The sequence below is a fragment of the Bos mutus genome, chromosome 1, assembly GCF_027580195.1.
Source record: "Bos mutus isolate GX-2022 chromosome 1, NWIPB_WYAK_1.1, whole genome shotgun sequence".
In the NCBI taxonomy this organism is placed as follows: Eukaryota; Metazoa; Chordata; class Mammalia; order Artiodactyla; family Bovidae; genus Bos; species Bos mutus.
The window spans coordinates 152,313,969-152,385,002 of record NC_091617.1 but is presented as its reverse complement, the minus strand read 5'-3'; the positions used below and the strand labels follow the sequence as shown (position 1 = coordinate 152,385,002).

Genomic DNA, 71,034 nt, shown 5'->3' with positions numbered 1-71,034 from the left:
CTGTCACAACTATTCAACTCTACTACCATAAACTCTGCCACAGACAATTGGTAAAGAAATAGATCCAACAGAGTTACAATAAAACTTCTTTAACACACACCTGGGTATATACAAAAGAAGTAAAAGCAGAGATTCAAACAGATACTTTCACATCCAAGTTCATAGCAGCATTATTCACAATAGCCAAGAGGTAGAAACATCCAAGTGCTCATCCACCAATTTACAGATAAACAAAATATGATATATATACAAACAATGGAATATTATTCAGCCATAAAAAAGAAGGAAAGCCTGAGACTTCCCTGGTGGTCGAGTGGTTAAGAATACACCTTCCAACGCAGGGGACCCTTCCAATGCAGAGCTTGATCCCTGGTCAAGGAACTAACATCCCACAGGCGGTGGGGCAATGATGCCCCAGCTGGAGAGCCTGCACGTCCTGACTACCGAGCCTGCATACTCTAGAGCCCGTTCGCCATAATTAAAGAAGAAACCCACATGTCACAACTATAGAAGCCTGTGCACCATGACGAAAACCCAGCACAGCCAAAAATAACTAAAAAAAAGAAAGAAAGAAAGAAAAGGCAATCCTGTCACATACTACAACATGGAGGAACCTTAAGGACATGATGTTAAGTAAGCCAGACTCAAAAGGACAAACACTGCATGATTCTATTTATGTGCAGTATCTAAAGGAATCAAAATCTTAGAAACAAAAGCAGAATGCTGGTTCCAGAGACAGAGGGGAGAGGGGAAAGGGAGGCATGATTCAGTGGGTACAGAGCTTCAGGTTTGCAAAATGAAAAGGTTCTAGGAATCTGTTGCAAGACACGGTGAATATAGTTAACACTACTGCCCATACATTTTAAAAATGGTTAAGATGGTAAATTGTATGTTATGTTTTTACCACAATAAAAAAAAAAATTGATGATACAAAGTAAGTTCTGGAGATCTAATGTCTAACACTGTGACAATACCATACGATGTTCTTGAAATTTGCTAAGAGGGTGGATCTTAGGTGTCCTCACCACCAAAAATAATAATAATTTTAATTTTAAAAAAGATGGTAACTACATGAGGTCATGGGTATGTTAATTAGCTTGATCGTGTGATTCTTTCATAATGTACATCCAATCATCGTTTACATCTTAAATGTATACAATGTTTAATTATCAGTTATACCTCAATTTGGGACTTCCATTGGAAGGACTGATGCTGAAGCTGAAACTCCAGTACTTTGGCCACCTGATGCAAAGACTGACTCATTGGAAAAGCCCTGGATGCTGGGAAAGATTGAAGGCAGGAGAAGAAGGGGACAACAGAGGATGAGATGATTGGATGGCATCACTGACTTGATGGACATGAGTTTGAGCAAGCTCTGGGAGATGGTGATGGACAGGGAAGCCAGGCATGCTGCAGTCCAAGGGGTCGCAAAGAGTTGGACACGACTGAGCAACTGAACTGAACTGAAGGTGAAAGTGAAGTGAAATCACTCATTTGTGTCCGACTCTTTACAACCCCATGGACTGTAGCCCACCAGGCTCCTCCATCCATGGAATTTTCTAGGCAAGAATACTGGACTGGGTTGCCATTTCCTTCTCCAGGGGATCTTCCCAACCCGGGGATCAAACCTGGGTATCCCGCATTGCAGGCAGATGCTTTACCATCTGAGCCACCAGGAGCTAGCGGTAAACAACCCGTCTGCCAATGCAGGAGACATCAGAGTTTGGGTTTGATCCCTGGATGAGGAAGATCCCCTGCAGGAGGGCATGGCAACCCACTCCAGTGTTCTTGCCTGGAGAATCCCATGGACAGAGGAGCCTGGCGGGCTACAGTCCATGGGGTCGCAAAGAGTCGGACACAATTGAAGCAACTTAGCATGCATGTGCGACCTTAAAAAGCCACCAAATGATGGCGTTTACACTCTGCTGTGTACCTAAGGGGGCCTGTCTAATACAGTGTGAAGACTTACAGTTTGGGAGCTGGTGAACATTCATTTCCGGGCCCTCAGATGGTTTGCTTCTGCTCTCTGGGCCCCAATGTGATGAGATGATTCTCATTTGCTGGTTACAAGATGCCCTGTACCAGAAAAACACATAGCCGCCAATGAGCACTCAAGAGAGGGCATTCCTGCATACTGACAGCCACCACTATCCTCAGGCATATTTTCACCCAGAGGAATAAACATCCTAGTAGGAAGAGACATGAAATGCGAACCTTGAAGTCATAATTCAATGTCTAAGGACTCACAAACCAGTTCAAGTTTATTAGATGGCTAATAAAAATAAATCATGGTCATGTTTTTAAAATGACTTCCCATGTGTTGTGGTTACTTCTTGGGCACACTGTAAATTAGCTGTGAAGGGCTACTTCCTGCTGGGACTTTTTTTTTTTCTCCCTCAAATATAAAGGGTTATAAGGCTAAAGAATGCAGACGCGCATCATGTCTGCAGAAATCATTAAAAAAGATCAAATGTAATATGTACTTTCAACATGGACAACGGGCTTTGAGATTTTCCATTCAGGCAGCCTCGAACACTGCCTCCAGCGTTTGCCAGTTACTTCTGACAAATACCATTTGGGCCTGAGTGATGCTGTAAGTGAAATAAAACAGTGGGAGGAAAAAAAAACAGAGCATGATAAAAGGCATTTTTTTTGGTCTGCTGAGAACTTACTGTAAGTTATCCATTCACGGGGGAAGGCCTTGCTTCCTGCCAGGGAAGGGCCCCATGCGATCCAGAGTTCTAAGGTGACTTTTGTTTGACAGTAATAGAAAGAGAAGACAAAACTCAGTTTTAAAGTCCCTTGAAAGGGAGTCCGCTCTTTTCTTCACCCCCCCACAAAGGAAAATACTTCTGTAAACAAAGGAAGGGATGGCAGGCACTGCCGCAACCCCCGTTCTGCACAATATGAGCTAATGGATGAGAACAATGCTGTGAAATCAACCTGTCTCGGATCTGAGTGTGGAGCATGTCAGAACCTGCAGGGCACCAAGGCCGGCATTTAGGGGGCAGCTGACTGTTCCTACCCGCATCCTATCTCTCCCGAAATCTCCTCCACTTCTGAGGTCTTTCCGTCCCAGAACCCATGGGTGGCCTCTGACACGTGAGGACCACATCCACCCCCATGACCACCATCACCTTGGTCTTTAAGACCCCAAGGAAAGTCGACCTTAGTGCTGAAGGGAATCAGAAAGTAGCTCGTGGAAATGGCCAGAAAGAAGCTGGATGGGTATAAGGGCTACTCGGAAGGGACTTCGCCTCCTGCTCCCCTGGGCTGGGCTTTCCCCGTGTATCGAAAGAACAGTACCCAGTGGGGAAGAAATCCATTCACACGTGGCACCTGTCTGGTGCAGTGCTGGCCCCTAGGAAGCATGCACTCCCTGGAACTCCTAAGTTAATGGCATAGCCCAGTCTGAAAAATCCCCGGACTCTTCTAGTCCAAGCCCCACAGCCCCTAGGCATCACAGTGGCTCAGCGAATTCAGAAGCACACTGCTGCACTGGGATCTATTCTTCCCCTGTGAACACGAGCCTCAGAAAAGTAAGAAAGGGAGACTGGGATTCCGAGGCTGATTGCCCAGCTGCTCCCAGCAAGGGGTGTGGGTGAGGAGCTGGGTGGCTTCTATCAGGCCACCTCCCCTGGCACTTCACAGGTATTTGAGAACTTCCATCCCTCAAACTCAAAGGGGCAAAACTGTGATAATCACCAAGAATCTGGCCTCCAGGGTCCTCCCAGCAGAGTCCCTGGGCCCTGCCTCACTGTCTGTAGGTGAGTGACTCCAACAGCAGCCTCATGTCAAGGATGGGCATCCCCCAGCTGTGCCAAATATCTGCTGATGGTCAGGCCGACTGGTCCAGAAGACTGGGAATTCTCTACCAAAATGGCCTGAAGTCTGCAGACAGCCACACTTCTGTTTTTGTTCTGTTTGTGGTGTTGTTTTTTTTTTTTTTAATGTATTTATTTATTTGGCTCTGCGGGTACTGGGTTGTGGCATGTAGGGTCTACATGGAATCGAACCCAGGTCCCCTGTGTTGGGAACCCAGAGTCTTAACCACCGGACCCCCAGGGACGTCCCCAGCCACACTTTGAGGAACTGCTTCTCTAACTCTCAGCAGGTCCAGGGCAGGATCTGAGACTGAATTTCTCAAAAGCTCCTTGATGCTGTTGGTCTGCAGATCACCTTTTAAGAACCAGGGTCCTAAGGCAAGCGACCCCAGTAAAAGATGCTGAAAGGGCTTCTTTAGCTTCCTCAGGGACATTTTTGGTGGCAGAAGCCTCCCCCATAGATTCCTGCCAACAAGTAAACTATAAAAGATGATAGATTCCAACAGCTGCTCACTGCCAATATTTCACTCCTACTAGTATGCGAGATGCTGCCTTCTACAGACAGAATATTTCTTCTTCCATACAATTTCTGCTGATGGCTGTGTCCATGTGAACCACGGCTCCCAAGCTGGGCTGCACTGGGGCTCCCTGGCCTGAAGGATGAACCACAACAATCACAAACCAGCGCTTGTCATCCCAACCTGAACACTGGGTGCAGTATCGGTTTTCCAAATAGCTAGCTACCTCTGGTAAGGAAACTCCAATCAGAGACACAGTCATCTATAGTTTTCTCCACTCTTCCAATTAAGGGAGAAAGCTTCAATACCACAGTAAAGGCCTCACCAGGTCATGCTAGCATGCTCTAGGCGAAATGCCCAAGAGAAAGCAAACACCCACTCAAGACAAGTCTGTGTGTGTTAATCACTCAGTCCTGTCCGACTCTTTGTGACCCCATGGACTGCAGCCCACCAGGCTCCTCTGTCCATGGGGATTCTCCAGGCAAGAATACCGGAGTGGGTAGCCATTCCCTTCTCCAGGGGATCTTCCCGACCCAGGGATCGAACCCGGGACTCCTGCATTGCGGGCGAATTCTTTACCATCAGAACCACCTGGGAAGCACAAGGCTGGGATATGTATAAATGGCAAGGGGAGTGGAAGGGAAAGAGGAGAAGGCAGAAACCATGACGATCGGAGCTCCCCTGGTCTGCAAGCTGGATTCGTCTTGATGGAAGGACAGGTCATGGGTACCCTGGGAAAGTCCAGCAAACCAAAGAGCTCATTTCAAATGAGACATCCCCTCCCCCGCCACACCCCACCCCCACTGCACAGTCACTAGGCCACGCTGTGCTGGGTCACGTCCCATGCCCGGCCTTGAGGGGTCTGGAACCTGTCGGCCACCTGCAGATTCAGCAGTTCAAGGGCACCCTGGCGTTGTTTTCATTCCACTTTGAAGCTCTGTCCTCAGATCAAACGTGGGCCTGTAACAGCAGACGGGCAGCCCTCCCCTGCTCTGGGAGAAATGGCTCCTTTCCAGCTCTCCACCGAAGGGACCGATTTCTAATTCGAGAAGCATCTGGCAGAAGAGGAGACACAGGAGTCACCAACCCCCCTTTCCTTTGTGTGGGTGGTCAGTTTAAACTCCTTCAAAGGACCCTTGCTCTGTTTGCCTGCATGTCAAGACCTGTCTACCAGCCGCCAGTGATGATGGAAATTAAAACCTGTGAGCCGGTGCATGAAAGATTCTTTCCTTCTCAAAACAAGTCCCAAATATCGACCTCTGTTTACAGCTTGTCTGTTGGCAGAGACCAGGCAGTTCCTGCCTCTTATCACAGGCCCCTCTTCTCACCCCCACCTCGGAGGGCGCCACACCTGGCCAGGTCCCTTCTCTAGCAGCCCTCACCTTGAACTAAAGTTTATCTGCCTGTGTTTCTCACCAAAGGAGATCTAGGGGCTCACAGGAGAATATGAAGTCTAACTTTATCCCAGAAGCAACGCACAGAGCAGTTTTTTGCCTTGTCTGGATCCTACTAACATCTGAAAAAAAGAAACACACACACACACACACAAAAACCAACACGGTTGCCTGATTTCCACGGTAGCCTCCTGATCTGAGTCAGCATTCTCAGTTGGGTGGGCCTCGTGTGCCATCTAGTGTTCACAGATAGAAGTGTCTCAAGGTCATCGCAAAGTCCCCTACAATCAGAGATTCGGTTCATATTTTTCAGCCACCAACCACAACACTCGGGACACTCACTGGTGCAGCTTGTTTCCAAGGAGATGCGTGAAAAGAACTAAAGTGTACTGAGCACCTGTTCTAATCTGACCACCCTATTTAACCCTACTGACGGAACCGAACGCTAAAACATTTGTGCTTTGGATCCATCTGCATGCCACGTGGATTGGTATTATATTTAAAAAATACTTAGGCAGCATAAACTTGTACAGCGGTATAGCAATTGGCGCTCTCTGTCCTGCCTTCCCAGACTACTGCAGTTATAGGTTTGAAAATCCAGAATGTTCCAGCTGGGAGAAGTTAAAAGAGTTTGGTCCTGTAGCCAGGAGACTCCGAGAAGGAAGTTTGCTGAACGTCAGAGTCACCTGGGAGCTTTAGGACCCCGAGGATCTCGGCACACTCCAGGCCAGTTCAGTCAGACCCTCTGGAGTGGGACCCCAGCCTTCTCAGTACTGAAAGCTCAACATGTGAGAAGGCGGTGACATCAGCAAGAGGGAGGGCTAGGAGGCCCCAGTGTTTATCTCTTCATAAAAACAGTAAACAACTGCAAACCGACTAGCTCAGGAAAGCTCTGGAATACAATGACAAAGCAGGCAAAACCCTGCAGAGCTCAAAAACTGGGATGGTCACACGGACAAGAACAGGAAGTGTTTCATGTGTCACCCCATGCTCGAGACAAGAGCTCGAGTGCTCACCACACGCAGGACGGGAGCCACGGCGGCCTGGAGCCCTGCTCTCAGTCTCTGCCCAAGCCTTGTGCCAGTACATACAAGTCAGCCTCTGGGTCCCGGGTCACACCTGACCATTCCCAGCCGCGCCCTGCTACCGCCCCAGGCCCCACGCCTCGGTCCCCGATCGACAGTCTGAGCCATCACTGCCGAGACACACTGTCCGTGCTCCCAGCCCTGCCCCTGGGGCCCAGGTCAAAGCTCTGAACTGTCCTTGCCAGAGGCCAACTGTCATCGCCCTGAGCCCTGCTCCCTGGATCCTGCCACCAGGCTTTAACGGGCCACCACCAGGTAGGTGGCCCTCCACGGCATGGTTTAGCAGAGACATCACTTTGCCAACAAAGGTCCGTCTAGTCAAGGCTATGGTTTTTCCAGTAGTCACGTATGGATATGAGAGTTAGACTGTAAAGAAAGCTGAGTGCAGAAGAATTGATGCTTTTGAACTGTGGTGGTGGAGAAGACTCTTGAGAATCCCTTGGACTGCAAGGAGATCCAACCAGTCCATCCTGTAGGAAATCAGTCCTGGTTGTTCATTGGAAGGACTGATGTTGAAGCTGAAACTCCAATACTTAGGCTACCTGATTGATGCAAAGAGCTGACTCATTTGAAAAGACCCTGGTGCTGGGAAAAGATTGAAGGTGGGAGGAGAAGGGGACGACAGAGGATGAGATGGTTGGATGGCACCATGGACATGAGTTTGGGTAAACTCCGGGAGTTGGTAATGGATTGGGAGGCCTGGTGTGCTGCAGTCCACGGGGTCGCAGAGAGTCAGACACGAGTCAGACACGACTGAGCGACTAAACTGAACTGAACTGAACCAGGTAGGCGCTATCACCATCCTACAACTGCCCCTCAACTGGAGCCAAAGTTGGGACTTTGATCCACCATCTGGAGGCTGGGTGGCGACTGCACCCTGCACCCCAGGGCTGGGGACCTTGTCACTTCAGGACCTGAGCCTCTTCTGCACCAGCACTACCACCCCCGCCAGAGTCACTGTGGAGAGACCCCAGAGACCCAGACTTGGGGCCACAGGTGGTCTGCACACACGCCCACACCTTAGACAGCAGTGTCTCTGCCTCAGCAAATGGCCCCAGGGCTCCAGGTCCACTCCAGGTCTGCCAGCACACCAGATCACAGCCGAGAGGGACCCTGTTGGCTAGAAGCTCCTCCCATGGGGAAAACAGAACAGAAGACCCAGCAACCTTCACCTCCAAGGTTCCCAAAAGCCTTTGTTGCCAATGGTACCCAGAGGAGGACTTTCGCACAGAGGACTCTGGCCATTTGCACCTCTCTGACCTGAGCCAACAGAGCTGCACAGGGACAACGCTGCTGGGCCCAATTTAGGGTCAGGTCTGGCCAACACAGGGCTTCCGTGATGGCTCAGACGATAAAGCGTCTGCCTGCAATGCGGGAGACCAGGGTTCGATCCCTGGATCAGGAACATTCCCCTGGAGAAGGCAATGGCAACCCACTCCAGTACTCTTGCCTGGAAAATCCCATGGATGGAGGAGCCTGGTAGGCTACAGTCCATGGGGTCGCAAAGAGTCAGACACGACTGAGCGACTTCACCGCCCAACACTTCACATCAAGAGTCTATAGAATGATAACTGCAGGAAGCCCTGGGAAGACCAGGGCTCAGAGTTAAGGGCACAGGCCTCCTCTTTGCAGCCAACACCCCCTGAAATCCCCGAGGGGCTCAGCAAATACACATTTGTGGAACCGCACCCCCATCCCCTCGAGACTGACTCAGTGGGTTTGGGCTGGGCTCCTGCCCCCTGACGTTCCTGACGTGAGTCAGGGGACCCATCCTGACAAACATGAGCCCCACCTGCCTGTGGCGGAGGGCACATCACCCCACACTAACCTGTCCTCTGTCATGATCCTACTCTCCGCAGAGCCTGTTTCCTTTTCTACAGCCGAAGCCGTGCCGCGTTCAGTCGTGTCTGACTCTTCGTGATTCCCATGGACCATAGCCCGCCAGGCTCCTCTGTCCATGGAATTCTCCAGGGAAGAATACTGGAGTGGGGTTGCCGTTTCCTCATCCTCCAGGGGATCTTCCCGACCCAAGGATGGAAGCCGCATCTCCTCCATTTCCTGCATTGGCAGGCGGATTCTTTTCCACTGAGCCACCTGGGAAGCCCAGGTTTTCTAGAAAATGTGACTCGTAACACACCCTCTTGGGGCCAGTGTGAAATCAGGGGCTCTGGTCTGAGCTTTCTTGTATGGAGGGCTCTCTGTCAAGGGGAGGTGGTGGTCCATGCCAGGAGGGAAGGTGCTCAGCAGCAGAACCGCAGAACCCAGCCCTCCATGTCCATCCCAGGGAGACCATTCATCCCAGGGAGACCATTCATCCCAGGGAGACCATTCGTCCCAGGGAGACCATTCATCCCAGGGAGACCATTCGTCCCAGGGAGACCATTCCTTGGGAGACCATTCCAGCTGCGCTTGGCTCGCAGGAGGCTCTGATAGGGTGAGGGGAGGTGCCCACAGAAGCCAGCCTGTGTCTCACCAACAGTCGTGCAGCAGGAACCTTAGGAGGGTGGGGGTGGAGGGACTCCTAGCTGTGTGACCCCAGCTGTGACCTCTCTGAACTTCCGCTTCCAGATTTACAAAACCAGGAAGGTACTACCTCACAGATGGTTTTAAGGATTAAAGAGAGTGATAAACATCGTGCACAGGGCACAGGGCCTAACAGTGCCAGGGCGTTACCATCACCCTCAGGTTGACAGACTCTAGGCCTGGCTTCCCAGGTGGCTCTTGTGGTAAAGAACCCGCCTGTCAATGCAGGAGATGTGAGAGATGGATTGGGAAGATCCCCTGGAGAAGGAAATGGCAACCCACTCCAGTATTCTTGCCTGGAAAATGCTATGGACAGGGGAGCCTGGCAGGCTACAGTCCATGGGGCCTCAAAGAGTCAGATACGACTGAAGCAACTTAGCATGCACTCAGTCCTGCCTGTGAAAAAGTGTTAGCTGGGCATGAAAAGACGGCCAGAATTTTCCGATAAATACTAACCCTGTATTTTATTTATTCATTTTTTGACTATGCTGGGTCTTCATTGCTGCCCACAGGCTGCCCACAGCTCCAGTTGTGATGCTTGGGCTTCTCGATTGCAGTGGCTTCTGCCGTTGCAGAGCAGGCCTCAGTCACTCTGGTGCACCTTCTTAGTCGCCCCCTGGCATGTGGGACCCTCCCAGACCAAGGATCCAAAGTGTGCCCCCTGCATTGGCAGGCGGACGCTTAACCAGTGGACCGCCAGGGAAGTCCCTAACCCTACATTTTTAAAAGTAGTTTTATTGAAATATAGCTTACATGCCATACAATCCACCCATTTAAAGTGTATAATTCAAAGGGTTTTAGTATATTTAGTTGTGCAATGATTACCACAATCAATTTTAGAATATTTTCATCACCCCAAAAAGGAGCCCCGCACTCTTGAGCTGTCGCCCTCCAATCCCTCCAGGACTCTGCCCCGCCTTCAATCTCTAGTCTACCTCCCACCTCTAGGGGGTGGTTTAGTCACTAAGTTGCGTCAAACTCTTGCGACCCCATGGACCGTAGCCCTCCAGGCTCCTCTGTCCATGGGATTTTCCAGGCAAGAAAACTGGAGTGGGTTGCCATTCTCTTCTCCAGGGCATCTTCCCGACCCAGAGATTGAACCTGGGTCTTCTGCATGGAAGGCAGATTCTTTACGGACTGAGCAACCAGGGAACTGCCCCCACGTCTAGGGATTTGCAGCTGGATTCTTCTATTCAGCATGTTGTTGTTAAGGCCCATCCATGTAGCCTGTGTCAGTGCTCCCCCGCTTCTCTGGTGAGTAACACTGGTAGACCATATTTGTTTATCCATTCATCCACTGACGGCCATCTGGGTTGGGGGCTGCTACGAATATTCATGCTCGTGCTTTGACGTAGACATACGTTCCCAATTCTCTTGGGTTTGTACCTAAACGGGGAAGTGTTGGGTCATAAAATAACGTATATGCTTATTAACTTTCTGAGCCACTGCCAAATTGTTCCCCAAAGCGGCTGCACCCCTTTCCTTTCCACCAGCAGCGTACGAGGTCCCGGCTTCTCCACATCCTCCACACCTGTTGCTACCCACCCTTAACACTGCTGTGCTAGAGGGTGTGAAGCGGTGCACTTACATTTTTATTAAACCGTACTCTATTTTTGTGAGCAGTTTTATTTTTAATTTAGTCATAGCCTAGTGTTAAAACTACATGGAACAGAAGGAAATTAAACAAGAAACCAACTCCTCAAGGAAAGGTTACGACAGAATGGTAAACGACAGAAACGTCCTCTGCAAGGTGAGAGGCAACAGTCCTGGAGAGAGCAGATGGCGCTGCTGTACACGGTACACGGCACTGCTGCCTGGGTACGACACCCATGCGCACAGTACATTGCTGCCTGTGGTGCACTCACACTGCTGTGTGTGGCACACTGCATTACTGTATGTGGTGTCACAGTACTCTATGTGATACAAGGACACTGGTGTGTGGGGTGCGTTGCACGGTTGTGTGTGCTGTGACACTGTCTGTGGGACGATGACACTGGTGTGTGGGGTACACTGCCTTGTTGTATGTGGTATGAAATTGTTGTCTGTGGTGCAATCACACTGGTGTGTGTGTGTGTGTGTGTGTGGGAACACTGCACTGTAGTGTCTAGTATGACGTTATTGTAGGTCACACCGGTGTGTGGCACACTGCTTTGCTGCCTGTGCTGCGACGACACTGCTGTGCGTGCTACACTGGCGGGGATGTAGAAAAGTACATCAGCCCTTCCTCCTAATCTTGTTCCCTGTAACTCACACGTGACCTCCTGGATCTGCAAAACTAAGCTCTTTTCCAGTAAACTCAAACGGTGGCATTCCTGACAAAGCTCCACATTCAAACGTCAGCTGATAAACCAGAACAGGTTTTGTTATACTTCCTCCTCGGGACAACGCTTACTGCCCGAACTAATCTATCAGAGAATGTAGCTGCTGTTTACCAACCGAGGGGCTAAAGTAAACCCCTCACTTCTGTGCCAACGGCTCCTTCAAGGGGGTGTCCAGGTGCTTCGACGAAAGCCGTCTTCACGGAATCACAGCCCTGGTTTCCTGAAAGGTCATTCCCAGTCTCCACCTTCAGGCAGCAGCACTTAAAGTGCCCTAGTCTGAGGCGAGCCTCCTCTATGTCTAGCTTGAAAGATTCGAGCAACGCCTCGAACCATCCTTAACCTCTTGGCACCTGTCCCCTCGGGCCAGTCAGCAGCTGGAGCTTTACCGGCCACAAACTCTGGAACCAGACACCAACAAGGGCAGGTGTGTCAGGAACCTCAGGCCAGCCCAAGGTCTAGGAAAGAGAAAACAAAAAAGGGGGAAGGAGGAAAATGGCGACAGGGGAGGGGTGGTGAGTGAGAGAAGGGCCCAGACAGCACCGCTGGTAGGGGACACAGCGCTGCCCCATGGGGCAGACCCGCTGCGGCCCTCACAGAGACCAGCACGGACGAGCCCAGGCAGGCAGTACGTGGCCTGCCTGCGACCCACCCCGTGGGCCACACTGTCCACCAGGAGCCATGCGAGTCTCACAAGGAGTCAGAATACATTTACACGCCATGCATCATCTGCAAACTGAGAGTCTTATAATACTGGGGTTTTTTTCAATTAATTTTTATTGGAGTATAGTTGGTTTACAACGTCACGTTGGTTCCTGCTGTACAGCAAAGCAAACCAGTGATGTGCAGACATGCATACATATATACATCCTTTTTTTTAAGATTCTTTTCCCGTAATAGTACAGAGGATTGAGGAGAGGTCCCTGTGTCCGCAGTAGGTTCCTATTAGACTACTGATTTCTTTTCAAACAAGGGTAGATGTGTTGCAGATGATGAAACAGTTCTCATTTGCAAATGTCTGAGTGGTTGTTTCTTGTCACTGTCCATTTTTTCTAATCGTGGACAACGAAAGCACACAATTACCACATGGGTCTATCAAGTTTTTCTTGTCAAGGGGAGGCTTTAGTTTCAAAAGGCACAAAGCATCTACAAGCAGGAATTAATATGTGTGCGCTCACTCACTCAGTCGGGTCCAACTCTTTGCGACCCCATGGACTGCAGCCCACCAGGCTCCTCTGTCCACGGGATTTGCCAGGCAAGAATACTGGCGTGGGCTGCCATTCCCGTCTCCAGGGGGATCTTCCCAACTCAGGGATCAAACCCACATCTCTTATGTCTCCTGCATTGGCAGGCAGGTTCTTTTCCCACTCGGGAAGCCCAAGAATTAATATATTTAGGTCCTAAATGTCCACAGAGATGGAACAGGAAAATAAACGATGGTGCAGTCAGGGTCAGTGCACGGGGCCCGCGGCCTGAGTGGTGACTCAAGCTTTACCAGGACACACCACGCATTTATGTCTGCACGCCGCCCATGACTGCTGTGTCCTACAGCTTGGACAAATGCCCCGCAAGCTTCATTATTTACTATTTTACAGATATGTTTACAATTTTACAGAAAAAGCTGGCAAATGCATGGTAGAGCGTATCCTGAAACACACTGCAGTCAGTAAAAAACAAACTCAACACCAACTACATCTATGAACAGGGCAAGGGGTTCGTGATACAACAGTGAAGATGTTTTATTTCCAACTCTGACTCCCAAGGTGCCCAGCACGGTGGTGGCAGGGGTGGGTAGCATCCCTCCTCAACCTCAGGGCCCCGGCTTCTCTGAAAGTCCCCCCTCCTCTGACTTAGCCAGGGCTCCCTGAGACCAAAGACTGCCGAGGCCTGAGGAAGGGATACGTCCCCTTCCCACCCCAGTCCTAAAAAGGCTAAGAAATACTGTTTGGGAAGGATTAAGGCTAAAGCATGCCCATTTGCCCTAGGTCAGTCTCCCTACACAGAGTCCCAGAACCAAGCAGAGGGCCCCACTGAGGCTGGGCTGTGCTGGGTGGGGCTGGGACCCCCAGGGAGAGCTGCAGAGGGAAGATCCCGGGAGTAGAGCTAAAAGAGCTGTGCGGGGTGAGCCCCAAGCACAAAACTTGATCTCTGATTCCTCGCAACACCCCCATTAAAATGAAGAAAAGCAGCAGAAGAAAGGAGTCAAAACCCCACCACAGACAACGGGCTTCCCTGGTGGCTCAAACGGTAAAGAATCTGCCTGTGTTGTAGGAGACCTGGGCTCAACCCCTGGGTCAGGAAGATCCCCTGGAGAAGGGAATGGCCACCCGCTCCAGTATTCTTGCCTGGAGAATCCCATGGACAGAGGAGCCTGGTGGGCAGCAGTCCATGGTGTCGCACAGAGTCGGATGGAGGAGCTGACACACAAAGAATGGTAAAGGGAGGACACCGGTTGAGCAGAGATTCAAACACATTCTGGAAAAAAACTGTAAACAGAGGGAAGACTGGAGAGGGGGAGGGGAGAGGGGGAGGGGATGGGGAGCACCCCGTGCCGGCTCCTCCACCCCGCTGCTGGGTGGGAGCACAGGGAAACCCCCCTCCCCATCCCAGTCCAACAACCTCATTTTCAGATGTGCAATCAAGGGTGAAAAATTCAAAGTGAGTCACTCCAGCTCAGGGCGGTCGAGACCGGGATGGCTGTGCGTCCCCCACAACCCCACTTCAAAAGCCGAAATGGTGAGGGGGTGGGGGGGCTCTGAGCATAAAGAAGCACAGCCTCTTGTTACCACACACGGAGCCCCGGGCTGACCCTGGCTCTATCCCAGCCTCCCCTCCCCATTCCAGGTCGCACTTCGCTCAGACGTCTTCCTCCAGGACTGACTGTGAGTTACCCCAAGGGCATCAGAAGGGCTGCTGGGATGGACGGCACGTCCCCCTCACCGACAGCTCCAGGGCCCTCCAGAACTACCCAGCCCCTGCAGAGCGCCTCCACATCCCCAAGCAGCCACCACTTCCCCCCACAGACAGACAGAAGCACAGGGATGGGACTGAACAGATAACTCTTCGTTGACTCTCAATGAGTCCATATAAAATAAACCTGAGTTAAAAAATGTTTGAAGAAGCCACACCCAGCAGAGGAGGTGACCTTACGCACTCGGTGAAGTGTGTTACGAAAAAGCTGTTTGCAAGGTGGTCAGGGCCTTGGCAGAGGCCTGGAGAATCTTCAGCTCTTCCGTCCGCAGTGTTTCTACCAAAGTCAATTGGTTCATCAAAGCCACTTCTTCATCCTTCATGCGAGAAACCTGGAAGTTATTTTTAAATGGTTTTTTTTAGTGTAGTAAAATACACCTAAGATTTAAGACTCTAACCGGTTTTAAATGTACAATTCAGTGGCACTAAGTACATTCACAGTGTGTGAAACCACAGCCACCATCTGTCTCCAGGACTTTTTCATCTTCCCAAACAGAAACCGCACCCATCAAACATTAACTCCCCACCTCCCCTCCCCAAATCCCTGGGAACCTCTAGTCTGCTTTCTGTCTCCATAAATTCTGGAATACCAGACGTCTCATTTAATTTGAATCATACAGTATCTGTCTTTTCATGTCCTGGTTTATTTCACGCAACACAATGTCGCCAAGGTTCAATAAAATCATTTGTTAATCACAGCAATGTTTTCATTCAAATGAGCTGCTGCTGCTGCTGCTAAGTCGCTTCAGTCGTGTCCAACTCTGTGCCACCCCATAGACGGCAGCCCACAAGGCTCCCCCGTCCCTGGGATTCTCCAGGCAAGAACACTGGAGTGGGTTGCCATTTCCTTCTCCAAGGCATGAAGGTGAAAAGTGAAAGTGAAGTCGCTCAGTTGTGTCCAACTCTTAGCGACCCCATGGACTGCAGCCTACCCAGGCTCCTCCATCCATGGGATTTTCCAGGCAAGTGTACTGGAGTGGGGTGCCATTGCCTTCTCCCTCATTTAATTAAAACATTCACTACACAAACGGGAAAAAAGTACCTTAAAAATCTACGAAAAAGAATTCACGCACTAATTTACCTACTAAAAGGTGTGTGTGTGCTGTGTGCTAAGTCGCTCAGTCATGTCCGACTCTGTGACCCCATGAACTGTAGCCTGCTAGGCTCCTCTGTCCATGGGATTCTCCAGGCGAGAGTGCGGGAGTGGGTTGCCAGGCCCTCCTCCAGGGGATCTTCCCCACCCACGGGTTGAACCGTCTCTTACATCTCCTGCATCGGCAGGTGGGTTCTTTACCACTAGCGCCACCTGGGGAGCCCACTGAACAGTATAAACACATGTTAAGAGTCAAAAACACAGATTACGTCAGTGTTTATTTATTAAGGCGTTAACAGCACCCCAATAAGGTGGACTATTCCTATCCAACAAGTACAAAACAACTTCTCAATCAAAACACTTAAGAATGAGATATTCTAGAATCATACCTTTCGAAGCACAGCATGAGTCTCCTCTATGAAATAATGGCATATTTTCTGGGCTACGTCCAAACTTGCCTTCTCATTTGTATCAGAAATTATTTCCCCAAGAAGTACTTTTTTCCAGCACGTACTAGAACCAAAAATATTCAAGAAGGTCATTTCAGCAGGTTCTCAGAAATAAAGGCTTTTCCACTTCAACACTTGTCCTGTTTTTCCAAAAACATAATGAAACTCATTCCATCAGCGCATTCCTTCAAACCTCCTGCCAACGCAGGTCCTGTGTTGAAGCAGACACAGTAGACAAGAAGGAAGGAACCCTGGGGATCAGAAGCAAGGGGCTGAGTTTCCTAGCATCACAGTCCTTTGGCTCACAAGCAAGCGGAGCCACGGCCACCGGCCACAGGGAGGGGACAGAGGATGGACGAAAAGGCGAGCCCACAGCCAGAGGACCACAGACTAAGGAGCAGAGGCGGCGGGTTTCATTTTCTTCAAATCACAGCGTCTCCTTTAAACAACAACAAAAAAAATGACAAACTCAACACAGGACGTTTCAGAAAGTAAAGTGCTCTACAGATGGAAAAGAAGTCTTTTTCACCATGCTGGTCATGCCAATTTTATACAAGAAAGTCTGCAGGAAAGGGGGCTCCGTGGGCTGGTGGGGACAACTTTCTGCAGGCAGAACAGCGCTGCCGTGCCCGGACAGGCAAGACGCCGAGCCGGAGGCGGCCAGGCGGAATCGACACGCCCGTAGAAGCACAAAGAGGAAGGAAGCGGGGTGGAGGACAGGTTCCGGACGCGGAGACTGTGGATGTGGGCAAGGCGAGGAGGAAGAGGCAAGGAGAGGGCTGCACCTTCCTAGTGCAGGGCACGAGAATCGCTGAGAAATTCCCCACAGCCCCCAAGCCACACTCGCATACAGTCTCAGACGGGTCTCTAGAGACGGTGGCAACCTCAGCAGCAGGCTGGTTCTTGGGAAAGGAGGGAGGGGAGGGAGAGAGGGGGAGCAAGAAAGAAAGGACATTCCTTTGCGCTGGGTGCAGTGTTTCCTACTAAACCGCTATCTGTTTTAACCCTCACGACTGCCCAGCAAAGAAAGCATTATTATCCCCACCTTTTAGACACAAAGAAACTGAGAATCCAGAACAGTGAAGAACTGAGCCTAAGTGACAGAGCTAGTGAGAGGCAGAAATAAGCGTGCAAACACCAGTCAGGCAGAATCCCAAATGCACGCTTCCTCTGCCACACCACTCCAGTCAGTCAGAAAGAACTCCAAGGGACGGCTTCCCTAGTGGTCCAGGGATTAAGAATCCGCCTGCCAATGCAGGGGACACAGGTTCGATCCCAGGGCTGGGAAGATCCCATGTGCCTCAAGGCAGCTACGCCTGTGTAGCACAACTGCTGAGCCCACGCTCTAGCGCCCGAGTCACGACTACTGAAACCGCGCACTGCAACTACACAAACCCAAGGGCCCTAGAACCCGCTCTGCAACAAGACAAGCCGCCCCGATGAGAAGCCCACACCGCAACTCGACAGAGCGACCCCTGCTCTCCTCGACTAGAGAAGGCCCTCCTGCAGCAACCAAGACCCAGAACAGCCAATAATTAAATAAACAAAAAGTTTTCGATTAAAAAAAATAATAATAACTCCAAGGGAAGCAAAGAGGCCTCAGCAGGAGCCCTGGGAAACACCCAGTTGCTTTTTTTAATCCGAGGTTAACATGTCTTGAAAAAGCACTGGTACCTTTTTCCAAGGAAGATGCAAAGAAACTTACATGGTGGGTACACATGAGATAAAATGAAACGGAAGACAAACGGGATGGGCGAAACAAGACAAAGGAAAGACACGGGGAGGAAAGATGAGATGGCGAGTCAGGGATGAGCCCGTGATGACTCGCATGCCTTAAAATCCGGCACACTTGGACGGACCACAGATCAAGTTGCCTGAGTTTTCTAGCAAGCAACAAGACGAAGGAAGTGTGTCGGATACAGAATTCAGCGTCTGCTAAGAAAAACGCACGGTTTCTGGCGTGGAGACCTGGGAGGGAGTTTTTTTTCCTCCCAGAGTCCCTACAGAAACGTAGGAACGTCGCGAACAGGAACGTCGCAGGCGTGACGGAAGGAGCGCCGGCCGCCGAGCTGGGGACTAAGTCTCGGCGCTGAAGCACCGAGTCCCCGCCACAGCTCGAGGACGGTTCCGCCACCTGCAGGATGTACCCGCTCCGGTTTCTCTCAGCTGAGCTCCTGCTGAGTAGTGGGCATTACTCCTCCCCGCCTCCCTCGCAAGGGGCTCCAGGGCGCGCAGCACGTTCCTCTGACTACGCCTGCCACGCTAAGGGGAGGACGAGCAGCCTCCCGGGAGTGCTGAGGACCCAACCTGGACGCGCGTCTCCAGCGGGGGCTCCTCTACCCGCCTGCCCTCTGAAGAGACCCAGGCCTCTCCTCAGTGGGGGTCGGGGTCTGCCCGCAAGACGGAACCGGGCGGGGTCCGTGCTCAGGAGCCCTGTCTGCTTCTGGGGAAAAACCTCCCTACTCAAAGACTCTCCTGTGACCAGCGTCAGTGCGCACACTTTCTGAAGTGTTCACCCTGAACAGCGAACTGCAGGTCACCCGGGTTGGGGGGAGAAATATCTGAGGAGAGGCCAGTTCTCAGGACCATGCACTCAGATTATGAGTCTAAAACAGATACTTCCAGAAACCGTAGAAAGCTAGACATTCCCCCACGTGGGGCGAGTTACACAAAGAATGTGCGTGCTAAGTCATATCTGTCAGTCGTATCTGACTCTTCGCGACCCCATGGACTGTAGCCCCCCAGGCTCCTCGGTCCATGGGATTCTCCAGGCAAGAACACTGGAGTGGGTTGTCATGCCCTCCTCCAAGGGATCTTGCGGACCCAGGGATTGAATCCGCGTCTCTTACCATCTCCTGCATTGGCAGGTGGGCTCTTTACCACTAGGCCACCTGGGAAGCCCACACGGAGAATAAGCAGCCCCAGTATACAAGGGCACTTCTTTCTCCTCTGAAATGGGGCATTTGAGTGTCGGCCAAACCAAAAGCCACAGTTACGTCCAAATTGTAGTGGCAGCGGGTGACCAACAGACAGGGCACTTACAATTCTTCAGCTTCCAGACATAACAACTTAAGAGCTGTGAGCAGCCGCCAAGACGGTCCATCCCATCCAAACGTCAGATTCCTAAAGCAGAAAAAGGACAGGTGTATGTATCGATCACTGAATCTCTGTGTCCTACACCTGAAACTAACTCAACAGTGTAAACCAACTACACTCCCATACAAACTAACCCTAACCCTAAAGTTAATTTTTAAAAATGACCAATCTGTCACTGCGACACTTCACTGCACCCCAGTAAATGGCTCAGGGGCCACACATTTTTTTAAAGGGGCCGTTAAACATGGTGCAGCCCGCAGTCTCAGTCACAAAGACAAAAGAGAAAAATAGGTCTGCAAATACTTAAGTAGAAAGCTCTTTTGATCTGGTAAGAAGCTGAAGCTGGATGAGGAGACCACAGTGAGACAGATGAAGAAAAGTCCGGGTTGTCCCGAGGATCAAACCAAGGGTGGCATCACAGCTAGCTGGCCCTCACTCTGCTGCTGGAGCAGTGAGAGCTCAGTTTTGTCTAAAGCAGAAAATCCGCAAGGGGGGGAAGGGAGGGTCTCAAACCCAGTTGATCCCATTTGGTGTGGAATCACCTCAGCACCTCCCATCCCAGGAGCACGCACCCGGTTGCTGGTGACTGACGGCCAGGCTGGCTTGCAGGACTAATGCCACGCTGCCTGACTGCATGACAGCAACAAGCACTCAGGGCCACCAGTCAGTACATACAATCATTTAAGACGTCAAGTTCCTATCTCAGGTCCCCAGAAAAGTCTCTTGACAAGTATCTTCCCCTCCTTGTGCCCCACCACACATCAAGCACAATGTACTATATACAAAGAGCTCAATAAATAGCTGTCTGTCACCAGATCTGAGCCAGAAGGCCTCTCACACCTTTGAAAACCCGAACTCTCAATTTTTCATCAAAATTTCCTAAAGGAAAAATTTCAAGAGAAACACTTACTCTATGAAGTCATGATCCTCCAAAATGGAAATCTTTTTGTTCATCTGTTTAGCAGTGGATGGAAGATATTTAACAAGTATATCTGCATTAAAAAAAAAAACAAAAATCAGGCTGCGATATAGAGCATAAAATTCAGGCAAAAAGGGAGACCCTTCTCAGCTTACTTTCCATCCCATCAGCAATTTAGACACATGTAAACAATTGTACCTCTTTCACATAAAAAAAAAAAAAAAATCTAGTCTTTTGGTCCAACTCAATGAGGTCACGACTTAGCCCTTGAAAGGATACAAGAATTACCAGACAGCAGACAGAACATCCGCTACCTCAGCTCCTGCTCCCACAAAGCAAACCAACCCACAAAGTCGGGGAATGAAGACATGACAGGACCAGTGGGAAGCCACACCCACTGAAGCACAGGCTGCAGACGATCATCAGGAAATGTTTCCAGGCTTCAGGTTTTTAAAAGTCAGAATTCAAAACTATCTGGATATTAATGATTGTAATCATAAAACAACTGAAAATGATGATGCAAAAATTGACAAAGCTTTTTGGGGTAATAGGATAATGAAGGATTTTTCTATTTTTTATAAAATTTCTTTTTATTTTTTCTTACATGCAAAAATAAAGTGTGAATTTTGTTCAAAGTATTTAACAAATCAATACTGCATGGTCATCAATATTAAAAGTTATTCTGATAATACAATGCTAGTCTCAAAGCTAGCTTTCTAAGAGACCCAGCAATACCCAGTTTTTGCTGTTCTATTTCATTTTGAAAAACGGCATTACTACTCTAGCTAGAGGATGGAGTGGTAGCACTTTGACCAAGTTTCTATTTCCACTAGAACTTATATTAAAATTACTTCAAATTATACACTCGGTAAATCTCCAGCCATTTCTTCAACGCCTAGAAAACTGCTTCTCTGCTGCTTGAAGGGAAGGGAGAATACATCAGCCTTCCATGTATTATTTTTAATACTATATTTGGAATTTTTACAACTTTAATACGTATTTTTAAAATATGACGACGATGCTAAGTAACAAATGGAATCCATTTTTTTATCACGGCCTTAAACCCCCTCAAACAAGGGCTGTGTGTAACATATTTATCCTGTGATTGGTGCAGTGTGATTACACACAATGGGTGTTTCGTAAGTCCTTTTTACTTGGAACTCTCTCACCCTGCACTTTATTTTTTAGAGTGCTTCCATTCTTTCTTCAGTATCCCTTTACTTATTGAGCTGCACGAGGCCTTGCTTGCGGCACACAGCATCTTCACTGTGTCCTGCGGGGTCTTCAGCTGTGGCGCGCAGGCTTAGTTGCCCTGCAGCATGTGGGATCTTAGTTCCCCAATCAGGGATCGAACCTGCGTCCCCAGCATTGCAAGGCAAATTCTTAGCCACTGGACTGCCACGGCAGTCAAGTGCCCCCACTGCTCTATCTTTAGTGACAATGTCTCAGGACAAAATTTCCATTTCTCGTCATCTACAAGTACTCTATTTCCTAGGAGTTTTCCTTTGCTTTCATTCTACTGTCCGACCTAATGCAAAAAAACTTTTCTCAGTTCTTAACCTCAATATGGATCAAAGCTACGTTGCTTTTACTTCAACACTGAAATGACGTGGTCGGTAAGAACTGGGATAGCTCTACCTAGGAGAAAGTAACTGATACACATTTTAAGGTTTTGTCATTTTTATAAAAAAACAACCAGATTGGTAGCAGGGAATCCAATTATCTTAGTGATGAAACCAAAGTCAGTTCCAACCTTTAGAGACATAAACACAAGCGTGAGGATTGCTGACGCAGACAAATCCGTACTCCAGGAGCAGGCGGTGGTTATCGTGGGGGCCGTAGCAGATGAAAACCTCCTTGTGTTTGCCACAGCGTGTAGCCGTTCTAATTTCATAACAGCGAGTTTCCTCATTAAATGCTGCTTTTATCTAGAAAAAAAAACAAATTGCAAAACATGTCTCTTAAAGCAAAGCAGAAAATCAAAAAGATTAACTGATTACATTCATTTAAGCAAGATGCAGCTTTCAAGTCCTCAGTACAGAATGTACCCACATGAATAAAAAAATGCCACATCTGAACTTCGGCCTCTTTGGTTTGCCTTAATCTCAGTCCACTGGGGATATAGTCATCTCCTTTAGGAGAGGGCAGAAGCCTGGGGATGAAGAGGTCTCTAGCTGACTCCCAAAGTGGGATCCCTTCTCGATTTCCCACAAACACCCATCCAGTCAGAACCTGTTGGCTGAACACCACCTCCGTGCCAGGCCCTGTGCTGAGCACTGCGGTTACACCAAGTGCAAGGTAAAAGCCCTGTCCCCCAAGGCTAGAGCTCCAGGGGCAAGCAGCAAGACCCTCAGCGATCACAGCTAAACCCTGAGAGCGATGCCACCAAGTGTGGACGGAAAAGAGACAGGAAAGCAAGTGAGGCTTTGGTCCCAGGTCTGAAAGGATGAAAGATGCTGCCCCCTGGGGAGCTGCTGGTTCAGACCCTCCAGGGGAAACGGCACCAGGCTCTGTGGGTCTGGAGAGCAGAGTCGGGAAATGGGGCAAAGGAAAAGGATGCCAGGAGGTGGAGACAGGTCAGGAGGAAAGACAGGAGCCTACCAGACCTGACGGCAGGGAGGCTGACCAGCTGCCCCATTCCCTGGGGCTCTGCTCACTACTCCGGTCGCAGGTTCTACACGGCCCTATTGAAACCGAACCCAGGTCCCCCGGTGGATGTCTCACCTGGACGTCGGGGCTGTGGTTCAGCAGATCCAGGTAGGGGGCGAGCGCGCAGGTGTCTGGCTCTGGGGAAAGGCACAGCAGCGGTGGGCGCTTCATGTACACAGCCCTGGTGTTGACGGCGCACCAGGCCCACCGCAGGGCGCGGTAACTAAAGATGGTCTCAACGGCCTCAGAAAACAGAGGCTGCAGCGAGGAGAAAAAGCCTCGAGAAGAAGAAAAGAACTCCCACACGTGGCTTCTCTGCTCCCAGGCCTTTGTTTTCAAAGGGTTGGGAAGAAGATTCACCACTTCCGGCTCCAAACAAACTGGGCAGGTGTAGGCCTTTGGTAAAACCTCCAGGTAAGGCTTCCAGGGAGACCGATCCCCAGCATGCTTCTCTGACACTAAAAAGGTGCACAGAGCCAGCAGAGGAGATGGAGGAGGCTGCCACCTTTTAAAATGAAAATCCAGATTGGAGGAGTTACTTTGATTCAAAATATGGAATAAGCAAGAGATGCAGACACCTGAGGGCTTAGTTCTGCTTCCAGAGGGGCTGTGGCCAAGTGGTCAGTACACTCCATGTTCACCGAATGCATCCAAGAGAGGGTCTTCCTTCCTCAAGGGCTCCTCCCGGGACCACCCCCAGTACAGAGGCCATGAACAGGCCACACTGACACAAGAACTGGCTCGCTAACCTGAGTCCAGCTTTGTTTGCAAGAGATTACTTTCTGCAAAAACCTCTTTGCTTCCAACTCTGTTCTCCAGTTTTAAAGCTGTTGCTAGAATTTCACTTGTTCCACTTTAGTAAGGATATAAAATTGGGGGATATGGGGAGCAATTGATAGAAAGAACCTAGACCTTCCCCATTCGACACGGTACCCACTGGGCACCAGGAGCTATTCCAATTCTTGCTTTTTAGTTAAATAATATTGAAAATTCAATTCCCCAGTCATAGGAGCCACATTCCAAGTGCTCGTCGGCCATATGTGGCTACCATACAGGAGAACTCAACGTGAAATACTTCTATCACTGCAGAGAGTTCTACTGTGCAGTAATAACCCAGGCAGAAAAATGAATAAGCTCATTATATACCTGTTACAGTTTGGAAGTTTTTGGTCTTAAACTCCCCCATTCTATTGCAAATTATATACTGCAGTATTTTTGTTTATTACCAATAAAAAGAGCTCATGTGGCATAGGTGTACTTAGAAAAGTTTTCATTAATCCTTCAAAATTCAGGTTCCTATATAACCATGCATTCTACTCAAAACTCCAGAAGGATACAGAAAATGTTAATACCAAGAGCATCCTTGCCTCTACTCAGGCTCATGAAAATATATCAGCCTTCTTACAAAAGTAAGCCAGAGGGGCTTACCGTGGGTTGAGAAACAACATAATCTTTCTTCCTTTATCATTTAGAAACCTCTTATGCTGAGGACCTTCCTCAATCTGTCCTCGAAAACCCACCCAAAAGAAAGAGACCCCCCCTATAACATCAGCCAGAAAGTAGTTTTCAGCTCCTATGTTGGCCTCTTCTCTTCTATGCCAAATCTAACCAGCTCCTTCATATTGTCAACAGCTCTTCATAGCTGAAGGAGAATTCAAGCAAGTACAGTAAGGGTAAAAATAAAAGCGTAAATAGCATCTGTCAAGACCCACAACAGTGGGAGAGGAGTGGAGTGCTGAGTCAAGGCACTCAGTTATGGTTTGTGTGTCTATGCTCCCATGCAATCCTCATTTTTTGGTAAGGTCAGCTCAGGATTCAAATCCACTTCCTAAGCAGCCTATTAAAACCTTAAAAATGCAGTTTACCATGAATTAAGAGCCAACTTCATAGAATCAACTTTTCACATCACTTCTGACATATACTAGCCACATGAAGGGACTGGGTCCTAAGGGACTATGTCTTAGCTGACATACTTTCTGACGATACAAACTTGAAAGGAGAAACACTCGCGCCAGATGAGCTGGTGAGCGGTCACTTACTTAGCAATGTACGCCCCTAAGTAGCTTCTGATCACTGTGTCCGTGGTGAGTAGGCAGCTCTCAGGCAATGAGATAATCGTCTGTCCCTCCTTACCAGAAAGAAAGTAAAGTTTAGAACACCCGTGCTTGGGGGAGGACCTGAGTGAATCTTCTGAAGTCCCCGATTCCACAGTCATCTACTAAGAACCCAGTGGAGCCCAACCATAGACAACCAAAGAGCTTCCAAAGAGCCCGGGGACGGGCTCCCCGGGCCGAGTCAGCAGACACGGGCAGAACTGCTCCCACGCCGGGCACTACAACCCCAACGAGAGTCAGAGGTTAAGGGTGTGACTGACACCCACCACCAGTCAACCTTCCATCAGAAAGGAATGCAGAAACACTGACTCAAGTCATAGTGTTCCTTCATGTTCCTACACCAGGAAACAGTGCCACCTACAGGCAACAGACAGAAACCACACCAAAAATTTCTTCCAGTGAAATGCATGTGCCCGGTCATTCCCAGTAATGACCTATTCGCCATATAACCTGTAACAAGTACCTGAATTCGAAAGGGCAAGGGTGGCCCCCCCCAGCACAAGAATCTCACTTGATCACCTGCAAAAGTAGAGTTTTCAGTTTCTCCCACTGAGACAGAAACACAGGAAGAAAAATTAAGACACCAAGGAACAGACCAGTAGAAATAAAGCACTAAGAAGCCAGATAAAAGATCCTGCTTTCATCATAACTGACACCTAAATAGGGGTTAAACATCTTGGCCAAAAATCTCATTTCAGTTTCTGGTCTCCTCATCTGTCAATCAAGACTGAGCTGGGACTTTCCCTGTGGTCCAGTGGTTAAGAATCTGCCTGCCAGTGCGGGAGACATGGGTTCGGCCCCTGATCCGGGAGGATCCCCCATGCCACGGAGCAACTCAGCTCGTGCACCACAATGGCTGAAGCCACCACACTACACAAGGAGCGGTCCCTGCTCACTGCAACTAGAGAAAGCCTGTGCACAGCAGCAAAGACTCAAAAATTAAAAAAGAAAGACCAAAGACCAAAAACAACAACAACAACAACAACAAACATTTAAAGAACGATTATCTTCACACACAAAAGACTGAGTTGGTACGGTCACTAAAATCCCTTCCTGCTCTGACATCCCATGTCAACAAAAAACCAAACAAACCAAAAACAACCCTCTGAATACAAGGTTCTATATCTTGATTGAAATAAATGTCTTCATCATCAAAACCCTATCAAACTGGACACTTAAAAATGTGTGTATTTCACTATGTGTAAAATATGTCTCAATTTTCAAAGTTTTTGCAAAAAAGCCACATTTGAAAGTACGTGTAAAGTAACTGCCAAGTATCATTTCCTGATCCAAGCAAAAACTACCCAGAGTCACCACTCTATTTATCAGAGGTATACTTCTCCCCCTCAAAGTCTGCTAGAGAACAGTCATATACCTCCCCTCAAAAAGAAAGATACTGCACAACAATGTGAATGGTGAATGTACTTAGGACTATTCAACTGCACACTTAAAAATGGTGATGATAATAAATTTTCTGTTGTGTGCATTTTACCACAATTAAAAATGAAAAAAAAATTATGATAGCATAATAGAATTACAACATTAAAAGCTACCATTCTTTAGGTTAAAGATACAGACACAGCTGGGTTTTATCTAAATTAAGGAGTAAACATAAAACAGTTTTTAAACAGAAAATTTAAATAATTACAAATAAGGAATGCATGTCTAGCTCTACAGAAAACTGTGCACTGGCTGTCCTTTAAATAGCACGGAAGAACTAAAAGAGACCTGGCAGAGCAGCTCTGTCATTTACTTGCTCACTGTCCAGCCTTGGAGACCGAAGCCAAGAGGGTCAGGGGCCTCGCTTGGCAGAAGGGGACCCCGGGACAGGCTGAGAGGTCCCCTCCCCTGCCTGCTGGGCTGCTGGGTTCTACCTACTACAGAGGCTCAGATTTGAGCGGATCCCCTCCAGCCCCAGCCCACACTCAGCACATTTAAAACATGATCAGACTTACAAACCTGCTGTGGCGGAGACGGCCAGTCGTGCACCCCAACGCGCTCTCCCTTCTCACCCTCCCTGGGCGCTGGCAGGTGAGATGTGGCTGGAACTTTGTGGATGAGCAGAAGCCTGCCCCTCCTCACCCCCTGCTCCCTCCTGCTACACGCTGGAGCTACACCCTGGTACTACACCCTGGAGCTCAGCTGATGGAGCCCGGACCACCACACCGGCTCAGGACCACCTACCCAGGCTCGTTGACCTGACTACCAAAGAAACGTGCGCTCCGTGACATTGGCTTTGTTTCTTGCACACAGCCAACAATTCTAACTGACAGAACTGTATTCAAACCCATCCATTAAGTTGAAAAAAAAAAGTATGTCTAAAATATTTTTAATTCATTTGACTTGAACCCCAAAACCAAGCAGAAAAATCCACTTTGGGTTTCAAGGTGAGAGAGAAATTCTCACCTGCAGGGACGTCTTGCTCATCAGTCCTCTTCCTGTACCTACAAACGCACAGAGAGAAAAAAGATAAATCCTATGACAGCTTCAAGGTCTTAGAGATACTATTCTGCATAAGAGATGTGGGTGAACTTCAAAATGACACAAAGCTGAAGCAGAGTGTGTCGCATCCTTTGACTCCCTGGGGAAACCAAGGATCAAGAAGCTATTCGGGATGATGTCTCAACCTCCTTTTGGGTTTATGATCCTTGAAGGGCAAAATCCGCCTTAGACACGACACCTAAAGATTATCGCCTTCAGGCAGCTCAGGTGCTGGGTCTTGGACGGGCCACCTGAAGCTGGACTCTCTCCCCTGGGGTCTCCTGGCCAAGGTGGGGGACCAACTCCCCAGGATGCCTACCCAACTTCGGAGGCTGGACCCGCAGGTTACTTCTACCCATTACCAGACCCAGCGTTCCGCAGGAATGATCTCCAGTCTTTGGCTGAATGACCACTAAAGCCCATTCAGGTGCCACAAAGCCTGGGGCTGTGCCCTCCCCTCCCCAGACAGGCAAGCCACGAGCCATGCTCTCTTTGACCTGACAAGCCATAAGCTGTGCTCTCCTTGACCTGACAAGCCATGAGCTATGCTCTCAACAGGATAAGCCACGAGCTATGCTCTCGACAGGATAAGCCACAAGCTGCGCTCTCCTTGACAGGACAAGCCACGAGCCGTGCTCTTTGACCGGACAAGCTCGGTGAGGTAGATCCAGAACCAGCTGCTCCCACGAGCCAAGGCCTTGACCAGAGCACAGTCATGACACTAGCTTCCCCGGTGGCTCTGGCAACACCACCGACATCCGTAAGTTTACCTTCCGTGCCCAGGGCTCCCCTCCTGCCAGTCCGCTGACAGCTTTTCTCAAACAGATGGACACGATATGACCTGTAATCATTATATGAAATCTCTCTAGTCTTCTCAAAACCACAGTTTCTGACTTTTTTCTCTCTGCTGGTTGCTGTGGTTGTTCAGTCACTAAGTCATATCCGACTCTTTGTGACCCCACGGACGGCAGCACGCCAGGCTCCCTCTCCTTCACCGTCTCCCAAAGTTTGCTCAGACTCTCAGATGGGAAGGAATATAATACAGCAAAAGTCAATGCCTGTAGGCCTAATGGGAGATTCTGGATCATGAAGAGAATTCTTGACTCGAGTCCAGAATCAGGTGTCTGGCAAGTTTAATCTGATGAGTAGTCCTTCCTACCTAGAAGCATACTGTCTGCTCGAACACATGGCTCTGATTTTAAGAACTTAATTTCTTTTGTGTGTCCCACAGTAAAGTTAACCATCCCTGTGGGCCAAAACCTTTAAGAACCCTTAAACGGGAGGAATTTTTTCCTGTGGAGTCCCTGGTGGCTCAGCCAGTAAAGAATCCACCTGCAATGCGGGAGAGCTCGGTTAGATCCTTGGGTTGGGAAGACCTCCTGGAGAATGGAATGACTACCCACTCCAGTATTCTGGCCTGGAGAATTCTCTGGACCGCACAGTCCATGGGGTCGCAAAGAGCCAGACAAGACTGAGCAACTTTCACTTTCATCCTTTAAAAAAATCCATGTGCTAATTTAAGTGGAAATTCCTGTCTAATACATATATGAACAGAACTCGGCAGATGGAATAAATCCAGAAGGTACTTTACCTATATGTCCCCTACATAGTGGTCAATAGACCAGAAAACAGATGACAGTAACTTGCACTTACTAAGGCAAGGTAGGAAGTGCTCATTAGAATGTTATTAGACTACTCACTGCCTTATAATTTCTGCTGCTATCTATCCAAGAGGCCCAGATTTGGACAGTGCTTTTAGTGTTAAAAGGAAATATTAGAAAAAAATAAAATAAAAATAAAAGGAAATACCAGGGTCTGCCCCCAAAACATAAATTAGATCCAAGTCTAAAGACTGAATCCTGCTTTTAACTTGGAATCCTGCCTTGACTCTCCACAAACTAATTCCCCAGAATTTCATACATTTTGACAGAATCCCATGAACTTTCTCTGCTATCCTACACTGATTAAGAGCTAAAGATATAGAAAACACTTAGGGAAGGTATTGTGGACTGAATGCTTGTGTCCCCTTAAATTCATATGTTGATTTCTTAACCCCCAATGCAATGGGTTTGGAGGTGGGGCTTCTGATAAGTGACTAGGTCATAAGGGTGGAGCCCTCACGAATGGAACTTGTGCCCTTGTAGGAAGAGAGAAGAGAGTTCCTCATGTGAGGACACGAGAAGATGGCAATTCACAAAGCAGGAATCAGTCCTCACTAGATACTGAATCTGCCGAAACCACAGTTTTAGACTTCTCAACCTCCAGAACTGTCTGAAATAAATTGCTGTTTAAGCCACTGGGTCTATGGTAATTGGTTACAGCAGCCCATACTGATGAAGGTTCCTTGCCCCCAGAATTGTAAGTGCAGGCCTCAGGCACAGCAAGTCCACTCTGGACACTGCTTTTCTCTTGATCATCTCAAAGAATTCCATCCGGGACTTCCCTGGTGGCCAGTGGTTTAAGACTCCTCCTGCCAGTGTAGGGGACACAGGTTCAATCCTTGATCTGGGAAGGTCCACATGCCCTGAAGCAACTGAGCCCACGCACCAGAACTACCAAGCCACGGCACAGAGAGCCTGTGCTCTGCAACGAGAAGCCTGTGCCTACAGCTACAAAGTAGCCCCCCAGCCCTGATCGGTGCAACCTGAGAAAGCCCACATGCAGCAACAGAGACCCAGCACGGCCAAAAATAAATACATTTTTTAAATACATTTATTAAGGGAAAAAAACTCCATTCAGTAAATCTAAGAGTATGTTTTTTTTACTAGGCATTCCCCAACACACAGCAACAGAAAGTTAAACACTGTGTTAGAGGCTAATAAATATGGTTCGTCATCATAAAAATGGAGCAATCCTAACAGAGAATGGTTCAAAATCAAGTATGTTAGCCCACAGTCATCAGGTATTACTAACACATAGGGAACAGCTTCACACACATCGCCTCACTAGACCAGGAGCACATGAGGTAAACAGTTTATCTTGAGGGCGGATGAGGAAGGCACTGTGCTCTGAGTTCCATTACCTAACGGGCACCTGAAAGGTCACTTTAAGGGCCAAGGGGAACCTTCAGAGGCTCACAACTCAAGCATTCTATAAGGCGAAACGTCTGCACCTGCCCTGTGATCCTGAACTTCGAGGCCCTCAGCTCACAACTGTCTCTGTGCTACAGCAAACCTGAAACCCATTTGAGGAGCACATCGGTCCTCTCGCTGGTGACCGCAAGCCCACTTGTGGACAGAGCTGGGTGGCCCTGTCCGCAGGCACATGCCCATAACTGCCAGCTCCCCGACTTCTGTGAGAAAATGTTCCAGAAGAGCACGCTGACCCAAACTTCATGACAAATTTCTCAATTTTCGGTAAATGTTAATCCAACCTCCACAGGGAAACACCTAAACTTTCAGAAAAGAGTATTCACCCGTCCCTGTTCAGGTGTCTGTGGACGCCAGGGCCACAGAGGGGCTCCTCCTCAGTTAAGGCTTCCCTCAGGGCTCCTCTCCTCGAGCCACCCACCCAGGGAACAAGCACCCCCACTGCTTCTCTGGAACCCGCTGGCCTGAGAAAACTCCTGGGATATACCTGAGCTAGGGGATAATCCCATCAGCTGCATGGGCTTGAAAATCTCACGAAACCACCACGAGCAGGTTGATAGGATCACAAGTCCCCACGTTACACAGTGTCTTCCCTACAAAATCCCAGTGAAGACATTTCCCTCACGTCTACATTCTAGAAATACCTATAGCTCTGATGAGTAAACAAGTTAGTTGTGCTTACAGAACACTAAGATTCAGATAACTGACCATGTACACTGGGCTGCTGGACAGAGGAGTCAAATTGGCAGCCCACCTCTGACAGGGGTACAGTCAGTTCAGTCACTCAATGGTGTCCGACTCTTTGCCACCCATGGACTGCACCACGCCAGGCCTCCCTGTCCTGACCAACTCCCAGTGTTCACTCAGACTCATGTCCATTGAGTCAGTGATGCCATCCAGCCATCTCGTCCTCTGTCGTCCCCTTCTCCTCTCGCCTTCAATTGGGGGTACAAGATGTCATAATTATGGCTTTTAGGTGTTATCCTTATCCCTGCCTTCATCTTATTTTTCTATTCTCATTTCCCTTTTCTAACTTTTAATTTTATTTCACCATTTCAGAATTTCTGTCCATAAGCCCCTTAAAACTCATTTTCCAAATAAGGTAAAGTGTAAATAAATATTGCACCTACAAGGCAGGAAGCCTGCCACACAACAGAAGACGTGCTCCCAGAAAGAATACAGCCCGCCTGCGAGAATCACCCTGGTTCTCCCATCACCTGGGCCCATGTGTCTCTCAGGAGACAGGTGAATGAATGCCAGATCTTACCTGGAAAATGGGCAGGTATCAAGGTTGTATCTTCAAACCTCCTATCTTTCAGCCACTTCTTAAGCTCTATAAATTCAGGCTTGTAGCTCTCATTCACTAATCAAGAGAGGAAAGAAAACCTGGTGACTAAAATCACTATATAATTGGATCACTCCAAACTGACAAGATGACTTTAAAATTCATACGGAAATACAAAAGACCTGGAATAGCCAAAAACACTTTGAAATACTGACCTCAAAACTTTTTATCACTAAAAATGACAGTAACTAAGATTGTGTGATACCGTCATCGAGACAGAAAAAGAAATCAATGGAATAGAAAAGAAAGCCCAAAATAGACCTACACATATGCTGACAACTGTTTTTTTTTTTTTTTTTAATGCAAAGGCAATTCCATGGAGAAAGGACAGTTTTGTTTTGTTTTTTAATAAATACTGCTAGAACATTTGGAATAAACAAATCACGGACTATAATTCATGTTAAAACAAAGACCTATTGATATACGTTAACAACACAGAATTATCTCAAAATAATTATGCTGAGTAAAAGAAGACAGATTTTTAAAAATGCATACTATATAATTAAATAAAACCATAAAACACAAATCAATAGTGAAAGTCCGAAGATGGAAGAAAGGAGGGTTCAAAAAGGGGCCAGATCAAAGGATTACCAAAGGAAATGAGAAACTTCTTAGGGTGATAAATACCGTTCACATCTTGACCTTGGTAATGGCCTCCTGTGTGTATACATATGTCAAATTCTATCAAATGTGTGACATTCACTGTGGGTCAGTTATACCTCAATGAAAGTGTTTTCTTAAGAAACATATGATCCAAAATATACGGCTCCTAAAATAGGTTATCACAACCTAGAGTTCACAGTAAGAGCACTGAATAAGCAACTACTACACTCCCAGCACTGCTAACCACTGTGGAGGACGTCAACATGCTCTTTACCCTCGAGAAGTTAATGTTCTGGTTGGGGAAATAAGACTTCCACAAAAACCAACTGGAAAACCAGAAGGTCCTGAAGAGTAATAGCCAAGAAGCATGGAAACCGGGTGACATTAGTGAGAACTGGAAATGGCATTACCGAAAACATGAGACCTCAACTCAGTCTCAAAGGTTAGAGAGAAACGCAACAAGTTGGGAGAAGGGAAGAAAGCAGGTTTGGCTGGAGAAAGACTACGAGGAATGGCAGATGTGGGGGACGCTGGTAGAGAACACACTTTTAGCACAGGGAGTGGCGGGGGGCGGGGCACTTAGAAAGGGAGCTGATGGCGAACAGCATACAAGAGACAATGAGGCTGGACTTCCCTGGTGGGCCCGTGGCTGAGACGTCACACCTTCCACTGCAGGCGGCATGGGGTCCATCTCTAGTGTGGGAACTAAGCTCCTACATGCTGCGCAGTGCGACCAAAATAAAGAAGACAGACAGAGGGTAATGGGTCTTTAAAATAAAAATAAAGACAATGAAGATCCTGGAAGCTCCTAAACCAAAGAGGCAACAGTCCCTTAGGAAACTCAGACTGACGGTGGCAACTGGAACTACCAACAGGAAAGAAAAACAGCGATGTGATGAACAGCCGGCTGAGGTCACCTCTGGGTACAACAGAGAGGGAGAAGTTAACCTAAGAAAGACCAGGTGAGAGTGAGTGGGACATGGCCTACAGGGCAGAGAAAGCTATGTAGTCAAAGACAGCCTCTGATGGTGCTGACGAGCTGTGGGTCAGCGGGGAGACATTTTGCTAACTTTCATCAAAAACAACAAGTGCACTTATGCAGTCCTCTCCAGTGGGCCAAGGGCCTTCACATACAGTATCTCGCTCAGCCTGGGTGACACTGAACTTGAAATGATAAACTTATGTCCAAACACTGATAACCTATAGGTAGTGAGAGGTCAGGCCAAGAAGCAGAAACCTGGGAGTCATCCCCAGAGAAGACAAAGCTGAAGCAATACATTTGTAATCCCATAAGCATTTAAAAGAATAAAATTGCACTATTACAAAACAGGATTCTCTAAGGGGGCTTCCCTGGAGGCTCAAATGGTAAACAACCTGCCTGCAGGGCAGGAGACCCAGGTTGGGAAGAGCCCCTGGAGAAGGGAACAGCTCCCACCCCAGTATTCCAAGTATTCTCTATGAACACTGCTTATGTGCCTTTGAGAAAAGGTCTGTGTATCTGTTAATATCAACCAGCAAAGGATTCCTTTTTTCATCACTGGCACCAAAAGAATCAAAACTGTACCTCCTCTTGATTCAGAACTTGTGAAGAGTTTTCGTCTTCTGATCCGGCTTGTTCTTCCTCCTCCGTTCTTCATACTAAAAATGCAGTTTTTGTTTAATTGTCCAAACTAAAACAAAAAGCATTTTCTTTGCTTTTCTTTCCAGTTGTATGACAATCACTGTTCTTTGTACCTGTAAGGATATAAATATATAAAACATTTCTCTAAAATGTTTTTGTATACAAATTGTTTACACTATGAGCTAAATCATGATCCCTGCGCAGTAATAGAATTACCATTATATTGGTCCCTCTAAAACAGTTTTATCTCAACTTCCTACTAAATGCTGATTAATCATGGAAATTCTCATTATCAAGTTCATAATTGTGTGCACATCTCAATGCTAATCAACGTTTACTAAGCAACAGCCTAACTGTACTCTGAATAAACAGTAGCCATGCACATGAAAAGATGCTCAATGTTACTAATTATTAGAGAAATGCAAATCAAAACTACAATGAGGTACCATCTCACACCACTCAGAATGGCCATGATTAAAAACTCTACAATGGAGAGGGAGTAGAGAAGAGGGAGCCCTCCTACACTGTTGGTGGGAATATAAGTTGGTGCAGCCGCTATGGAAAACAGCATGGGAGGTTTCTCCAGAAACTAAAAGCCGAGTTGCTATAGGATCCAGCAATCCCATTCCTGTGTATATATCTGAACAAAACTATAATTCAAAAAGATACATGCACCCCTATGTTCAAAGCAGCGTTATACACAATAGCCAAAGCATGGAAACAAGCTAAATGTCCACCTACAGATATGGTGCATATATACAATGGAGTACTAGCCACCCATTCAAAAAAAGAACGGAATAATGCCATCCGCAGTAACATGGACAGAAGCAGAGGTTATCTAAGTGAAGTGAGCCAGAAAGGGAAAGACAAATACCATGCAATGCCACCTATATGTTGACCTAAAATATGACATAAATGAACCCACCTATGAACAGAAACAGAGTCAGCAGAGAGAACAGACTTGCGGGTCCCCGGAGAGGGAGGCGAGGACGGATGGACTGCGTTGAGATGCAAACAGTTACATACAGAATGAACGAACAAGGCTTAGTGTATAGCACAGGGAACTATATTCAACATCCTGGATAAACTATAATGGAAAGGAATATAAAAAAGAATGTGTATGTGTGTTTATACATATAAATATATATATAGAATCACTTTGCCGTACAGCAGAAATTAACACAACACTGTAAATCAACTGTACTTAAAAAAAAACAAAACAAAAACCATTGCCCCCATTTGCCAGGAAGTTGTACAGGAAGAAAAAAGGATTCTCTTTCAGTGTGAAGTAATAATTTGTTCTTAAAACCAGGATCCTGAAGTAAACATAAACTAAGTAGGTGGCTGCCAGAGATTAGGGAGAAAATGAGAACCAAGAGAGCAGACAAAGCAAAGAGATGATTATAAAATCTACAGTGACCACTACAGTTTCTACATGATACTTCCTCAGAAATATAAAAATGAAATCCATGAATCACACTGGCATGATACAGGTAATGGAGTATTATGAAGCCATTAATTAAAAGTACCTATGAAGATAGAATAATATACAAGATACATTAAGTGAAAAAACAAAGTTGCAGAACAAATTCAAAGACCCCTTATTGGTCTCTGTTGGGCACATTTTCTGTTTACAAAACAGGAGGATTTTACGAAAATATTCAAAAACGTACAAGGGGAGGGGGCTTTTACTATTCCTTCTGTAACTTCCTATTCTGACGTGTACATATATATATATATACACACATATATGTACACATATATATATATGAGTACATAAGTGACATAATCCTAATATTACTTATGTGCGTATTATGTGCACTTTAAGACTTCCCTGTAGCTCAGACGGTAAAGAATCTGCCTGCAAGGCAAGAAACCCAGGTTCAGTCCCTGGGTCGAGAAGATCCCCTGGAGAAGGAAACACCAACCCACTCCGGTACTCTTGCCGGAGAATCCCATGGACAGTGGAGCCCGGTGGGCTACAGTCCATGGGGTCGCAAAGGGTCGGACACGACTGAGCGACCAACGCTACTAGTACTACGTGCACTTTAACCAAACCACTGTTTTTCTTAAGTTACTAAAAATTACCAGGCAGCCCATGAATAAAGAGACACGAATCCCAGGCTCTGCTACTGTACTATTCCTTCCCAGCGATGGAAGGTTCAGTATTTGATCGACCAGAAGGTGGAGTCGGGCCCCAGGGCCCACCCCGGCTCGTCCCCTCGGCGGCCCCAGAGCCACTGCAGCGCGCGGGCCGGGACGCCTCCGCGCGGACCCCCAAGACCCGAGGTCCGGGGAGCGAGGTGTGCACGTGGCGCCGGGGTGACCGCAAGGCTGGCGGCACCGTCCTCGCCCCCCGTTCTCCTACGCCAGACTTGAGGCCGCCCCTCCGTTGGCACACACTCCGCACCTACCCCGCCCCGCCCCGCCCCACAGCTCTGCCGCCGCCGGAGGACACAGGGCTGAGACCCCGGCCGCTGACAAACGCCCTGACTTAGGGCCCTTCGCGCCGAGGATTCTCGGGTCGACTTTCGCTAAAAGAACGAGCCCCAAATACTGGGGGGGCGTTAAATGTAATGCGCAGCGGCACGGCAGAGGGTGCACGATCTGAATTCAGCTCTCTTTTAAATAATAAAAGGGGAGCCCAGGAGAAAGCCGAGTCCCGTTACCCCGGCAACCGGAGGCCCCGCCCCGGAAGTTTGCCAGCGCACCTTGATACAGCTCCAAGATGGCGGTGGGTAGGCCCGAAGCGCGTGAACAGCCGGAACAGCACGCCAGTTGCTCGCGAGTTACAGAAGCGGGCCGCAGCAGCAGGGGGAACAGCCGAGCGCCGCCAGGCCCGCCTCTAGGCCACACTGACCCAAGTCCGTGGTCGCCAGGCTGAGCTCTCGGCGCCGCGGGCCTCCGCCTACCGGCTTGCACATGCGCATTCTTCCGGGGGGAGGGATGGAAGGGGACGACACGGCTGACAGAGCTAGCTAGGGTCGTCCGTGGCTGGACTGCAGGTCCAGGAGTAAGGAAACCTTGTGGCCCGTGGACCAGGAGTCTACGCTCTGAAAGCCGACCTGGAGCTTCTTTCCTTCCGTAGTTCCAAGGGAGGAGCAGCCAAGTGTGCGTCTGCCAGGGCGGCCACCGGGCCCTCTCCGTGGCCCACCCACTTCCGCCTTGCCGGGCGGGGCCGAGGCCTTGCAAGGCCAGGCTAGCCCCCATTTCCGGGCTGACTTTGCTTCGACCCTCACTCAGCCTGTCCGTGGGCCAGAGTGCCCTGTCGCGTTCCTCTTCAGCTTAAGGGCACTTCAGATCATCTGGCCCAGTTGGCTGTCCCAGGAACAGCGTAACTTCTCCCTACAGAAGACGGAGTTCAATTGCTGCCCTACCCACTATTCAGTTCAGTCACTCAGTAGTGTGTGACTTTTTGCAACCCCGTGGACTGCAGCATGCCAGGCCTCCCTGTCCAACACCAACTCCCAGAACTTGCTCAAACTCATGTCCATGGAGTCCGTGATGCCATCCAAACATCTCATCCTCTGCCGGCCCCTTCTCCTCCCGCCTTCAATCTTTGCCAGCATCAGGGTCTTTTCCAGTGAGTCAGTTCTTTGCATCAGGTAGCCAAAGTATTGGAGTTTCAGCTTCAGCATCTGTCCTTCCAATGAATATTCACAACTGATTTCCTTTAGGATGGACTGGTTGGATCTCCTGGCTATCCAAGGGACTCTCAAGAGCCTTCTCCAACGCCACAATTCAAGGGCATCAATTCTTTGGTGCTCAACTTTCTTTGTGGTCTGTCACATCCATACATGACTACTGGAAAAACCCTAGCTATTGGTTTATACTGACTATAGGGACTTTTGTCCGCAAAGTAATGTCTCTGCTTTTTATTGTGCTGTATAGGTTGGTCGTAGCTTTTCTTCCAAGGAGCAAGCGTCTTTTAGTTTCATGGCTGCAGTCAACCGTCTCCAGTGATTTTGGAGCCCCAAAAAATAAAATCTGTCACTGTTTCCATTGTTTCCCCATCTATTTGCAATGAAGTTATGGGGCTGGATACCATGATCTTAGTTTTTGGAATGTTGAGTTTTAAGCCAGATTTTTCACTCTCCTCTTTCACTTTCATCAAGAGGCCCTTCATTTCTTCTTTGCTTTCTGCCACAAGGGTGGTGTCATCTGCATATCTGAGGTTATTGATATTTCTCTCCGCAATCTTGATTCCAGCTTCTGCTTCATCCAGCCCAGCATTTCCATGAAGTACTCTGCATATAAGTTAAATAAGCAGGGTGACAGTATACAGCCTTGACTACTCCTTTCCCAATTTGAAACCAGTCTGTTGTTCCATGTCCGGTTCTAACTGTTGCTTCTCGACCTGCATACAGATTTCTTAGGAGCCAGGTAAGGTGGTCCGGTATTCCCATCTCTTGAATTTTCCAGTTTGTTGTGATCCACACAGTCAAAGGCTTTGACGTAGTCAATAAAGCAGAAGCAGATGTTTTTCTGGAATTCCCTTGCTTTTTCTATGATCCAACAGATGTTGGCAATTTGATCTCTGGTTCCTCTGCCATTTCTAAATCCACCTTGAACATCTGGAGGTTCTTGGTTCATGTACTGTTGAAACCTAGCTTGGAGAATTTTGAGCATTTCTCTGCTAGCATGTGAGATGAGTGCAGTTGTGCGGTGGTTTGAACGTTCTTAGGTATTGCCCTTCTTTGAGATTGAAATGAAAACTGGCCTTTTCTAGTCCTGTGGCCACTGCTGAGTTTTCCAAATTTGCTGACATATTGAGTGCAGAACTTAAATCATCTTTTAGAATTTGAGATAGCACAACGGGAATTCCATTACCTCACTAACTTTGTTCATAGTGATGCCTCCTAAGGCCCACTTGACTTCACATTCCAGGATGTCTGGCTTTAGGTGAGTGATCACACTGTCGTGGTTATCTGGGTCATGAAGATCTTTTTTGTATAATTCTGTGAATTCTTGCCACCTCTTCTTAATATCTTCTGCTTCTGTTAGGTCCATACCATTTCTATCCTGTATTGTGCCCATCTTTATATGAAATGTGCCCTTGGTATCTCTAATTTTCTTAAAGAGATCTCTAGTCTTTCCCATTCTATTGTTTTCCTCTATTTCTTTGCATTGATCACTGAAGAAGGCTTTCTTATCTCTCCTTGTTATTCTTTGGAACTCTGCATTCAATGGGTATATCTTTCCTTTTCTCCCTTGCCTTCAGCTTCTCTTCTTTTCTCAGCTATTTATAAGGCCTCCTCAGACAACCATTTTGCCTTTTTGCATTTCTTTCTTGGGGATGGTTTTGATCACTGCCTCCTGTACAATGTCATGAACCTCTGTCCATAGTTCTTCAGGCCCTCTGTCTATCAGATCTAATCTCTTGAATCTATTTGTCACTTTCACTGTATAATCATAAGGGATTTGATTTAGGTCATACCTGAATGGTCTAGTGGTTTTCCATACTTTCTTCAGTTTAAGTCTGAATTTTGCAATGAGTTCATGATCTGAGCCGCACTGACCCCACCCTTTTTATCAGCTAGCCTCCAAAAGAGCCCAATATGGAAAAGAGGGGAAGGTAGTATTAACTTTATAGTGGAGAAACTTGGCCAATGCTAAATTGGCTGAGTAATAAAGAATAATAACAGTGATAAGTCATGTTGATTGCAGGTTTCCCATCTATAGGAAGGGTACTTGGCCTTTGTGATATTACCCTCCAAAACCCTTAACCTTAGTTCAGTAAAAGAAGAACAACCTGATTCTATGGTGTGTGTGTCCCTTTAAGGTTGTTTGTATTGTTGCCTGTGCTTAGTCATGCTGGCTCTGCACTCTTGTGTTGTTGAACAGAGAAAGAACTTTGTCCGTAGCCTGAAATATACATGTAATAGCCCTTTCCCAAGGCCCTGTCTCCCAGGCGTGAATTTTAAAGGCCTAACACTTTTCCTTTATGTAAAGATAAAATTGCTGAATTTGTTAAAGGTTATGCACAACTGCAAAAACAGAGGATTATCTCCCCCCTCCAAGTCTGGCTGAGCAACTTCACTTTCACTTTTCACTTTCATGCACTGGAGAAGGAAATGGCAACCCACTCCAGTGTTCTTGCCTGGAGAATCCCAGGGACGGGGGAGCCTGGTGGGCTGCCATCTATGGGGTCGTACAGAGTCGGACACAACTGAAGTGACTTAGCAGCAGCAGCAGCAGAGTTCTCTTTGGGCCACAGCTGATACTGCTAGAGGGCACTCCATCACTTGGTCAGTTATAATACCTGCTCTGACCCTGGCCATAAATATAATTTTTTCTTTAGAGCCAAGCAAGCTCAATCAGAACAACCAACTGAATCTCACTCAAAAATCATAACCTTCCTCAGTCATGGGATGGACTTACGTGGTTAACACCAAGCTACGGTCATTAAAGTTTAAAGGCTCCTTTGTGCTGTGATTGTGACATTGTAAAAACATTACCATTGAGGAAACTGGGTAAAGTATAAGGAATTTCTGTATTATTTGTTACTACTGTTCGTGAATCTACAATCATCTCATAAAGTTTTGTCAAAAAGCAGAGTTCTTTCCCTGATTATTAGTTTTGTTTTGTTTTTTTTTTTGCAACTGATTAGAAAAATTCCTTGAAGTTGTAATATAATTGGAAACTATCTAAAGCATAGCTGTTCAAAGAAAGTTTCTGCTGTGATGGAAAGCGATACATGCACTGTCTGGTACAGCCATCACTAACACATGTGACTCAGCCCTTGAAATGTGGTTAGTGGAACTAACAGACTGAATTTTAATTGTATTATTTTGATTAAAATTACATTTAAGTAGCCACTAGCTTCTGGCTACCATAAAAGAATGTGGACAAAGAACATTACCTACCATTTCAGTAAACAGAGGATATTGAAGCCATCGAGTCATTAGCCACTGCAGCCCACCCCAACGGTGCACCCAGAAAGGAATTCACAGCAGAGAAAAACAGGATACTGGCCCCAGATAGAGTTCAAGTGCACATCAAAGGAATAATTTCAGTAAGCCCAAACATTTATCATACACTGAAAACTGCTAAATTCATTAATTTGTGATGTTTTATTTAATTAGCAGTAATTGATGTTTCAGGACCTGGGTTTTTTGGGCTATTTTTGCAAAAACTCCTGTATATCCTGGCTCCTCCCTTACCTCTCCAGAACAATCCCTTAGAGGTATCTGAAGAGGCTATATCCCAGGCTTAAAACCTCAGTTCAGTTCAGTCGCTCAGTTGTGTCTGACTCTTTGCAACCCCATAAACCGCAGCACACCAGGCCTCCCTGTCCATCACCAACGCCCGGAGTCCACCCAAACCCATGTCCATTGAGTCGGTGATGCCATCCAACCATGTCATTCTCTGTCATCCCCTTCTCCTGCCTTCAATCTTTCCCAGTATCAGGGTCTTTTCAAATGAGTCAGCTCTTCGAATCAGGTGGCCGAAGTATTGGAATTTCAGCTTCAAAATCAGTCCTACCAATGAACACCCAGGACTATCTCCCCTAGGATGGACTGGATGGATCTCCTTGCAGTCCAAGGGACTCTCAAGAGTCTTCTCCAACACCACAGTTCAAAAGCATCAATTCCTTGGCACTCAGCTTTCTTTATAGTCCAACTCTTACATCCATGTAAGCCAGCCAAATAAAATGTAATTCTCAACTTTCGTGCTTAGTCACCTAGTCCGAATCTTTGTGACCCCATAGCCTGCCAGGCTCCTCTGTCCATAGGATTCTCCAGGAAAGAATACTGGAGTGGGTTGTCATGCCCTCGGCCAGGGGATCTTCCCAACCCAGGGATGGAACCCAGATCTTCCACATTGCAGGTGAATTCTTTCCCATCTGAGCCACCAGGCAAGCCCAATATAACAATATTTGACAGATTAAACCTGGGCACAATGAAAATATTATACTTAATGTTAATAACTCTTAACATGCTTATATTACTTAGATCAACAAGCAAACATTAACACTAAGTATTTAATACTGAATAATTCCCAGTTCATTGTGAACCTGAAATTCATTTCGGTTAATTTCTCTTGCATTTAGAATTATTTGCTTTGTAAGCATTTATTTTTCTGTAGGCCAATTAGATTAGAACTCATTTACAAACCAATCATAACAATATTATCCAAAAATATCTCAACTTTTAGTTTGTGCTTTTTCTTTCAGTGGACAGGACACAGCACAGAAAGGAAAATGATATTATAACCCCCTAATTCCTCTGTTTTAAGCACTAACAGGTAAGGAAGAAAATTAATTTCCCACCACTGAACTAATTTATGAACCTTCTCAGTCTCCATTTCCTCACTTTAAAAATGTAAATAAAAAGATGAATCCTAAGGCGCTATTTGAGTGGGAGAAAGGGCTGCAACGCCCCTTTGCACCTGTACACTTCAGGAACTGCAAACAAGTAACCTGACAACCCTGCAAATAAACAGTGATTTAGTGAACACTCCTCACGAGGTAAAAATCAGCCAAGGCTAAGCCAGTAGCTTTGCTTTCATATTTACGGGAGAAACCAACAATTACTTGATCTCTACCATTTTCTTCCAACTTATTCCACAACTCGGGGTTTCCAAGACTTCAGTTACAGTGATATTTTTCAAACACCAGGAAAAATAAAGTTAGTACATATGATTCATTTCTGCAAGCGCAACCGTGAACACGGGAGAACAGGAGGAAATCTGAGGATCACTTCAGCTCAGTTCAGTCGCTCAGTTGTGTCCGACTCTTTGTGACCCCATGGATTCCTGCACACCAGGCCTCCCCGTCCATCACCAACTCACGGAGTTTACTCAAACTCATGCCCATGAGTCGGTGATGCCATCCAACCATGAGGATGGGTATCAGTTTTAAACTGAGCGTTTAACGTTCTCTACGTTAACCTAGAGAACACGACCAATAAGAATGATTCTCTCTGCCACCAGCCCGCCAGTCGCCAGCAGCAACTTTTCAGGAGGACTGTTCGGAAAACTCCGCAGAAGTTTTCTCTCTACACACGCCGCACCTCTGGGGGTCCCCAGGGAGCCGAGCCCCGAGGGGCGGAGCCTGCGTCTGCGCCTGCGCGCTCAGCCCAGGCGCCCCTGGGTGATTCAAGCCAGTGATCGCTCCGCGCACTGCTGTCTCGCGCAAACGCTGGGACTCGCCGCTCCCTATTGAAGGCAACTCAACGCCCTGCACACCGGCCATGTCGTCCTCCAACTGCGTGGCGCTGGTCACCGGGGCCAACAAGGGCATCGGCTTCGTCATCGTGCGTGACCTGTGCCGGCGGTTCTCGGGCGACGTGGTGCTCACGGCGCGGGACGAGGCGCGGGGTCGGGCGGCCGTGCAGCAGCTGCAGGCTGAGGGCCTGAGCCCCCTTTTCCACCAGCTGGACATCGACGACCGGCAGAGCATCCGCGCCCTGCGTGACTTCCTGCGCAAGGAGTACGGGGGCCTCGATGTGCTGGTCAACAACGCGGGCATCGCCTTCAAGAGTAAGAAGCGGCTGGGTGCTCCAGGAGAGGCTGTCACCCGCTCTGAGCATCTCGGTCCAAGATGGACCAAATCTGTCTGGGAATCGCTGTAGAGGGGCTTCTCCCGCCTGTGGGGTCCAGAATGACTCCCTAGAGAAGGAGAAGGGAAAGGGGAAGAGGTGCGGCTAGAGGAATTGCGAGGAATTGGCTGCTCTCTAGCCGGAGAGAACTTTTAGTTTCTCTGGCTCAGAATCCCGGGCACCTTTTCCAGGTTGATGCACAGCCCCTTTCTGATGCACAGAGGTCCCATGTACCCTTTGTACAGCGCCGTGCCAGTGGTGTGTTCTTGCAAAACTGTGCTTCATTATCAACCTGGGAAATTCACACGGGTCCAATACTGATTGTATTGTGCACAAAATTCAACCGATTTTTACCTTCACTAGTTGCACACAAAATTCATGAGCGATACCTTCTTAGGGAATGTTACCGCGCGAGAACTGTTTCTTGACTCCACTTTGCTTTTCTCTTGAAAGCTGCTGACACCACACCATTTCACATTCAAGCAGAGGTGACTATGAAAACAAACTTCTTTGGCACCAGAGATGTGTGCACAGAGCTCCTGCCTCTAATAAAACCGCAAGGTGAGTCTGATTGGAGCCGACAGCAGTGCTTCTGGCAAGATCTGGGCCCACCTGGCTCTGGTCTCATCTACAGGCCCCTGCCGCTCCTGCTCAGCTTCCCTGCCCTCCACCGTGTCTCCACCCAGCCGGGTGTCCTGCACCCTGAGGTCCCTCCACACACTGCCCAGGTCCTTGGTGCTGTCTGTCCACCTGCTTTTTGCACATCTGGCTCTTTCTTCTCTTTCCCATCTTAGCTCAGAGGTTTCCTCCTCCAAGAGGCCCTTGAGCTGCTCTGTGCCCATCACAGGGGCAGTTCCCTCAGGAGTCCTTCCCAGACCTTCTTTCTCCTGTCCCCCTCTTCCTCAGGCTAGTGGCGCCTGCACCACCACCAGTTCATTAGTCCCCTTCCCCCCAAAGACTTGTCCTTTCCCCAAAACATCTTGGTAACTAATCCTGTCATCCACGCACCAGGAAACTGGAGGGCACCCTGCCCATACGTGGGAAGTAAGCCTGCCCGCTTATTGTCATTACCAGGTCCTAAATTCGTCCAGCTGAGTTTCTCCCCAGCCGTCTGCCCCATCCTAGCTCTACAAACAGGCCCTCAGCTGTTGTTTCTAAACACTTGTAAACCCTCCTAAGGGACCCCTTGCCCTTCTTGAATCCTTTTCTTTCTTGACAGGTTCACTGCCCCTCCCATAAATCCTGCAAGTGTGAATGAAGTCCAAGCCCTTAGTGTGGCTAATAGAGATCTCTAATCTGATAACTGCCCTTCAGTGTGCTCGGTGTTCTGGACAAAACAAACTCATTCCTCTAGCTTAAACTACTGTAATGTTTACCCTGAAGTAAGGGGCTGCGAGAGGAACCACCCCCATTAAACACACAAAGTAAGACAAGCAGATACTTTAAGAAGGATTCCGAGTGTGCCTAGAGATTGAGGACACGTGTTTACAGTTGACACTCAGCTTCTCACCTGTTTCCCTGTCCACTCCTGGAAGGTGCTACTCCTTCAAACTTGGTTCACTAGGACCTCAGAAGTCAGCTCCTAAGTGTCCCCTGATTCTCCGAAGTGATGTCTTTGCTTTTTAACAGCCTGTCTGCATTTGTCATAGCTTTGTTCCCAAGCAGCTCTCACCTGATTTCATGGCTGGCTTCACCATCCGCAGTGGTCTTAGAGCCCAGGAAGAGGAGCTCTGTCACTGCTTCCACCTTTTGCCCTATTGGCCATGAGCTAATGGGACCAGATGCCATGATCGTGGTTTTTTAAATACTGAGTGTTAAGCCAGCTCTTTCACTCTCCTCCTTCACCCTCATCAAGAGGCTCTTTAGTTCCACTTCGCTTTCTACCATTAGAGACCATCTGCATATCTGCGGTTGTTAATATTTCTCCCACAATCTTGATTTCCAGCTTGTTAACTCATCCAGCCCGGCATTTCACATGATGTGCTCTGCGTAAAAGTTAAGCACGGTGACAATAGGGAGCCTTGTCGTACTCCTTTCTCAACCAGTCAGTTGTGCCATACAGGGTTCTAACTGTTGCTTCTTGACCTGCATACAGGGTTCTCAGGAGACAGGTAAGAAGGTCTGGTATTCCTGTCTCTTTAAGAGCCTTCCACAGTTTGTTATGACCCACACAGTCACAGGCTTTAGTGTAGCCAGTGAAGCAGAGGTGGATATTCTTCTGGAATTCCCTTGCTTTCTCTGTGATTCAGCGAATGTTGGCAATTTGATCTCTGATTTGTCTTCCTTTTCTAAACTCAGCTTGAACATCTGAAAATTCTCAATTCACACAATGCTAAAGTGTCACTTGGAGGATTTTGAGCTAATGGGAGATGAGTATAATTGTCCAGTGGTTTGAACATTCTTTAGTATTCCCCAACTTGGGGCTGTGATGAGGATTGACCTTTTCCAGTCCTGTGGTCACTGCTGGGTTTTCTAAATGTGCTGACATGTTGAGTTCAGCACTTTAATAGCATCATATTTAGGATTTGAAATAGTTTTGCCAGAATCTCATCTCTCCACTAGCTTTATTGATCGCAGTGCTTGCTAGGGCCCACTTGACTTCAGACTCCAGAATGTCTGGCTCTGAATGAGAGACTACACCATCGTGCTTATCCAGGTCATTAAATCTTTTTCATATAGTTCTGTATATTCTTTCCAACTCTTCTGGATTTCTTCAGCTTCTCTTAGTCTTTACCACTTCTGTCCTTTACTGTACCCATCTTTGGATGAAATCTTCCTTTGATATTTCTGATTTTCTTGAGGAGATCTCTAGTCTTACCCTTTCTGTTGTTTCCTCCGTTTCTCTGCATTGTTCACTGAAGAAGGCCTTCTTGTCCCTCCTTGTTATTCTCTGGAACTCGGCATTCACTTGGGTGAACCTTTCCCTTTCTCCCTTGCTTTTCGCTTCTCTTCTTTCCTCAGTTATTTGTAAAGCCTCCTCAGACAACCACTTCGCCTTCTTGCGTTTCTTTTTCTTTAGGATGGTTTGCTCACTGCCCCCAGTGTAGTATTAGGGACTTCTCTCCATAGATCTTCAGGCACTCTGTTTACTAGATCTAATTGCTTGAATCTATTCATTAGGTGCACTGTATAGTCATGGGGAACTGGATTTAAGTCGTGGCTGACCTGCCTAATGGTTATCCCCACTTTCTTTAGTGAAAGCCTGAATTTTGCTATGAAGAGCTGATGGTCTGAGCCCCAGTCAGCTCCAGGTCTTGTTTTTGCTAACTGTTACAAAGAATGTAATCACTCTGATTTCGGTATTGGCCAATCATTTGGTGATGTCCATGTGTAGAGTTGTCTCTTGTGCTGATAAAAAAGGATATTTGCTATGACCAGTGAAAGTCTCAAGGCATTCTCAGGATGCCCAGCCCAAGGTTAGAGCCTTGGTCCCACGAGTTAGGACTGGGTTGGAAAAGGAAGTCCTAACCTCCTAGGTACACTTACCAGGAAATGAACCTCTGCACCAGGTAGCTGAGAAACAGGATGAGAAATGCTGATGTCATCTCCATCGTGGGAAGATCCCACAGCCCCTTGGCAGGGAGGGAGCCCTGCGTCTGAGATGCAGCATTGCAGAGTGAAGTTTCCGTTGTTATGGTCAGAAAGGAGGAAAGGAAGAAGCAGTCATGGTTGAACTAGATGCTCTCTGTTCTCACCTGCGTTATTGGAGATAGTCTGGGGAAAAAGGTTCATTTGCTGTATGCCCTAGGGACCATTTCCAGAGACTTTAAATGGTTGAGTTTTGAAAATAATTTTCACAAGTCATTCTGGGTGGTAGATTCACAGACTTCTTCCTTCGTGACTTATTTATTGAGTTTGAATGAAATATTTCATTCCTGTAATTTCTAAGATAATTCAGTTCAGTTCAGTCGCTCAGTCGTGTCTGATTCTTTGCAACCCCATGAATTGCAGCACGCCAGGCCTCCCTGTCCATCCCCAACTCCCAGAGTTCACTCAAACTTATGTCCATCGAGTCGGTGATGCGATCCAGCCATCTCATCCCCTGTCATCCCCTTCTCCTCCTGCCCCCAATCCCTCCCAGCATCAGAATCTTTTCCAGTGAGTCAACTCTTCACATGAGGTAGCCAAAGTACCGGAGTTTCAGCTTTAGCATCAGTCCCTCCAATGAACACCCAGGACTGATCTCCTTTAGGATGGACTGGTTGGATCTCCTTACAGTCCAAGGGACTCTCAGGAGTCTTCTCCAATACCACAGTTCAAAAGCATCAATTCTTTGGTGCTCAACTTTCTTCACAGTCCAACTCTCACATCCATACATGACCACTGGGAAAACCATAGCCTTGACTAGACAGACCTTTGTTGGCAAAGTAATGTCTCTGCTCTTTAATATGCTATCTAGGTTGGTCATAACTTTCCTTCCAAGGAGTAAGCGCCTTTTAATTTCATGGCTGCAGTCACCATCTGCAGTGATTTTGGAGCCCAGAAAAACAAAGTCTGACACTGTTTCCACTGTTTCCCCATCTATTTCCCATGAAGTGATGGGACCAGATGCCATGATCTTAGTTTTCTGAATGTTGAGCTTTAAGCCAACTTTTTCACTCTCCTCTTTCACTTTCATCAAGAGGCTTTTTAGTTCCTCTTCACTTTCTGCCATAAGGGTGGTGTCATCTACATATCTGAGGTTATTGATGTTTCTCCCGGCAATCTTGATTCCAGCTTGTGCTTCTTCCAACCCAGCATTTCTCATGATGTACTCTGCATATAAATTAAATAAGCAAAAATTAATTAATTAATTAATTAAATAAGCAGAGTGACAATATAGAGCCTTAACATACTCCTTTCCCTATTTGGAACCAGTCTATTGTTCCATGTCCAGTTCTAACTGTTGCTTCCTGACCGGCATAGAGATTTCTCAAGAGGCAGGTTAGGTGGTCTGGTATTCCCATCTCTTGAAGAATTTTACACAGTTGATTGTGATCCACACAGTCAAAGGCTTTCGCATAGTCAATAAAGCAGAAATAGATTTTCTCTGGAACTCTCTTGCTTTTTTGATGATCCACTGGATGTTGGCAATTTGATCTCTGGTTCCTCTGCCTTTTCTAAAAGCAGCTTGAACTTCTGGACGTTCATGGTTCACATATTGCTGAAGCCTGGCTTGGAGAATTTTGAGCATTACTTTGCTAGCGTGTGAGATGAGTGCAATTGTGCGGTAGTTTCAACATTCTTTGGCATTGCCTTTCTTTGGGATTGGAATGAAAACTGACCTTTTCCAGTCCTGTGGCCACTGCTGAGTTTTCCAAATTTGCTGGCATATTGAGTGCAGCAGTTTCACAGCATCATCTTTCAGGATTTGAAATCGCTCAACTGGAATTCCATCACCTCCACTAGCTTTGTTCGTAGTGATGCTTTCTAAGGCCCACTTGACTTCACATTCCAGGATGTCTGGCTCTAGGTGAGTGATCACACGATCGTGATTATCTTGGTCGTGAAAATCTTTTTTGTACAGTTCTTCTGTGTATTCTTTCCACCTCTTCTTAATATCTTTTGCTTCTGTTAGGTCCATACCATTTCTGTCCTCTATTGAGACCATATTTGCATGAAATCTTCCCTTTAGATGTAGCTTACTTTTGAAAAACATTAGAAATAACACGTTGTCACTTATAATAATAAAACTCATAAAACCCTTTGAGCAACCCCCTCCCAAAATACATTCCCTTCCTTCCCTAATGTCCTCTTTCAAAAGGTCAGGCCTGTCCCAATTGGGTATCATCCTTCTCGTGCTCGCCTTTCTATGGACTGATTTGTGTTGTATTTTAGGCAGAGTGGTGAATGTATCCAGCTTTGTCAGTGTCAACTCTCTAAAGAAATGCAGCCCTGAACTGCAGCAGAAGTTTCGAAGTGAGACCATCACAGAGGAGGAGCTGGTGGGGCTCATGAACAAGTTTGTGGAAGACACAAAGAACGGGGTGCACAGGAAGGAGGGCTGGCCCGATACCGCATATGGAGTGACGAAAATTGGAGTCACAGTCCTGTCCAGAATCCACGCCAGGAAACTGAGTGAGCAGAGAGGAGGGGACAAGATCCTCCTGAACGCCTGCTGCCCAGGGTGGGTGAGAACCGACATGGGGGGACCCAAAGCCTCCAAAAGCCCAGAAGAAGGAGCAGAGACCCCCGTGTACTTGGCCCTTCTGCCCTCAGATGCCGAGGGGCCTCACGGAGAGTTCATTTCTGAGAAAAAAGTTGTGCAATGGTGAGCTCATTCACAGCTACACCATGGATCAATTTATATTGCTGTCCCAGATTCACCAAACAGACACTGACAAAATTATCGCTGTGCAGAAAAAAAGAAAAAGGAATCAAAATATCCAGATCAAGTTCTCACTGGGAGAGGGCTGCTAATCTTGTAAAGAGTTTTCTGACTTCTTCTGTGATCCCAGGGGAGGAAAAGTGGGATGGGTGACAAATAATAAAAATAAATAATTCCTTATAAATGTCCCTTTGTGCAAACTCTTAAATGGTGAATCTGCTCCATTATCCGTAATAGTTGAAGCTAGTTTGGTGGACATGTGGGTGTCGAGTATTAGTTCCACTTTTCTATTCAAAATTTTTCAGGACAAACATCTGGAACCAGAGAGTCCTGGCTCGGCCATCTTCCTGGATGACCTTGAGCCAAAATCCAACAGGATACTACTCCCTAACACAGGGAAACCTGCTCAGTGTTACATGACAGCCTGGGAAGGAGGGGAGATTGTAGAGAACCAATACGTGTATATGTGTGGCTGAGGCCCTGTGCTGCCCAGCTGAAACTGTGGTGACAGTTCAGAATGTTGTCAATCAACTATGAAAGTGTTAGTCGCCCAGTCCTGTCTAGGTCTTTGCAATTCCATGCACAGCTCTCTGCAATTCCATGCACTGTGGCCCTCTGGGCTCCTCTGTCCATGGGATTTCCCAGGCAAGAATACTGGAGTCAGCTGCCATTTATTTCTCCAGGGGCTCCTCCTAACCCAGAGATCAAACCTGGGTCTCCCCCCATTGCAGGCAGATTCTTTACTGTCCCAGCCACCAGGAAAGCCCTGTCCTCCAATATAAAATAAAAAGTTTAAAGGAAAAGAGGGCTGTGTCCTCTTTTTTGGCTCAGGATACAGCACAAGGAAAGATGTGGAACCAGGAGTGGTGTTTATTAACCTTACGGAACATTTGATCCCTCCTTAAGCAGAAAGAAGGCAGGGCCTCCTCCTTCTGAAGTAATCACTGCACTGTATCCCAGGACACAGTTCTTTGCCTTCTGGACTGTGGCACGTCTCCACGTCCCACGCCGCACCACCCCATCTGTCTCCAGCCTTGTCAACTCTAATCCAAAGGGCCCTGTCCACAGGCCATGTCGTCCTCCACCCGCGTGGCGCTGGTCACTGAGGCCAACAAGGGCCTCGGTTTTGCCATCGTGCATGACCCATGTCGGCGGTTCCTGGGGAATGTAGTGCTCATGGCGCGGGACAAGATGGGAGTCAGGCGGCTGTGCAGCAGCTGGACATTGATTACCTGCAGAGCATCCGGGCCCTGCGCGACTTCCTGCGAAAGGAGTACGGGGGCCTCGACGTGCTCCTGGTCAACAATGCAGCCATCGCCTTCCAGCTTAAGTGAGTGGGAGCTGGGGGGTTACAGCCACTGTGAGGGGAGCCAGATGGGGCGGGGCGGGGCTATTGCCTGAACCTCCGCCGTGGGATCTAGAACCCTCTCCCTAGGGATGGAGCACAGGGCAGAGGTCACAGGGAGAGCAAGTCCTCCGAGATTACAAGCTTTTCCAGCAAGAAGGCTTTATAAAAGCTTTGACCAGGGTACAGGACAGCGCCCAGATTTTCACAGTATTGATTTCACTGAACTTTGGATGAGTTGGGTTAATTTTTAACTTCTGAAACCAATTTAAAATTGCAGAGTGAAAAAAAACAATAATAAAATAAAATTGCAGAGTGGTACACAGGAGGTCACATGGGCTTCTTTCACTCAGCCTCCCCTGATGATGCCATCTTTTGTAAGTATATAGCGTTCAGTTCAGTTCAGTTCAGTCACTCAGTCGTGTCCGACTCTTTGCGAACCCATGAATTGTAGCACGCCAGGCCTCCCTGTCCATCACCAACTCCCCGAGTTACTCAAACTCATGTCCAGCTAGTCGGTGATGCCATCCAGGCATCTCATCCTCTGTCGTCCCCTTGTCCTCCTGCCCCAAATACCCCCAGCATCAGACTCTTTCATGAGGTGGCCAAAGTATTGGAGTTTCAGCTTTAGCATCAGTCCTTCCAATGAACACCCAAGACTGATCTCCTTTAGAATGGACTGGTTGGGTCTCCTTGCAAGAGTCTTCTATCAAACCACAAAACACCCATTGGTGCAATACCGTTCACTAACACCAAACATTACTAGACGAAAACAGATTTGACCGAAAAAATAGTGTATCAAGTAGCCATTTTTAGCATATGGCTTTGTTTATTAGCCCTGTTTTTCTATCCTAAAAGTTGATATCCCACACCGATTGCAATTCAGGCAGAAGTGACCATGAAAACAAACGTCCTTGGTACCCGAGCTGTGTGCACAGAGCTCTTGCCTCTGATAAAAAGCCGAGGTGAGTCCGATTGAGCCCAAACTGCAGGGTTTCTGGCAAGATCTCAGCCCACCTGCATCTGGTCTCATCCTTCTCAGCTGCACTGACTTACACCTGTGTGGTCACTCGGCAGGATGCCCTGTGGCCTCTGGTCCCTCTACACCCGGCCCGAGTCGTTGGTGCTCTCTGTCCATCTGCACTTTGCACATTTGGCTCTTTCTTCTCTTTCCCATCTTAGTTCAAAGGTCTCCTCCAAGAGGCCCTCCACGTGCTCCATGCCCATCACAGGGGGTGTCCTCTCAGGAGTCTTTCCCAGACCTTCTCTCTCCCGTGCCCCTCTCAGAGTGACCTGATTTGGGTTTGTGGTGCTCATCCTACCACATTCATTAGACCCCTGAAGACTTTTCTGCTTCCTGCCAGCAGAGTGTTTCTTCCTATGCCACTGACATGGTGTATTACCAATACAGGTTTCTAGATGCTAAACCAAGTATACATACCTTGGTCTTTAAGGTTCAGGAAGTTCCCAGACCATCCTCAAGTTCAATAATTCACTGTAAGGACCAAGAACTCGACAAAAAGCTATGATATTCAAAAGGACATGATATTGGAAAAGTGAACAGTAGTTCAGTTCAGCAGTGGTTAAAGGTGTTATAGACCAGGGTCTAAGAAGCCCAGTATGGAGCTGGGACTTGACGTCTCCCTGCAGATCCTGGAGGCACCACGCATTTCTCCCCCAAACAGCCTGTGTCAGACACAAGGGGCATTACCAAGCAGCGGGCTCGACCCAGCCTTGATGTCCAGGGTTCTTGGTGAGGGGTGGTCACGCAGGAATGGCCCACTGCCCTCGTGGCGGGCCCTGCTCTCCAGCCCATCCAGGGGTCCAGCTGATACCAGCTAGGCCGAGGCCCCCACCATACTCACACACGAACACGGATTAGGTAACCTGACCCTCGAACAAGTAATTGAGGACAGTCTTCTCAGGCAAGGACGTTCAGGCTTCACTATTACCTCCCAGATGTCCTGGAATAGGGCTGAAGCTTCCTCTGGCCAAGCTTAGCCCTTTACTTATAGAGAACACCCTCTGGACCTTCACTAAGACTCCCTTACATCCAAAGGATCATCGAGCATCTAAGTTTAGCCTAGATTTTATTTAACAGATACAGAAAGAGTACAGAAATAACATCTCTCATCGGGGGCAGCCAGACTGGGGTTTGAGTAGTTGAGAGCAACAGATATTCCAGCTTCTAAAGCCACTACTTCCATTTTCATGTGTTTCCACTGATACTAATTTGTTTTCAGCTTTTATCGGAAGATGGTCGCTTTGCAGTATTGTGCTGGTTTCTGCCATACATCCACATGAATCAGCCACAGGGATACCTACGTCCCCTCCCTCCTGAACCTCTCCCACTTCCCACCCCATCCACCCCTCTAGGTTGTCGCAGAGCACTGGGTTGATCTCCCTGAGTCACACAGCAGATTCCCCCTGGCTCCGTACCTTGCATGTGGCAACGTGTGCGTTTCCGTGGTCCTCTCTCAGTGCCTCCCACCCTCTCCTTCCCCCACTGTGTGCACAAGTGAGTTCTCTGCGTCTGCGTCTCCACTGCTACCCTGCAAATAGGCTCATCAGTACCATCTTTCTACTTTCCATACACCTGCCTTAATACACAGTATTCATCTTTCCCTTTCTGACTTACTTCAGTCTGTACAGTAGGCTCTAGGTTCATCCACCTTATTGATACTAACTTGATTCTCGCCTTGATCAACTGCTACTTGTACCTTCAGTTCAGTTCAGTCGCTCAGTCGTGTCTGACTCTTTGAGACCCCATGGACCACAGCTCTCCAGGCCTCCCTGTCCATCACCACCTCCCAGAGTTTACCCAAACCCATGTCCATTGAGTCGGAGATGCCAGCCAACCATCTCACCCTCTGTCGTCCCCTTCACCTCCTGCCCTCAATCTTTCCCAGCATCAGGGTCTTTCCAGATGAATCAGCTCTTCGCATCAGGTGGCCAAAGTATTGGAGTTTCAGCTTCAGCATCAGTCCTTCCAGTGAACACTCAGGACTGATCTCCTTTAGGATGGACTGGATGGATCTCCTTGCCGTACAAGGGACTCTCTAGAGTCTTCTCCAACACCACAGTTCAAAAGCATCAATTCTTCAGCGCTCAGCTTTTTATTTAGCATAAAACTGTTTGTGCAGTCTATTTAGTATTGTTAAGAGAGAAAAAGAGGCAAAAAAAAAAATTATTTCAGTTTGAGACAAAGAACTCTTTGAATGGGAAATCACCAAACCAGAATTACTGAGCATGGCCCGGCTGACAGGCACTCAGGAACAGACTATTGTGGAGAAAAGGCTGAAGCAAAGTAAGGAAACTGTGGACTGTCTTCAGCTTCTGGCCCAGGTGGCTCTTTGTGACTATCAGTCCTTAGGTTCCCATTTTGTCACCTTGAGGCATTTTCAGGCTTCCGTTTTGTTTTGCTTACAGAGGCCACCAAGGAATTAGAGCCAGCTCAGCCTAATGACCTCCGTGTTTCACTCATTTACATCATGGAAACTGGCTCATGGTTGGCTGTGCCGAGTTCTTCACCAACTAGTTATTTGCCATTAGTATTACACCCTGCAGAGACTTTACCTCCATCTCCCATCACACTTGGTCATCCCTATCGGTATCTTCCTATGGCTGCTTTACATGTGAGAGTGGACTATTACCAGCAAGGCCAGTGATAACCCCCGTCACAGGACGGTAGGTAGAACATGTGACCTGAAGACTAAGACTCAAGAGATGCTGGCACCTGGCTAGAGAAACACTCAGTGATTAACGATTGGTTCAATCCATCCCATGTCTGTGGGATAAAAATATCCCAGGGCTTCTGCTTGACTTTCAGTTCAGTCCACTTGCTCACTTGTGTCCAACTCTTTGTGACCCCATGGATTTCACCACGCCAGGTCTCCCTGTCCATCACCAACTCCCGGAGTTTACTCAAACTCATGTCCATTGAGTCAGTGAAGCCATCCAGTCCTCTCATCTCATCCTCTGTTATCCCCTTCTCCTCCCGCCTTCAGTCTTTCCCAGCATCAGGGTCTTTTCCAATGAGTTGGTTCTCTGCATCAGGTGGCCAAAGTATTGGAGTTTCAGCTTCAGCATCAGTCCTTCCAATGAATATTCAGGACTGATTTCCTTTGGATGGACTGGCTGGATCTCCTTGCAGTCCAAGGGACTCTCAAGCGTCTTCTCAAACACCACAGTTTAAAAGCATCAATTCCTTGGCATTCAGCTTTCTTTATAGTCCAACTCTTACATCCATGCTTGACTTTGGCAGGTCCTAAAGCAGGAGTGACCTTGGCTGCAGGTTGCTTCACTCTATCAGGCATCTGGGATAAGTGAGCTAAAAGAGGCTATCACCTCCTGCTCTCAGAGTCATATTGATTTCTCTTATTGCATAACCCATTTAAACATCCTCAGTTCCATTCCCCCTCCTCCCCACATGTCATCGCCTTTTACCCGTACTTTCTCATCCTTCAGAGGGATGGTGAGTTCCGTCACTGCTCATGCTGACTGCCCTCACAATACTCGCCTAACAAGTGCCTCCCCTTAGTCCACCCCCATCACACAAGTCGGGTTACACAGGCCCAGACTGGTGGACTGTTTAAGCTGCTGACTAGACAATACAGCTGCAGTTGCTCTTCCTCCAAATTGGCCAGATAGGTGAAGACACAGTCCATTTCATCGGGCCCTTCAGAATTCTGACCAAAAAAAAGTTTATAGTTAACTTTCTTGCTTACCAGTTATCCCCTGACTTCCAGATCATAAATTGCAAATGGGTCCCAGAACTATAGTATAGCCAGAAAAACGAAGGTTGAAATGAAGTAGGGAAAAGAGTGTAGAGTCACCCTGGCATCCTCCACACCCCTTCTTCCCCAGAGGAGAGAGGAATCTATCTGGGGGCTTCTTCCAAGGCTCCCATCATGCTGATTGTGGGCATAAGCTCACAAATGTCTGTAAGCCAACGTTTGACACAACCAGTTTCATTTCCTGTCCCAGTTCTGTATCAAACCTCTACTCTGAGCATGAAAGTGTGTTCCCTGGCCTGAGGAATATACCTCCTCAGTCCAAATCATGCAGTGTCTTCTGCTCCAGTACCATAATACAACTTGGGCACAAGGATCTACTGCTGGGTACACGGAGCCGTGCCCACAGACAGCATCGCACCTCATCAGGACATTTTCTACCTTCCCAGGGCTACTACCTGCAACTCACCTGCTCTGTGTCAATCCTTTGGCTCAAAGAATATGACTCATACCATGCAAAGACTTCTTCTCTCATGCTGTCAGATACAGCAGGAATGGGAGAGGCGTGGATGAACAAGGATCCCATCTCTGCATTCCTGCAGCACCCCCATTTGCACTCATTTCATGGGGCCAGGCCTCAGTTCGATTCCTGGGTTGGGAAGAGCCACTGGAGAAGGGATAGGCTACCCACTCCAGTATTCTTGGGCTTCCCTTGTGACTCAGCTGGTAAAGATCTGCCTGCAGTGCAGGAGACCTTGGTTGGATCCCTAGGCTGGAAAGATCCTCTGAAGAAGGGGAAGGCTACCCACTCCAGTATTCTGGCCTGGAGAATTCCATGAACTGTATAGTCCATGGGGTTGCAAAGAGTCAGACATGACTGAGCGACTTTCACTTTCATGGGGCCAGGTAGCACTTCAAATAAGCACACCTGAAAACACTCAGTGGTTCCAATTGCCTTCCAATTTTGGAAGTGGTTCTTCTGATGAGCCTTAAGTAGTTGTACTTTAATTCCTCCTAACTTCCCATTTGACTCTCAGAGTATCATGCTCATGTGACCGTCCCTTAAATAGTCTAGTTTCTGCTGCCTGCCTCTGTCATCATACAGCCAGGACTTGATTCACCACTCCCGAGCTGATATAAACCCAAACCCAAAGAAACAAGCATCAGTTCAGCCCTGTGAACTGAGTTAATTTCACCATCCTTCAACCTGATGCTCTCTGGTCAACTTGGAACTGCCATCCACAAACCCATCAGCCCTTTGCTGGTCAACAGAGGCCTGGCATAGAGCCCTGCCCAAGTGACCTAAGGTCCTCAGCTGGTTCCAGAGGAGGCCTTTGAGAAAAAGATGCTGTCTGCTTCTGAGTGCAGCAAGGAGTCCTCCAACCTATGGAGCTCTTTCCTCGATATACCATTTTCATTTTCTTATGGAAATCTGGGCACTACCCTCCCCATTATACCATGTCTTTCTCTTTAGTTACCCTAGGATCATGGTAGGGCAGGTTACAAGAATGTCTAATGCCCTTCACTCATAGTGAAGTGAAGTGAAAGTCACCCAGCTGTGTCCAACTCTTTGCAACCCCATGGACTATACAGTCCATGAAATTCTCCAGACCAGAATACTGGAGTGGGTGGCCATTCCCTTCTCCAGGGGATCTTCCCAACCCAGGGATCGAACCCAGGTCTCCCGCATTGCAGGTGGATGCTTCACTCACAGATGCAGTATAAATTCATCTTGTAGGAAACTGGTACGTGGCTCTCCAGTGGTAATCGAGTCCAACATCTCAGCAAATTGGGTATTCATTATTCTCATACATACCTTCCCAAGTAATGGTTTGTGTTGCATTTTAGGCAGAGTGGTGAATGTCTCTAGTGCATGGGGCTTCAAAGCTCTTGAAAGCTGCAGCCTGAACTGCAGCAGAAATTGAGAAGTGAGACCATCATGGAGGAGGAGCTGGTGGGGCTCATGAACAAGTTTGTGGAAGACACAAAGAACGGGGTGCACAGGAAGGAGGGCTGGCCAGATAATAATATACATGAAGTGGCGAAAATCGGCATCATGGCCCTGTCCAGAATCCAAGCCAGGAAACTGAGTGAGCAGAGAGGAGGAGACAAGATCCTCCTGAATGCCTGCTGCCCAGGGTGGGTGAGAACCGACATGGGGGGATCCAAAGCCCCCAAAGCTTAGAAGAAGGAATAGAGACCCCCGTGTACTTGGCCCTTCTGCCCTCAGATGCCGAGGGGCCTCATGGACAGTTTGTCCATGAGAAAAAAGTTGCAAAATGGCAATTCTTGCCTGAGTTCTACCCATAGGCCCCACTTGGTTACCTGTCCTGATTAGACTAAGAAAACACAGTGTTCAAAACATCTCCCCATGAAAAAAATGAAACATGCCTACCTCTATGTAAATTTCAAAGCCACTTTGAAATGGCTACTATTCTGTGAGATCTTTTGTGATTTCTTTTGTGATCCCAGGGAATAAAAGAAGAATGGATGACAAATAATGAATAAATATCAATAGATGAATACATGGTTCTTTATAAATGTCTGTTTGTTCCAACTGATTATATGCAGAACCAGCTCAGAAGTCTAATAGACCAAAATGTAGGTCAAGGAAAGTGAGAGTACTACTTGGGGAAAGAATTATCATCAATAGGGCCAGATGGGAAATACTTTTAGTTTTCAGGTTCAAGTGGTCTCTGTGAGAACTGTTCACCTGCTCTCTTTTACCAAGAAAGTAGCCAGAGACAATATATAAGCCAACAAGCATGGCCATATTGGGTCTGCCAGCTTTAGCTGACCAGCCTCTAGTATAACATGGACCACACCGTGAGGGAAAACATCTGCTCTGGTGCCTGTAAACACAAACTCATTGGGAAAAAAAGCAATGTAAATGTGAAATGTGAGGGGGTGCTGGTATGAAAGATAACATCCTACAAGAATCTGAGACAATGGGGAAAACTGAGAATAGGTGGGTATGAGTGGGTATGAGAGATCGCTGTCAAATCTCTTCAGCATGAATGTGTCATTTTTGTGGGATGAGGTGTCAGGAGGTCTGAAACATTAGCATGGTTCTGCAAAATACACACAGAAGTGGAACACATAACTAGAGTAACATATGCATAACAGCTGAACCTAGTTGGGAGGACATATGGGTGACCACCTTACTATGCTTTAGGTTTTCTGTTTAAAATCTTTGAACCGAAACAGCCTGGCTCTGCCCTTTCCTGTGCAGCCTTGAGCAAAATCCCACATCTACTCTATCCCCTAAATTGTAGAATGAAGAGAACAGTCATAGGATTGCTGTAAATTGTCCAGGTGTCGTTGATACTGCTGAAATACATTGGAGGTGCCAAGTGTCCTATGTCAGGAGTCCCTGTAAGAGGGGCACAGCTGCACCCAGGGCCTTGATGAGAAGCTTCCTGCTGCCCAGAACTACGTCTGGGTCCTCAAGGCCCCAAAGACTGTCCGCCACATCGCCTCTTCACAGAAGCTCCGTGTTGTACAGATGCCCCTTCTGTCATGGTTACCTGACACTGTCCCCCTCTCATTGTCAGCCCTGGGGAAGTAAAAAGGGACAGCCCCTGAAGGCAAAGGCAGGGCCCTTCCTGAAGAGCCAGGTTGACTTCACAACTGTAGGCCTTCAACTAGTCTGTTATTTTCCTCCCCCACACCCCACACCATATGACAGGAGAGGATCATCAATGTCTAGATCAGCAGTCAGCATCACACCTGCTAGTTTGGAAATGGACAGTGGAATCACAATGATCATGCACCCTTAGTTCCAGAAAAATAAAGCCCACGTGATAAACAAGTTGTTAACTGTGACCTAAGACAAATCAAAATGTATGCACTTTTGGGATGTATGGGATGATTTGGGAGAATGGCATTGAAACATGTGTAATATCATATATGAAACGAGTCGCCAGTCCAGGTTTGATGCACGATACTGGATGCTTGGGGCTGGTGCACTGGGATGACCCAGAGGGATGGTACAGGGAGGGAGAAGGGAGGAGGGTTCAGGATGGGGAACACGTGTATACCTGTGGCAGATTCATGTTGATATATGGCAAAACCAATACAATATTGTAAAGTTAAAAAAAAAAGGCAAAAAAAAAATGTGTGCACTTTCAACAAACCTAGGGATATGTAACTTTTAAATGCAACATTCCAATTATGACCCTGCATAGTTAGAGGTTCATAAACAACCCTTCAATATGGGATACACTGAATTCCAGAGTCAGATAGCCTGCCCACACAGAAAGTCTAATCACAGGACCTATTGTCAAAAGCTGAGTTTCTATCAAGAGAGCAGGCAGAGCTGTGTCCTTAGAAGTAGTTGTATTGTTGCTCAGTCACTCAGTCATGTCCAACTCTTTGCGACCCCATGGACTGCAGCACGCCAGGCTTCCTGTCCTCCACCACCTCCTGGAGCTTGCTCAGACTCATGTCCATGGAGTCAGTGATGCCATCCAACATTTCATCTTCTGTCGCCCCCTTCTCCTCTTGCCTTCAGTCTTTCCCAGCATCAGAGTCTGTTCCAATGAGTCAGCTCTTTGCATCAGGTGACCAAAGTATTGGAGCTACAGCTTCCACATCAGTCCTTCCAATGAATATTCAGGGTTGATTTTCTTTCAGATGGACCTAAAAGGATTTGACCTCCTTGTTATCCAAGGGACTCTCAAGAGTCTTCTCCAACACCACAGTTCAAAGCAGTTACCCTAAGTAATTTCATTGCATCTTAGGAAGAAGCAACCATTCCAATTCTGCGGGTTTGATGGACCCAGCACAAGATAGTAACTGTACTCCTTCCTCTTTTTGGAGACCTACACGTGCATGCATGCAGCATCTCTAATGATTTTTATTCCTCTGTCAGGAATCCCTAGTCCCCTAATGACCATTCACCAAGCATTTTTGTTTGGAGGACGCTCACCACTCCACCCTGCAAACCACAGTGTATCTGAGAGGTGAATCAAAAGAGGGCTGTGTCCTGGTTTGGCTCAGGATGCTGCACCAGGAAGGGGTGCAGTCAGGAGTGGTCATTAGGAACCTTCTGGAACATCTGGCCGCTCCTAGGAGGGAGGCAAAGGGGCAGGTTCTCCTTCTCAAGTAGTCACAACACTGGACCCAGGAACACAGTGCTTGGCTTTTCTGCCTGTGATGGGCCTCCACATCCCACTCTGCCCCACCTAGGGTGGCCCCAGCCTGGTAAGCTCTACTAACTGGAAAGGGCCCCGTGCACCCTGCCATGTCTATGTCCAGTACCCCCATGGCGCTGGTCACCGGAGCCAACAAGGGCATCGGCCTTGCCGTCGTGCGTGACCTCTGCTGGCAGATCCTGGCATGCTACCTGACACGCTGTCTCCCGGGCTGCAGTCCTCATTTTGCCCCAAATAAAACTTAACTCGCAACTCTCACATTGGGCATCTTTTTCAGTTGACAGGTTCAAACACATCTTTATTCATCAAAATAGGAACCACTACAATCAATACGTTTTTGCCAATGATAAATAAGTTTGTTCATTCCTGTAGCATAATTCCGTGCTTCAGGATTCAGTGAACTCTTGGAAACCATTTTCTGCCTCTTCTGGTTGTGGAAGCGTTTCCTCTCTGATATTTCAGCCATGTACATGAAGTGCTTTAAAGTGAAAAGAAATTGGTGAAATTACTGTTCACATATTTTATTTAACCCACCACAACCAGAACATCATCCCTGTAATATGTACTGGGAATGGAAATTAGTGAGATAATTTATCATTTGTTGCAGTGAGTCTTTTTTTTTTTTTCGGTTGTGCTGTGTGTTCCTTGCTGCACAGGCTGTCTCTCGCCGCGGCGCTCAGGTTTCTCACTGCGGTGGCTTCTCTTGTTGCAGAGCACAGGCTCCTGAGCACAGGCTCCTGAGCACAGGCTCAGTAGTTGCAGTGCATGGACTTAGTTGTCCCTCAGCATGTGGGATCTTCCCATATCGGGGGTCAAACCCATGTCCCCTCCATTGGCAGGCAGATTCTCAACCACGGGACCACAAAGGAAGTCCAGTCTTGACATTTTAAGAGTTACAACACATCACAGTTTAGACTGCTTACCTGTCAAGTGCTTGGTGACTACCAAACTAGGCAGCATGGTTTTTTTGTTTTTTGTTTTTTCCTTCAAAATAATGATGCAGTCTTTCGTCAAGTATGTGAAGATGTTACTCTACTAATTACAATTCTCCTTCAGGATTCAATTTTTAAGACTGACTAGTGATTGCTTAGAGAACGCAATGGCACCCCACTCCAGTACACTTGCCTGGAAAAATCCCACGGATGGAGGAGCCTGGTGAGCTGCAGCCCATGGGTTTGCTGAGGGTCGGACTCGACTGAGCGACTTCACTTTCACTTTTCACTTTCACGCATTGGAGAAGGAAATGGCAACCCACTCCAGTGTTCTTGCCTGGAGAATCCCAGGGACGGGGGAGCCCTGGTGGGCTGCCGTCTATGGGGTGGCACAGAGTCGGACACGACTGAAGTGACTTAGCAGCAGCAGCAGTGATTGCTAGTATACAAGTTCTAATTTTTTTTTTCCAAAAGTTGAATTTTTGCCTTAAATGCACAAACTTTTAAAACATAGCTCAGTTGGTAAAGAATCTGCCTGCAATGCAGAGACCCCAGTTCGATTCCTGGGTCGGGCAGATCCCCCGGAGAAGGGAAAGGCTACCCACTCCAGTATTCTGGCCTGGAGAATTCCATCGACTATATAGTCCATGGGGTGGCAAAGAGTCGGACACGCCTGACTTTCACTTTCATACACACACATACACTGTACATTGTAAACCAAAATCTCAGAAACAAAACCTGAAATCAGGAAAGATTTATTAATATTTGGGGTTTGTTAGGACTGCATCCAGGAGACATAGATTCAAGAAGTACTTTAATTGTGTGCCACTAGACTACGAATCTGTCTGGCAAATTGTCGAAACCTGAAACCACTGACATGACCCTCAGGTCAGGTTCCCAGTAATTCAGATGGCTTATATTGGAGAATCCGTATGCTTCTCCTGTCTGGTTGGCTAACGTGTTCAAAATGGGATGTTCAGCTTTTCTTGTTCCTTGTTCCAACATGCCCGAGGAGGGTCAGATATCTTCCAGAACCTTTCTTTAGGTATTATTACTTCCCCCTTTCCATTTTTTTCTTGGCTATTGCTTTTGGAGACTTCCACGATCAAATAAATGAAGACATTTGCCATCAACAGGATTCCCAACAACTTTATTCTTCGACGTCCAACACTCATTTCTCATATCTTGTCCGGGAGCAGCTGCTCCTCGGCGGGACGGGGACGGGAGATCGCGGCTGCATCCACATCCGGGCCGCTCCGCGCGGCTCAGCCCGGCGACCACCGCCGCTCTCGTTTCATGAGTGGCGCCCGCTAGGGGGCAGCCCGGCGGCGTCGGCGGCGGGGTGGCTCCGTCTCGGCTCGGCTCGGCCCCAGCCTCGGCTCGGCCCCAGCCTCGGCTCAGCGCCGGCCGCTGCCTGGCTCCCGGCTCTGGCTCATTTGTTCCTGTGTAGATTTGATGTTGGTACATAGTAGAAAACCTCAAGAGATGATTGATACTTGGTCTTGGTTGCGGAGTGCTCATTTAAAATGCTGAATTATGTGCAAACTACATTTTACATAGAAACGTATCTCAAATAGTTCCCATTTGTGTTCTCTTCCATTAGAGGTCATTTCTATGTAAAACCATCAAAATTGCCTTTATAGGTCATGTCCATTTGACGGCCTCTAAACCCTTCAGTTCAGATGGTAAAGCGTCTGTCTCCAATGCGGGAGACCTGGGTTCCGATCCCTGGGTGGAGAAGATCCCCTGGAGAAGGAAATGGCAACCCACTCCAGTATTCTTGCCTGGAGAATCCCATGGACGGAGAAGCCTGGGGAGCTACAGTCCACGGGGTCACAAAGAGTCGGACATGACTGAGCGACTTCACTCAGACTACAAAATAGAAGGAAGCATATAAAGGCAAAAAAAAAAGTAAGGTCACAGTTACAGAAGTTGTTTGCCAAGAATTATGATTGGAGCTGGCGAAAAACTAAGGCTTTTGTTTTTGTTTTTTTCATTAGACAAGGATTGGTTGAGTTCTGCAATGTTTACAAAGGTGCAAGTGGGAATCTGAGAAAACGAGGTTGAGGGTAGCAGGTGTTCCCCTGGATTTGATACAGTTCAGAAAGATTCAGTTCTTAGTAATACAGGGACATGTCAGAGCCCAGATCCTCAATGGCTGCCCAACCCCATTATGTTTGTGTGAACTATGATTATTCCACTAGGACTCACATGGGTCATCCACACACAGATATAAAATGTATTGTCCGGTCTTCCCTGGTTGTCCAGTGCTTAAGACTTCAAGCTGTCAATGAAGGGAACATGAGTTCCATCCCCAGTGGATGACATTCTACATGGCACACACCCAAAAAATGTATTTTCATATGGTCCGTGCCATATTCTTTAAGTTCACACATGCAAATATTAAAAATACATATAAGACCAGAGTTGACCTAATCCTTACCTGATGATTGATGTCATATTATGTTGGGACTGTCAGTCTGGGGAGTCAGACGACTTTCCAACTCACAGTAGCCAGCCAAGATGGTCCCTTGACCCCCGCCGCCTATTCAAACCCTTTGTAGTCTCCTCCCACAGTAGACTAGAATTGGCCTGTGTGACCAACAGCCATGGCAGAGTAGTGGTATGTAATTTATGAAGCTAGGTCATAAAAGACCCTCTTTGCCTTCTGTCTTTATCACTGTTCCCTGGATCAGTCACTCTGGAGGAAGCCAGCAGCAACATCTTGAAGATGCCCAAAGACCCTACAGAAAGGTCCACTTGGCTAAGAAGTGAAGCCTCCAACCAAGAGCCACATGAGCCAATAAACTTGGAAGGGATCCTCCAGATGAGGTCGGGCCTTTAGAAGATACACTCCAACTGACATCTTGATTACAACCTCACAAGCCTTGAGCCAGAACTGCCCAGCTAAGCCAATACCAAATTCCTCATCTATGGAAACTGGGAAAACAAATGTTTCTTGATTTAATCACTGCTGCTGCTGCTAAGTCGCTTCAGTCGTGTCCAACTCTGTGTGACCCCACAGATGGCAACCCATCAGGCTCCACCATCCCTAGGATTCTCCAGGCAAGAACACTGGAGCGGGTTGCCATTTCCTTCTCCAATGCGTGAAAGTGAAAAGTGAAAGTGAAGTCGCTCAGTCATGTCCGACTCTTAGCGACCCCATGGACTGCAGCCTACCAGGCTCCTCCATCCACGGGATTTTCCAGGCAAGAGTACTGGAGTGGGGTGCCATTGCCTTTTCCGATTTAATCACTAAGTTTCATTAATTTGTAATGGAATGAAAAGTTACCAATACACAGCTTTGATTTTAAAATTAAAATTGGCAATGGGGAATCTATATCTGTAAAATTTTGTTTAGATATAATTTACTTAAGGTATTGAAGACTTTTATAGGTTCACAAATTTGGTATTACAGAATACATATATTTTCAGTTCAGTTCAGTCGCTCAATCGTGTCCGACTCTTTGCAACCCCATGAACTGCAGCACACCAGGCCTCCCTGTCCATCACCAACTCCCAGGGTTCACCCAAACCCATGTCCATTGAGTGAGTGATGCCATCCAACCATCTCATCATCTGTCGTCCCCTTCTCTTTCTGCCCTCAATCTTTCCCAGCCTCAGGGTCTTTTCAAATGAATCAGCTCTTCGCATCAGGTGGCCAAAGTATTGGAGTTTCAGTTTCAACATTAGTCCTTCCAATGAACACCCAGAACTGATCTCCTTTAGAATGGACTGGTTGGATCTCCTTGCAGTCCAAGGGACTCTCATGAGTATATATTTTATACCAACCATTTCTTAGCACTTTAAAACAAAATTTTTATATTAAGTATTGATGAGCAAAATAGAACACTGAAATGTTTTATTAAGTAAAAATTCCGAACACTGAAATGTTTTACCTAGTTAAAATTCTGAAATTTTGACAATAATTATAATTACTCATAATTTTTAAAAGTGAATTCAAAAGCCAATATTCTATCAATTTCATTATGTTCAATTAATACCTGTTCAATATAAAACACCATCAAAAATCAGACTTGCTAAATGTGAAGTTCAAAAGCCAATGAGATTCTACAAAACAAGTAAACCTTAAAACACAACGTGAAAGAAATCATTTAGTCACAAAGAGCACATATCTTATGACTCCATCCATGTGAAGTGTTCCATATAGGCATAACAACAGACAGAAAGTAGATCAGGGGTTGCCTAGGGCTGGGGGAAAAGATGCAACTACTCATAGGTATGGGATATCTGCGGGGAGCGGGGCACAGGCGGGGTCATGAAACTGTCCTAAACCTGTGGTGATGGTTGCACAATTACGTGAACATATCAAAACCATTGAAATGTATGCTTTAAATGGGTGTATTATTCAGTATTACCTCATGATAAAGGACAGGTTCAAAGAATAAGACTTGCTAAAAAGCAGAGGACAAATACATCTTTTGACAGCAGCACAAAGATTCTTCCCCAAGGAATATAATGTCTCTGGAAACTGCTAAAACAATCTTCTCTTTGATAGACCACTGATAACTGGAAGTACCCATCACCAGCTGAAACGGAGAGGAGCGGAAAACAGTGAGAAAGCTGTGAAAGAACATTAGTGTGGCTACCAAGATGCTTTCAAGTCTGCTTCCAAAAGGGGTCCCTCAAGTTTGGCTCCACTATAGAAAGCCTCCTGTCATAATAAGTTGAGCTGCAGTATTAAATGCTGGTCAAGAATCCACCTGCAATGCAGGAGACACAAGAGACATGGGTTCCATCTCTGGGCCAGGAAGACCCCCTGGAGGAGGGCATGGCAGCCTACTTCAGTATTCTTACCTGGAGAAACCCATGGACAGAGGGGCCTGGCGGGCTACAGTCCAAAGTGTCTCAAAGAGTTGGACATGACTACGCAACTCAGCATACACGCATTAAATGCTGAGAGCAGGAACTCAATAAAGATTATCTACCATTTTTTTAAAAGCCAGGAAGGGAGGGAAGGGAAAGAAAGCTAACAATCCAATCAAGTTTCTTTAGAGACACTTACTAATATCAGATAACAAAAAACATAAAGTTATGATATATAATTTCTATGATGATAGAAAACATGTAAGAGCAAATGATAGAAAAAGAAAACCAAACGCTATATATGTAAGCAAGAATCCTTATTTGTGAACCAAAATCACAACTAGCTGTTGAACAACCAACGACAGGCAGATGCTAAAGTGAAGTGAAGTGAAAGTCACTCAGTCCTGTCCAACTCTTTGCCACCCCATGGACTATAGAGTCCATGGAATTATAGTCCATGGAATTCTCCTGGCCAGAATACTGGAGTGGGTAGCCTTTCCCTTTTCCAGGGGATCTTCCCAACCCAGGGATCAAACCCAGGTCTCCCACATTGCAGGCAGATTCTTTACCAGCTGAGGCAGCAGGGAAGCCCAGAAGGATGCTGCTGCTGCTGCTAAGTTGCTTCAGTCGTGTCCGACTCTGTGTGACCCCAGAGACGGCAGCCCACCAGGCTCCCCCGTCCCTGGGATTCTCCAGGCAAGAACACTGGAGTGGGTTGCCATTTCCTTCTCCAATGCGTGAAAGTGAAGTCGCTCAGTCGTGTCTGACTTTTTGCAACCCCATGGACTGCAGTTCACCAGGCTCCTTCGTCCATGGGATTTTCCAGGCAAGAGTTCTGGAGTGCTGGAACCTACCAAAAAAAGGATACCCCGTGTCCAGAGACAAAGAAGAAGCCACAGCAAGATGGTAGGAGGGGAACAATTATGATAAAATCAAGTCCCATACTCCTCAGGTAGGCAACAAACTTGAGAACGATAATACCAAAGAAATTCTCCCACTGTTGTGAAGGTTCTGAACCTCATATCAGGTTTCCCAGCCTGGGGATCCAACAAAGGGACTGGGAACCCCATGAGAATCTGCCCTTGAAGACCAGAGGATTTGATTACAAGACTTTCACAGGACTGGGGGAAACAGAGATTCCAGTCTTGGAGGGCTCAACAAAACCTTGCCTGAACCAAGACTCAGAGGAAAAGAGCAGGAGAGTGAACCAAACCACCTGCTAGGGTTGTAGGGTCTCCTGTGGAGGTGTGGCTTGGCAGGGGTTCACCACTGGGATGGGGGTACCAGTCTGGGAAGGTCCCCTTTGGCATAAACCCTCTTGGCAGTCACCATTGACAACACAGCCTGTAAACCTAAGGTCTGGGTCACCTCAGGCCAAAAGAAATACCAGGAAGGGACCACAATCCCACCTCAGTTCAGTTGCTCAGTCGTGTCTGACTCTTTCTGGCCCCAAGAACTGCAGCACACCAGGCCTCCCTGTCCATCACCAACTCCCGGAGCTTGCTCAAACTCATGTCCATTGAGTTGGTGATGCCATCTAACCACCTCATCCTCTGTCATCCCCTTCTCCTCCTCCCTTCGATCTTTCCCAGCATCAGGGTCTTTTTCAGTGAGTCAGTTATTCGCTTCAGGTGGCCAAAGTATTGGAGTATCAGCTTCAGCATGAGTCCTACCAATGAATATTCAAGACTGATTTCCTTTAGGACTGATGGGTTGAATCTTCTTGTAGTCCAAGGGACTCTCAAGAGTCTTCTCTAATACCACAGTTCAAAAGTATCAATTCTTCGGCACTCAGCTTTCTTTATAGTCCAACTCTCACATCCATACATGACTACTGGAAAAACCATAGCCTTAACTAGATGGACCTTTGTTGGCAAAGTCATGTCTCTGCTTTTTAATATGCTGTCTAGGTTGCTCATGACTTTTCTTCCAAGGAGCAAGTGTCCTTTAATTTCATGGCTGCAGTCACCATCTGCAATGATTTTGGAGCCCAAAAAAATAGTCTCTCATTGTTTCCATTGTTTGCCCATCTATTTGCCATGAAGTGATGGGCCCCGATACCACGATATTTGTTTCTGAATGTTGAGCTTTAAGCCAACTTTTTTCACTCTCCTCTTTCACTTTCAATAAGAGGCTCTTTAGTTCCTCTTTGCTTTCTGCCGTATGGGTGGTGTCATCTGCATATCTAAGGTTATGATATTTCTCCCAGCAATCTTGATTCCAGCTTGTGCTTCATCCAGCCCGGCGTTTCATTTGATGTACTCTGCATATAATTTAAATAAGCAAGGTGACAATACACAGCCTTGATATACTTCTTTCCCAATTTGGAACCAGTCTGTTGTTCCATGATCGGTTCTAACTGTTGCTGCTTGATCTGCATACAGATTTCTCAGGAGGTGGGTCAGGTGGTCTGGAATTCTCATCTCTTTCAGAATTTTCCAGTTTGTTGTGATCCATACAGACAAAGGCTTTGGTGGAGTCAATAAAGCAGAAGTAGATGTTTTTCTAGCATTCTCTTGCTTTTTCGATCATCCAGCGGATGTTGGCAGTTTGATCTCTGGTTCCTCTGCCTTTTCTAAATCCACCTTGAACGTCTGCAAGTTTATGGTTCACATACCGTTGAAGCCTGGCTTGGAGAATTTTGAGCATTACTTTGCTAGCATGTGAGATGAGTGCAAATGTGCGATAGTTTGAACATTCTTTGGCATTGCCCTTCTTTGGGATTAGAATGAAAACTGACCTTTTCCAGTCCTGTGGCCACTGCTGAGTTTTCCAAATTTGCTGACATATTAAGTGTGGCACTTTCATAGCATCTTTTTTTAGGATTTGAAATAGCTCAACTGGAATTCCATCATCTCCACTAGCTTTGTTCGTAGTGATGCTTCCTAAGGCCCACTTAACTTCACATTCCAGGATGTCTGGCTCAAGGTGAGTGAGCACACCATCGTGGTTATCTGGGTCATGACTATTTTTTTGCATAGTTCTTCTGTGTATTCTTGCCACCTCTTCTTAATATCTTCTGCTTCTGTTAGGTCCTTACCATTTCTGTCCTTTATTGAGCCCATCTTTGCATGAAATGTTCCCTTGGTATCTCTAGTTTTCTTGAAGAGATCTCTAGTCTTTCCCATTCTGTTGTTTTCCTCTATTTCTTTGGGTTGATCACTGAGGAAGGCTTCCTTAATGTCTCCTTGCTATTCTTTGGAACTCTGCATTCAGATGCTTATATCTTTCCTTTTCTCCTTTATCTTTTGCTTCTCTTCTTTTCTCAGCTATTTGTAAGACCTCCTTAGACAACCATTTTGCCTTTTTGCATTTCTTTTTCTTGGGGATGGTTTTGATCACTGCCTCCTGTACAATGTCACGAACCTCCATCTATAGTTCTTCAGGCCCTCTATCTATCAGATCTAATCCCTTGAATCTATTTGTCACTTTCACTGTATAATCATTAAGGGATTTGATTTAGGTGATACCTGAATGGTCTAGTGGTTTTCCCTACTTTCTTCAATTTAAGTCTGAATTTGCCAATAAGGAGTTCATGATCTAAGCCACAGTCAGCTCCCGGTCTTGTTTTTGCTGACTCTATAGAGCTTCTCCATGTCTGGCTGCAAAGAGTATAATCAATCAGATTTTGGTATTGACCATCTGGTGACGTCCATGTGTAGAGTCTTCTCTGTTGTTAGAAGAGGGTGTTTGCTATGATGAGTGCATTCTCTTGGCAAAACTCTTTTAGCCTTTGACCTGCTTTGTTTTATATTCCAAGGGCTAATTTGCCTGTTAATCCAGGTATCCCTTGACTCCTACTTTTGCATTCCAGTCTCCTATAATGAAAAGGACATCTTTTTGGGGTGTTCCTATTACCATTTGCTTAATTGTTTTTGGTTTATTTTCAGTAGGTAGGTCTTATCCTTCTCTTGTTTCCTGGCTAGAGAAGTTCCTTTAGCATTTGTTGTAAAGCTGGTTTGGTGGTGCTGAATTCTCTTAACTTTTGCTTGTCTGGAAAGCTTTTGATTTTTCCATCAAATGTGAAGGAGAGTCTTGCTGAGTAGAGTATTCTTGGTTGTAAGTTCTTCCCTTTCATCTCTTTAAATATATCATGCCATT

General features: G+C 47.2%; 2 protein-coding genes and 1 pseudogene across 5 annotated transcripts; 2 read left to right on the top strand and 1 right to left on the bottom strand.

Moving 5' to 3' along the window:
* Positions 1 to 14,816: 14,816 nt before the first annotated feature.
* SETD4 (SET domain containing 4) lies at positions 14,817 to 37,249 on the bottom strand. Of its 4 annotated transcripts, none has more exons than XM_070377672.1 (12): positions 36,803 to 37,245; positions 35,017 to 35,178; positions 34,035 to 34,204; positions 31,790 to 31,885; positions 27,359 to 27,396; positions 24,878 to 24,966; positions 22,914 to 23,343; positions 21,943 to 22,117; positions 20,181 to 20,262; positions 19,217 to 19,297; positions 16,115 to 16,238; positions 14,817 to 14,964 (listed from the first exon to the last, which is right to left on the bottom strand). In XM_070377672.1, exons 3-12 carry the CDS (start codon positions 34,105 to 34,107, stop codon positions 14,830 to 14,832), a joined length of 1,323 nt encoding a protein of 440 aa, XP_070233773.1. In that variant the 5' UTR covers positions 34,108 to 34,204; positions 35,017 to 35,178; positions 36,803 to 37,245; the 3' UTR covers positions 14,817 to 14,829. The 4 variants fall into 4 exon arrangements, with proteins under 4 accessions (XP_070233773.1, XP_070233781.1, XP_070233791.1 ...); XM_070377680.1 differs by having other exon boundaries at positions 35,017 to 35,089; XM_070377690.1 differs by lacking the exon at positions 35,017 to 35,178 and having other exon boundaries at positions 14,817 to 14,949; positions 36,803 to 37,249.
* Positions 37,250 to 43,114: 5,865 nt separating this feature from the next.
* On the top strand, positions 43,115 to 50,128 carry LOC102280721 (carbonyl reductase [NADPH] 1). The gene is made up of 3 exons (XM_005905712.3): positions 43,115 to 43,574; positions 44,087 to 44,194; positions 49,451 to 50,128. The coding sequence occupies exons 1-3, from the start codon at positions 43,286 to 43,288 to the stop codon at positions 49,885 to 49,887; spliced, it is 834 nt and encodes a 277-aa protein (XP_005905774.2). The 5' UTR covers positions 43,115 to 43,285; the 3' UTR covers positions 49,888 to 50,128.
* Positions 50,129 to 50,264: 136 nt separating this feature from the next.
* On the top strand, positions 50,265 to 58,328 carry LOC102280435 (carbonyl reductase [NADPH] 1 pseudogene; annotated as a pseudogene).
* The last annotated feature ends 12,706 nt before the right edge of the window (positions 58,329 to 71,034 follow it).

What these genes read in the sequence shown, in the direction of transcription:
- SETD4 (XM_070377672.1), bottom strand. Translation starts at nt 34,107, where the DNA reads ATGAAGAACGGAGGAGGAAGAACAAGCCGGATCAGAAGACGAAAACTC. An exon ending in TGTCTGGAAGCTGAAGAATT is followed by an intron (nt 16,239 to 19,216) that starts GTAAGTGCCCTG and finishes TTTTGGTTCTAG; the next exon opens with TACGTGCTGGAAAAAAGTAC. An exon ending in CTCATGCTGTGCTTCGAAAG is followed by an intron (nt 14,965 to 16,114) that starts GTATGATTCTAG and finishes AATAACTTCCAG; the next exon opens with GTTTCTCGCATGAAGGATGA.
- LOC102280721 (XM_005905712.3), top strand. Translation starts at nt 43,286, where the DNA reads ATGTCGTCCTCCAACTGCGTGGCGCTGGTCACCGGGGCCAACAAGGGC. An exon ending in CGCGGGCATCGCCTTCAAGA is followed by an intron (nt 43,575 to 44,086) that starts GTAAGAAGCGGC and finishes TTCTCTTGAAAG; the next exon opens with CTGCTGACACCACACCATTT. An exon ending in GCCTCTAATAAAACCGCAAG is followed by an intron (nt 44,195 to 49,450) that starts GTGAGTCTGATT and finishes GTTGTATTTTAG; the next exon opens with GCAGAGTGGTGAATGTATCC.